Here is a 72,089-nt window from a genome sequence, read left to right on the forward strand (position 1 = left end):
ATAGCTTCCTAAGGTGGTTAGGAAAGGAAGATTGACCAATACAGGAAGTATGTAGCGTGTGTGTGTGTGTGGGGGGGGGGGGCTAAAAACAACATTTGAATGTAGATAGTATGAGACTTAATATCGATGTTTCAATTCGGTGTACATTGTAAGATTTGAACCGAGGACCATGACTATGGGTAATTATTTTGAATTCGTGCCATACTAGGTTTCGAAAAGTTGACATTGACTCGATTTGTTGTGCTATTTTGTAGGTTATATGTTTGAATCCATCCAAACGTTTTCTCACTACCATGGTGTTCACCATATACATATAAATTTGTATTAAAAAAGTAGCATGGATACAATGAAATGCGAAATCCACGTTAGAATTGGAGATCGCTATGTGACATACACTCTAATTCAAATAACTAATTATGTGACACACACTCTAATCTACGTCAGCGTGGATACCATGGATACCATTTCATTTTTTTTCAAATAACTCCTCATTAATTAATTTATAGTATCTTGTTTGGAATGACTAATTATTTGCAAGGAAAACACGGGCGTGGTAATACATACAGATTTATTTGCAAATGAAAGAAGATGCCTTTGCATTCTTAAATCTCCTCTCAAATGTAGGCGCACCAGGCAGACCAGGGTCGTGTCGTGGTGGTCGCGTGTGTCGTACGGTGGCTTAGCACCCAGCCACCCACCCGGACGGATGCTTCGGTGCCTTAAAGGCACCTGCCTTTGGGTCACTGACATGTGGGCCACCCACATGTTAGTGACCCAAAGGCAGGTGCCTTTAAGGCACCGAAGCTGCGTCTCACCCACCCCCTCCCTCCCTCCCCCTGCCCCCCCAAAAGGACGACGACAAAATAAGTTCGTGCTTCCATGTTTCGGATTGAAATATCTAGCGGCATCTAGCGGCCCCAATTCCAGCCCTGCAAAATCTCCCTTCTCCACCATCCCCTTCTGCACCCAGATTGCTCAAATCCCTAATTCACCGCCAACCCAAGCAAAATTCGAATCGCCCCTCGTCTCATCTCTTTCCCCACCTTTGTGCCGGACGACGAAGACGAAGACGACGGTCGCGCTTCACCACCGCACCAGAGCTACCTCATCTATGCCCTCGTCCACCGCACTGGGTGGTCCACGGACAATGTCGGCCACCGAAATCAACGTGCCTCACAGACACCGACTTCCACCGCAACGGGTGCGCTTCACCGACACCGTCTCCCAGCTCACCGGGGCTACTTCACCGAGCACATCGTCGCACCTCCGCCCGCCGAGGCCGCTGGGGCTTCACCAACGGTCTTGTCCACCACATCGTAGCACTCCACTGGCACTCAAGATCTGCATCCATGTGCGGCCAGCCAGCGCATCACCCTCAACGGCTCTGAAGTGACCCACACTCTAGCTAGGCGAGCATGCCCTAACGCTGGCCCGAACTAGGTATCCACACATCACTCCCTTGTGCATTGTTCCGACGATGTTTGGATATCCTTTCACTGCTCTCTTAGCTTACACGCATATGCAACTTTGACTTTAACTCTTATTTCTTCTGGAGATATCATCTGAAACAAGCAAATCCATTTTTAGCGAAGCATGACGGCGCTACGGGATCTGGTACACATCCTGCACACCCGCATAACCTTGTATGTATCTGTCCTCTGGTACAACAGCAAGGTCGATTCCTCTTATTTGATCAACCATTCGCCGTGTCAAAAATGCAGAGGGGGATGCAAGGAGCACAAGGCCTACACATCCAAGCAAGTGGTAATATGGACTTGTACATGGAACATCCCAAGCGCAAGTAGAGCTGCAGTGAGCCTGTACAATGAGCTAGCGTAAGTCCCTGCATTTCATTTAATTCATACCGGCATTCGTGTATGATTTGTGTGCAGTGGCGGATCCACGAATTCAAGTTACCAGGGGCGAACATTTAACTTAAAAAATACGAAGGCACTTGCTCTCCGGAAATCAACATAACTTGAGAAATGTGAAGCTACATGCACTTTGAAAACCAGCTAATGATCCAAAGTAGTTCAGATTATAAACACTAAATGATGCAAGCACCAAAAAACATAAAATGCAACATGGTGTACAAGGACTACAAACATGGTCTGTACCTGCTTGAATTATTCATTCTCTGGCTGAAAATATCGAAGTGTAATTGGACCTATAACTAGTGCGCAAACTACATATCAATATATCTATCCTGCACAAGTATGCCAATAGTTTCAAACAATAGATTAGAAAAGTATTTATGCTATGTTGTCATGATACGGGGACTTTCTAGTAGATGGCCTCGATGTTTTCTCAAGCCATGAAAATGCACTATAATTTGCTTGTCATCAATGCTTGTAAATCTCTATGTCTCTCTCAACATAGCAGATCATCATTAGACACTAAATCCTTCAATGGGAGCTTGCAAAATGCTTGCATTAGATCCCTCATTAGACACTATATGTTCATCACCAGGAGCATGTAAAATGTTTGCATCAAATCCTTCATTAGCAGTCTGTTCATTAGACACTTCAGGCTCAAGAACAACATCAGCTTGGAAGTTTGCACCGGAAACTTGATTAGATACATCAGATTCAGTCAGTTCAGTATTGATTGGGGGAGTTATAAAATAAGTAGAAATTGGTTTCATTTTCTCATAGATTCCCTACATACAAACAGTTTTACAACACCGTCAGGTTTAACTATTAGCCAGAAATTGAAGAGTTGAATTAGATATAATTAGGGATGTGATGTACCTGCTCGTTGCGCATGCTACTCTTGCAAGCTGTGACTGTCCGTTTGCGCAAGCTCGATGCCATGCCCGTGCCACCGTCGCTGCCTCCCACGCAGGCTACACCCAGGGTTGGATCTTCATCTTCTTGTCCTTCCATTCGATTCAAGCCCGGCGACCGCCCTCCAACAAGGGCGCGAGGAAGTGCTGTGTCGGTCTGTCCAGCGGCGGCTAGGTTAGGAGTGAACCAGACTCGACTCTGGAGCGAATGAATTGGGATTTTCCCTACTGTCGATCGATATGGGAGGCACTCATTTGGGCCGCGATCCTGCTATAGGGCCTGCCTTGCACTTATGTTATTGGCCAATCCAAATTGAAACATTTTTCTTCATTTTTTACATTGCCTGCTCGTGCGTTGGGACGAACAAAACTAGCCTGGGCCAACCTGGACGACTCAAACTAGGTGCACACTTTCCAGCCACCCGAGGTGGACGCCCATACCAGCCCCTATGGTGGCGTCACCCCTTTTTGCGTGTATGATTGGGGTAGTGAAAAATATTCCAGTGGCGCTTTTGATTTACCCACAGAATGGTTGAATTGCTTGTTTCTATGAACTGAGTTCGCCAATAATGTGAAAGATCTCTGTCTTTTCATCCTATTGTAGATTGCTTAGATCTCGATATGCCAAAAGTAATCGCATGAAATATACAGTAAAAGCCAGTGTGATGTGTGTGGCTACAACTAGTCTGACTACACGTCCTCATATAACAAATCAAGGACGCACCATCTTACCAGATTAACCATTTGACTTACCAATGTAGTGTGGGAAGAAAGAAGTATTGAGACTGCGTATCCAAGCAATTGATGCCATGGACTCCTTCGTATAACCTTGCAAGCAAAAAAGAAGTTGCAGTGTGCCTGTACAAAGAACTAGCGTAAGTTCAGGTACCTGCTTCTCGGAATTTTAGTTAGCCACTTATTGAAAAATTGTTCAATTACGTTGCTTGGCTTAATTTAGTTTGCTACCTATTACATAATGCCACAACTTGTTAATCCTATTATAGACTGCGCCTATCTATGTGTTTGATACTTACTGTTAAGAATTACCTGTTTGCCTGAACTTAAATAGCTACTTGTTTGTTTAACTGCTTTGCTGCTGCAACAACGGGTTACAATGATGTTAATAACTACTTTTTAGCATCCAATTGAAACTCTTTAATTCCTTGTTTGTTTAACTGGTTTGCTATTATAACTCCCAGTTGAGATGTTTTGCTAACTTCAACTTTTCTGAATCCAATCGGAACTTTAATGGCAAAACAGGTTAGCCCAAGATCAAAGAGCGAGGTCCCCATGGACGTTGTATCATCCCACAGCAGTGGCACCGGCCCAATCGTGCAGTTGAGGAAGCAAACAACACAATCACAAGCAGCACTCAAGACAACCATTAAATATTTGGTGGATTTCAAAATGAAGCAAGCTGAGACTGACCACATTGTTAAGGTCCTAAACAAAAAAAAGGAAATTAAATTCCCACTTGGTAAATCATAGGTGAAATGTTTTTCCATCGTTGAATAACCTTTGTGTTGTTTGTTCATGTAATCAATCAAACCATTTGTTTTAGAGATCATGTAATAATTGTTTTTTGTTTTTTGGTTTGTAATTTATTTGAGCACAAGTTTGTATTAATTGATAAGACTTGGAGACATTTCATTTTGATTGTTGTGCCAGACCTACAAATATGCCAATCGGTATGAAAGTGCATTCCGCAATAATAGTAGTATAGATGGACCATAAGTGGCACGCATCGGAAAGGGCCAAGATGCTGTAGTAGCTTGGCTAAAAAAGGATGCTGTTGTAGCAAAAAAAAGTACATCGGCCTGGCTTATGTATGTTAGCTGATATTATTGATCCATATACTCTATAAGTGTTTATATGTCTGTTAGTTTTGTACATTCTTGGTTGATTGACTTGGTATTTGAATCTTGACACATCACTTGTGTACATATCTAAATGAGAGTACACATTATGCTGCGTGTGACATTTGAGTTGGACATGAAGTGTTCCAAATATTCGAATTCACCTTAAACTAGATTCTAGCTTCTTGAGTATCGGCATTTGTAAACCATATTCATATATGACAGTGGAATACATCTTTGTCGACCTTTTGAAGATATATAAAAACACATACAATGATTTATAAAGATTCGTATAAGAATACAAAATGGATTCAAATTTAGTTGCCAGGGTAAACATGGATGCTTATTGTCCCAAAATTCGAAAGAAGCGGCAAAATGTCCACTCCCACGTCGGCTGCCCGAAGCCAAGTGTTTGGGAGATGGAAATTACTGTCTACCCATTAGACGGACAATCCATCGACCCGATTTCCACTGCTCTAAATAGGGGTAGGTTAGTAACTTCAATTAGACGTGACACGACCGCCTCTGAGCCCATTCCGACACGGTGGGCACCAAACATGGGCGGGAAAACACATTTGATTCAAGCTCGTCCGAAAGACCTTTGTTTCTCCCTCCATTTCCCCATTCATACACGGTGGGCGGCAAAACAAACTCGACTTGGCCGAAATCGATGTAGGCAAATATTTTCAACAGGGGCAGGTTTGTAAATTCACTCAGACATGACACAACCGCCCTACCTGTTAGCCCCGTTTAGACACCGTGGGCGCCAACCACCCTCTCCTCGCCCGAAATTGCTCTGGGCAAATATTGGCAAGATGCGAGATTACCGTCGTATCCCCATTTAAACGGGGGCTAAGTTCGTAACTTTCCCATACTTCAGACAGGCGCGTCCCAAAAACATGGTTCCCCATACCTCTCCCTCCATTTTCCCATGCATACACCATCCGCGCTAGAACACCATCCCCACACCAGCCTCCGTCCGCCACCCCATCCATTGCCACCGTCCTCCACCCAATCCATCGCCACCGTCCTCCACCACATCCATTGCCATCGTCCTCCACCATGCCGGAGCGCCTACCAAGACCGCGTCGTCCACTGCTAGAGATGGACATTTCTCATCCATGGCGACGGGCCAAGAGCCTTGCATCACGTCCTCTCGCTTCATCGGCGCCGTCGTCCTCTTTGCCGGGGCCACTCACACCACCTTCTATTCCACCGCAACGGGACTTATCCCCTGATGCATGATGACCCACAAGTGTAGGGGATCTATCATAGATTTTCGATAAGTAAGAGTGTCGAACCCAACGAGGAGTAGAAGGAAATGATAAGCAGTTTTCAGTAAGGTATTCTCTGCAAGCACTGAAATTATCGGTAACATATAGTTTTTTGATAAGGTAATTTGTAACGAGTAGCAAGTAATAAAAGTAAATAAGGTGCAGAAATATGGCCCAATCCTTTTTGTAGCAAAGGACAAGCCTGGACAAACTCTTATATGAAGGAAAGCGCTCCCGAGGACACATGGGAATTATTGTCAAGCTAGTTTTCATCATGTTCATATAATTCACGTTCGGTACTTTGATAATTTGACATGTGGGTGGACCGGTGCTTGGGTACTGTCCTTACTTGGACAAGCATCCCACTTATGATTAACCCCCATTGCAAGCATCCGCAACTAAAACATAAGTATTAAGGTAAACGTAACCATAGCATGAAACATATGGATCCAAATCAACCCCTTACGAAGCAATGCATAAACTAGGGGTTAAGCTTCTGTCAATCTAGCAACCCATCATCTACTTATTACTTCCCAATGCCTCCCTCTAGGCCCAAACAATGGTGAAGTGTCATGTAGTCGACGTTCACATGACACCACTAGAGGGATGACAACATACATCTCATCAAAATATCGAGTGAATACCAAATTCACATGACTACTTATAGCAAGACTTATCCCATGTCCTCAGGAACAAACGTAACTACTCATAAAGCATATTCATGTTCATAATCAGAGGGGTATTAATATGCATAATGGATCTAAACATATGATCTTCCACCAAGTAAACCAACTAGCATCAACTACAAGGAGTAATCAACTCTACTAGCAACCCACAGGTACCAATATGAGGTTTGGATACAAAGATTCGATACAAGAGATGAACTAGGGTTTGAGATGAGATGGTGCTGGTGAAGATGTTGATGGAGATTGACCCCCTCCCGACGAGAGGATTGTTGGTGATGATGATGGTGATTATTTCCCCCTCCCGAAGGGAAGTTTCCCCAGCAGAACAGCTCCGCCGGAGCCCTAGATTGGTTCCGCCAAGGTTCTGCCTCGTGGCGGCGGAGTTTCTTCCCCAAAGCTTGCTTATGATTTTTTCTCGAACGAAAGACCTCATATAGCAGAAGATGGGCATCGGAGGGCCACCAGGGAGCCCACGAGGCAGGGGGGCTCACCCCCACCCTCGTGGACAGCGTGTGGGCCCCCTCAAGTACTTCTTTTGCCCAATATTTTATATATATATATATATATTCTGAAACGTGCTCCCGTGAAGTTTTAGGAATTTTGGAGCTGTGCAGAATAGGTCTCTAATATTTGCTCCTTTTCCAGCCCAGAATCCCAGCTGTCGGCATTCTCCCTCTTCATGTAAACCTTGTAAAATAAGAGAAAATAGGCATAAGTATTGTGACATAACGTGTAATAACAACCCATAATGCAATAAATATCGATATAAAAGCATGATGCAAAATGGACGTATCAACTCCCCCAAGCTTAGACCTCGCTTGTTCTCAAGCAAAAGCCGAAATCTAAGAATATGTCCACATGTTTGGAGATAGAGGTGTCGATAAAAATAAAATATGGACATGAGGGCATCATGATCATTCTTAGAACAACAACATATATGTATATATTGTCATATGATCTCTTATGATAAAGTAACAATTCAATCACAATTTCAAGTATGAATCATAAACTTTATTGAGAACCAACAAACTCTAATCTCAGTCATTGAGGCAATTGCAATTTATCATAACATAGGAAAGAGTCAATATAAGAGCTTTTCAGCAAGTCCACATAGTCAACCATCTTTTAGTCTTTCATAATTGCTAACACTCATGCGATATTTATGGTTATGAAGTTTTAATCTGACACAGAGAAAGATAGGGGCCTATGGTTTTGCCTCCCAACGTTTTACCTCAAGGGTAATGTCAAAATAATAGTTCATGAAAACTCACATCCAATTAGCTATATATATCTGGATCTTTCCAACACATTGTGCTTGCCAAAGGATAAAATGTAAAAAGGAAAGGTGAATATCACCATGACTCTTTGCATGAAGTATAAGACAAGAATAAAAGATAGGCCCTTCGCAGAGGGAAGTAGAGGTTGTCATGCGCTTTTATAGTTGGATGCACGAAATCTTAATGCAAAAGAACGTCACTTTATATTGCCACTTGTGATATGGACCTTTATTATGCAATCCATCGCTTTTATTTCTTCCATATCACAAGATCGTATAAAGCTTATTTTCTCCACATTAATAAGTCATACATATTTAGAGAGCAATTTTTATTGCTTGCACCGATGACAACTTACTTGATGGATCTTACTCAATCCATAGGTAGATATGGTGGACTCTCATGGCAATAACGGGTTTAGGGATATTTGGAAACACAAGTAGTATCTCTACTTGGTGCAAAGAAATTGGCTAGCAAGAGAGGGAAAGGCAAGCTCAACATGTTGGATGATCCATGACAATATAATTTATCTTAGATGCAAGAGAACATAACCCATTACGTTGTCTTCCTTGTTCAACGTCAACTCTTTAGCATGTCATACTTTAATGAGTGCTCACAATCATAAAAGATGTCCAAGATGGTACATTTATACGTGAACCTCTCTTTCTTTATTACTTCCTATTAATTGCAACCATGACCAAAATTATGTTTGTCAACTCTCAACAACTTTTATTCATCATACTCTTTATATGTGAGCTCATTACTCTCCATAAGATCCATATGATCTATTTATTTATTTTTATTTCTTCTCTTTTATTTTATTCCCTCAAGATCATAGCAAAATAATCAAGTCCTTGACTCAACACTAATCTTTATTATATATAGCTCACGGACTCAATTACGTAAGAAGATCATAAAGCAAAACTCACAACTAGATCATACTAAAACTTTATTCTACTAGATCAAGATATTATCAAAAGGATCAAACTAAGAAAAACAGTAAAGATAAAAGTGATGGTGATACGATACCGGGGCACTCCCCCAAGCTTCACAGTTGCCAAGGGAAGTTCCCACACCCATGTGATTATATCTCTTTTGCTGGTGAAGGAGATGGAGTTGTTGATGATGTAGGCTTGTCATCCCTCTTCCAAGGCATAGGCTCACCATCATAGAAGGATGATTGAGTCTCCGAAATCCTCAAATCTGCAGCCAAACTCATCCTCTTGAATCTATATTCATACTCACAGTTTTGATTTTGCAGGTCATAGATCTGGGCTTGGAGGTGCTTGATTTTCTCATGAAGCTTGAAGATGGCCTCCCCAATGTCCTTGGCGTCCAGCTTGTGGTTGTTGGTGAACTCCGTGATCATTATGTGATTGGAGTCGATTCCACGCTCCACCATCTCCTGACACTTGAAAACTTGTTGCTCCATTGCCTCAAGCCTTGTCTCCACACTTCCGATCCTCCTTGGCCCCTCCACATCGCGGATGTGCAACAACCCCTCACGCATCTCAATGGTTTGAGGGTGTTGCAGCACCTCCGTGAGGTAGGGGTTGATGACCTTCTCGAAGAACTTGTCCTTGGGGGCACTTGAAGACGACATGGCGACCTAGATCTGTTAGAAAAACAGCTCAAAACAAAGACAAGAGATATTTGCGTGATACGGTGGTCAAAACCTTCGGGAGTTTATATAATGAATTTTTACCGACCGAAAGAAGTATCGTGCAAGAAAACGGAGCCCGAAGAGCACATGGGGTGCCCATGAGGCAGGGGGCGCACCCAGGGGGGTAGGGTGCACCCTCCACCCTCATGGAAGCCCCGTGTCCTTTTCGGTCAGCTTCTTATTTTCCTATTTTTTTATATATTCCAAAACGGAAAAATATTGCCATTAGAACTGTTTTGGAGTCGATTTACTTACCGTACCACGTACCTATTCCTTTTTGGAGTCTGAAACATTCTGGAAAGTGTCCCTTATGTATTCCTCCGGGGTTACGGTTTCAATAATATTAGTTTCAACATTTATAGGATTACCTGAGATATAATGTTTGATTCTTTGACCGTTCACCACCTTCGGATTTGTGCCTTAGAAGTTGTTGATTTTTATGGCACCGGAACAATAGACCTCCTCGATAAAGTAAGGATCTTCCCATTTAGAGAGATGTTTGCCTGCAAAAAATCTTAAACGAGAGTTGTATACCACTACATAATCACCTACATTAAACTCACGTTTTTGTATCCTTTTATCATGCCATCTTTTAACTTTTTCCTTAAACGGCTTGGCATTTTCATAAGCGTGGGTTCTCCATTCATTAAGTGAGCTAATGTCAAAAAGCATCTTCTCACCGACAAGTTTGACGTCATAGTTGAGCTCTTTAATAGCCCAATATGCCTTATGTTCTAATTCAAGAGGTAAGTGGCATGCTTTACCATAAACCATTTTATATGGAGACATACCCATAGGATTTTTATATGCAGTTCTATAAGCCCATAATGCATCATCAAGTTTCTTGGACCAATTCTTTCTAGATCTGTTAACAGTCTTTTGCAAAATTAATTTGAGCTCTCTATTGCTAAGTTCTACTTGACAACTAGACTGCGGGTGATATGGAGATGCAATTCTATGATTAACATCATACTTAGCAAGCATTTTACGAAAGGCACCATGAATAAAATGTGAACCACCATCAGTCATTAAGTATCTAGGGACTCCAAACCTCAGAAAATATCTTCTTGAAGCATCTTAATAGAGGTGTTATGATCATCACTACTAGTTGGAATAGCTTCTACCCACTTAGTAACGTAATCAACAGCAACTAAAATATGAGTATACCCATTAGAGGAAGGAAAAGGTTCCATATAATCAAAGCCCCAAACATCAAATGGTTCAATAACAAGTGAATAGTTCATAGGCATTTCTTGACGTCTACTAATATTACCAATTCTTTGACATTCATCACAAGACAAGACAAACTTACGGGCATCTTTGAAGAGAGTAGGCCAATAAAAACCGGATTGCAATACCTTATGCGCAGTTCTATCTCCAGCATGGTGTCCTCCATAAGCCTCGGAGTGGCACTTGCGTAGGATATGTTCCTGTTCATGCTCAGGTATACAACGTCTAATAGCACCATCTACTCTTTCTTTATAAAGATGTGGGTCATCCCAGAAGTAATGTCTTAAATCATAGAAGAACTTTTTCTTTTGCTGGTATGTGAAACTAGGTGGTATAAATTTAGCAACAATGTAATTAGCATAATCAGCATACCACGGAGCAGTACGAGAAGCATTTATGACAGCTAATTGTTCATCAGGAAAGCTATCATCAATAGGTAGTGGGTTATCAAGAACATTCTCTAACCTAGACAAGTTGTCTGCAACGGGATTCTCAGCTCCCTTTCTATCAATAATATGCAAATCAAATTCTTGTAGCAGGAGAACCCATCTAATAAGTCTAGGTTTAGCATCTTTCTTTTCCATAAGATATTTAATAGCAGCATGATCAGTATGAATAGTTACTTTAGAATCAACAATATAAGGTTTGAACTTATCACAAGCAAATACAACTATTAAGAATTCCTTTTCAGTAGTAGAATAATTTCTTTGAGCACTGTCTAGAGTTTTGCTAGCATATTGAATAACATTTAATTTATTATCAACTCTTTGTCCTAGAACAGCCCCTACAACATAATCACTAGCATCACACATAATTTCAAATGGTAAATTCCAATCAGGTGGCCGAACAATAGGTGCAGAAATCAAGGCTTTCTTAAGTATTTCAAATGCTTCTACACAATCATCATCAAAGTCAAAAGGAATATCTTTTTGTAATAGGTTAGTCAGAGGTCGGGAAATTTTTGAGAAGTCCTTAATGAACCTCCTATAAAAACCGGCATGACCAAGGAAACTTCTTATACCTTTGATGTCCTTGGGACATGGCATCTTTTCAATAGCATCAACCTTAGCTTTGTCAACTTCAATACCTCTTTCAGAAATTTTATGCCCCAAGACAATACCTTCATTAACCATAAAGTGGCACTTCTCCCAATTCAAGACAAGGTTAGTTTCTTCACATCTCTGCAAAAATCGATCAAGGTTGCTCAAGTAATCATCAAAAGAGGATCCATAAACAGAGAAATCATCCATGAAAACTTCACAAATCTTTTCACAAAAGTCAGAGAATATAGCCATCATGCATCATTGAAAGGTAGCAGGTGCATTACATAAACCAAAAGGCATACGTCTCTAAGCAAAGGTACCGAAAGGACAAGTAAAAGTAGTCTTTTCTTGATCATCAGCTGACACAGGTATTTGAGAGAAACCAGAGTAACCATCTAGAAAGCAAAAATGTGTATGTTTGGATAATATTTCTAGCATTTGATCAATGAAAGGCAAAGGGTAATGATCTTTAGTAGCTTTATTTAATTTGCGGAAATCAGTTACCATCCTATAACCTATAATAATTCTTTTCGGAATAAATTCATCTTTATCATTAGGAACGACAGTAATACCTCCCTTCTTAGGGACACAATGGATAGGGCTTACTCACTGACTATCAGCAACGGGATAAATTATACCTGCTTCAAGGAGCTTTAATATTTCCTTTCTTACCACTTCTTTCATCTTAGGATTTAGCTATCATTGGTGATCAATAACTGGTTTGGCGTCTTTCTCCAAGTTTATTCTGTGTTCACATAGAGTGGGACTAAAGCCCTTAAGATCATCAAGAGTATATCCAATAGCAGCACGGTGCTTCTTCAGAGTTTTCAATAATCTTTCTTCTTCATGCTCTGAAAGGTTAGCACTAATAATAATAGGATATATCTTATTTTCATCAAGATAAGCATATTTAAGAGTATGAGGCAATGGTTTAAGCTCAAACACGGGATCACCCTTGGGTGGAGGAGGATCCCCTAGGATTTCAATAGGCAAGTTGTGTTTCAGAATAGGTCCCTATTTAAAGAATACTTCATCTATTTCCCTTCTTTCATTCATGAACACATCATTTTCATGGTTTCGCAAATATTGTTCTAAAGGATCAGTAGGAGGCACGACAATAGAAGCAAGATCAATAATTTCATCCTTGCTAGGCAATTCTTTATCATGGGGTTGTCTACGAAATTTAGCAAAATTAAACTCATGAGACATATCCCCTAAACCAACAGAAACAATATCTTTATTGTAGTCTATATTAAACTCATGAGCATCACATGGAAATTTTTCCTTAGTATTTCCTCGACCCCCTTTAACAGTACGATGTTTCCTAAGACTCAAGAAAGAGAAAATGAAACTACAAAAACTAAAGTCTTCAAGCTTCATGTTCCTCAAATGAATACCAAGTCTTTAGGATTGCACCAATTTCTTCACTTTCAAAGTCTTCAGAAAGTCTTTAGAAATCCAAAGTCTTCAGTCGAAGAACTTCATTTTTAGGGGTCGACTTTCTCTGTAAATATCAAACTCCTCATAGACTTATAGACCTGTGTACACTTAAAAACACATTAGTCCCTTAACCTATAAGTCTTCAATACACCAAAATCACTAAGGGGCACTAGATGCACTTACAATCTCCCCCTTTTTGGTGATTGATGACAATATAGGTTAAGTTTTCAACGGGGATAAACATATGCATTGTAAATACTGATATTGAGGAATTTGATTGCAAGATATAGAAGAACTCCCCCTGAAGATGTGCATGATGAGGAATTTGCTTTTGAAGCATTGCACACTTGAAGAGTAGAATCATGGAGATCTCCCCCTATATCTTGTAATTTATACACGCATTTGACATATCATAATGAAGAATTTGAAATGCGTGATGAAATATGGTGACAGATGTAATTCAGCATGCGTGCATTAACATATATGAGGAATAAGCATGCAGAAAAAGAACATCAAAAGTATCAGAGCACCATCGGTTTTAAGTTTACAACCCGATCTAATAAAGTTTCAGAAGAACGAGAGTTGTAACTTAGCAAAAACAACACGCCCATATAGATAGACCCGCTTGAAGACTCACTCAAAATTCTCCCCCTTTGTCATCGAATGACCAAAAGGGTCGAAAATGAGGACTAACGCCCCTGAAGAATATCAAGTTGATGAAGGAGCGCCAGCGTTGTTGGGGTCGTTTGTCGTGGAAGGGCCTGCTGCAGTGTCGTCCAAGTCTTCATGCTCGTCGGTGTCGCGCGATGAAGAATAGGAGCTGGACACCAAAGGAGGAACCTTGACCTTCTTGTATTTCTCCGGTGGAGGTGCAGACCAGTCAAAGTCTTCCTTGAGACCCATTGCCTTGAGATCTTCTTCACCATACAGATGTGACAGAATGGCCCAGGTGCGACCGAAGACTTCATGGAGGTAGTAATGGTTTTTCTTCACTGCATTGTGTGTAGCAGTCATGTTGTGAAGAAATGAACCAAACTGACGCTTAACCCATTTATGGTTTCGATCCACCTTCTGATGAAGACTAAGCAGAAGCTCATGGTCAGTGATCACACGAGGAGCAGTGGCTTGAGGAGTAGACTTGGGTGCATTGGCAGCAGAGTCATGTGTGGCAGAGTCATCATTGGTGGAATAAGATGCAGCTTTGCGAAACTGACCATCCAATGGACGAATGCCTTCATCAATGACTGCATGGGCCTTGCCCTTTTCATCAGTTGAAGCAAAAGCCTGCTTGAGGACTTCAATCGGGGGCAAATAGCTAAGGTGATTCTGAAAATCAGCCTTGTAGTTGAGTGAAGACCTTGTCTTGAGGAATCTCATAATCCAAGGTGCATAAGGTTTCAGCTCAAACGGAGAAAGTGCAGCATTTGCCAGAGTCCTCATGAAGAAATCGTGATAGTTGATAGGAATGCTATGTATGATGTTGAATAGCAGATTCTTCATGATGCCAACTATTTCCTCATCAGATGAGTCGTGGCCTTTGATGGGACTCATTGTCCTCTTCAGAATGCGATAGACAGTCCGAGGCACATATAGTAATTCCTTCATGAGGAATTTGGTTCGTGGGGCCTGACCTGGCTTCAAAGGCTTCATCAGAATTTGCATGTAGTGATTTGTAAGCTCAGGTTCACTATAGATGCAACGAGCAGCTTCAAAGGGAGGACTGAGTGGTAAAGCACAAAGCAATTCAGTAGCTGGTGCCGTGTAGTGAGTGTTTTCAGACATCCAGTCCAGCACCCATGAATTCACATCTTCAGAATCTCCTGTGATGTGCAGCTTCGCATAAAATTGAAGAATGAGTTCTTCATTCCAATCACAGATGTCAGTGCAGAAATTTAACAGTCCAGCATCGTGAAGAACACTAAGGACTGGCTCGAAGCACGGCAGAGATTCCATATCCACGTGAGGAATGTGCTCATGGTAGAAGATTTTGTCTTTTTTAAACAACACTGAGGAATAGAACGTAGCCTGGCTGGCAGTCCAGAAATGCCTTTTCCTAATGCGAGTAGAGTCATAGGGGTTGTAGTCTGTGAAGAATATGTGCTCGCCGAAGAAATCATCAGCCTTGAATTTCTGCTTCTTTGAGAATGGATCCTTTGGATTGGAGTGAGGAGTGTCAGTCAGTTGCATCACAACCTCAGGAATCGCAATCTCAGGTTCTTCAGGCTAAGGAATTTTGGGTTCCTCTTCAGTGGCAGTCTGCGTCTTCAGATGTTCAGCAGCAGCAATTTTTCAGCATTAGTGGTTGGAATTTCTTCACATACAGACGAAGTGGGGTGAGTTTCTTCAGATCCCATTTGAACAGTTTGTGCAGGGGACTGAGGTATTTGCTGTAAAGGTGTGAACAGTGGAGAGTTTGGATGCCGACTTTCCCAAAATTCATCACTTAGCACAGGTGTGGTGCAGCCAATGTCCACATCCTCATCTTCCATTTCTTCAATGCCAGCCTCTTCAACTGTGAACTGAGGCATAGGCGAGGAAACAACTGGTGTTGAAGGGATTTGATCCACTTCAATTTTTTCATCCATCTGCTCTGACGAAGCAGCAGAAGGATTTTCTTCATCAGATCCGCTAGGGATCACATATTCTTCATCAAAAGGAACAAGGTCCTTTGATGGCATGATTGAGATCGGAATAACATCAATGGGATATGAGAATGAACTTGTCATAGACTTCATTTTCTTCGGAGCTGAAGAATTTGAAGTAGCTGATGCTATCCTTTTCTTCACAGCTGCATGCTCTACAGCCTTGGTCTTCTTCACATCTGATGCAGATGGAAGGATCGGAGTTGGTGTGGGCGCAGGAGGAGTAGAGGAATCTGGTTGATTTTCTTCAGGCGCACCACTAGTGGATGCCCAGGCAATTTCTTCAGCGGCTGGAATGCACTCATCAGCCCTGGAACTCACATTTTCTTCAGCAGCCTGAAAGTCATCAGCGGTGCTGGCATGTTCTTCAGTTGGCTGAGCAGATGCTTCAGCCTGAGGAATTTCCTGTTGCGATGGAGCTGCAACATTTGAGGTGAACTTTAGTCAGTTTAACAAACCTGACCTTGGCTCCTTGCCAATCAGCATAGTAGGCTTTGAAGTCATCGCTGAGGGTTTTGATTTCAGACTGGATTTTTACAAGTTCATCAGTTGTCATAGTGACAACGTTTTTCTTCAAAAATTTCTCCTTCTTATATTGCACTTTCTTGATCTGCCCGGCCTTCTCATATTTCTATTTTTCTTCTTGGATGAAATGGGTTAGCATGTGACTTTGGCTAGGAGACAACTTGAAATCAGGCATAGGAGTGTTTGGGTCCTTGTGCCAGAGATCAATATAGTCGAGGATCAACCTTGGATCCAAAAGCAGTGGCACATTAGTGCCTTTGGCTCTAGCGGCCCTGACTTGCCTATCTCTGATGATCTCAGCAAGTTCTTCATCATCAGCTTCGTCATCTTCAGACGACACTTGGAAGGCGACCTGCTTCTTCTAATGACCAGGGCGAGGACCTCGTCCAGCAGTGGCCTTTGTTTTCAGCAGAGAGGGTCCCGTTGAAGAATTGGGTGCAGCTGAGGAACTAGCTGAAGCTCCTGAGGCAATAGAGATGCCTGTAGTCCTTTGGCACGTGGCAAGATGCACATGTGCAGAGGACTTTGTCGGAGCAGGTGAGGACTGTGGAGGAGCTGAGGATTTTGGAGGAGCAGGAGCAGCATGAGGAATTGGCTTTGAGGGCTTTGAAGATTCTAGCCGTGAGGGCATTGCTGAGGAACTTGGTCCTGAGGGCACTGAAGGTGAAGCACTTGGCTTGTGCGCATGCTTCTTTGACATGGCCTTCTTAGGCTTGATAGAGGCCTCAGCGGCAGCAGCAGCAGAGTCTTCGTTGAATTTCCTCACTGCTTCTTTTGCTTGTTTAGCCAACTTGGCCTGGCGCTTGGCCCATTCATCAGGATAATCCTCACCACGCTTGAGGCTGGTGGGATCAGCTATTTGGCCAGGTGCCAATGGAGGTCTTGGGCATGGAGGATTGAGTGCGAATTTCTTCATGTACTTGGGAGTAACATACCTGTATTCCCTCCACTCTCTTGCCCATCTTCTCTCTATCCTCTGTATGCGCACCTTGCGCCGATTTTTGTCCTCTTTTCCAAACTTGGCCTCATCAGGAGTGCAGTAATCTTTGTATATGTCATAAGGGATTTCAAAGGCAGTGTTGACCTCAGGCCTCTTTCCTCCTTTCTATGGCTTCTTACCGTCAGCCATTTTCTTCAGTTGAGGAATTTAAACAATTGAATTCTCTGAAGAAGTATGCAACTTTTCTTCGAGGAACGCTGCAAATGGGTTAAGTTGATGAGAACCTAGTGATTCAGCAGCGGACATGAGTACCTGTGAACAGAGTATAGTTGCAAGGAATTTGGAGAGGTCATATGCGTTCTCAGAAGGTTTTGTAAAAAAGAACAAGTTTGAGGAATTTGACCAGACGAGTCTTGAAGAATTTCACTAAGCGTTCTTAGTCTTAGGTTCCAGAGTTATACAGATCAGAGATCTGCACAATTGAGGAATCTTGAAGAGAAATTTGCAGCTTAGAGAAATGAATCAAGAATAGATGACATGTGAGGTGTTTTAGTGTGTGAAGATTTGAAGAAAAACACCTTTGAAGATTTTATAGATGATCATTTGAATCACAAAGGGCAGTAAAAGTAACTTTTAATTACCTTGAACCAAGAACACGACGAACTATGAGGGGGAGAAGTGAAGTTCGTCTGTGCAGATCTTCCACGCCCTAACTCGGTGGAGGAAGACGGCTACGGCGGCGCCAGAGTGAAGATTTCCACAGCCGACGCGAGTACGGCAGCGACGAGGTCGAGGAAGTGAAGCTCTTCCTCACCGGCGACGATGAAGTAGCGGCAGTGCTAGGGTTTGATAAGCTTGAGCTGGAAAGAGGTCGAGCGGAGTAAAGGAAGTGAGGAAGGGGAAGAGGGGTATTTATAGCCACGGTGAAAAACTGCTCGCCCGAAGAATTTGGACGAACGTGCCCATGACCCTTCTCATTCGCTTGACATGTGTCACCCACGTACTGAGAAGTGGAGATCGTGTTAGATCGTGGGTGAATAGATAAGTATAACATGGGATGCAGAACGGTTTGAGCAGCAAAGCCGAAAATTTGGATAAGATAAGTTTTAACTTTCCGTTCGCGAATTCTTCAGCTGACAAGGACATAGTGAAGATTTTGAACGAGTTTCAAATAGAACACACATGAAGAATTTGTGAATAGATTGGGTTGAGTTTAGCATAGAGGGGGAAGGGTCTGATCACATTCACTTAGCAGAACAACCAACTTGAAGAAATAACCATAAGTGAATGCTGTAGAGGACATAAACTCACATATATATAGCCAATGAAGAAAAACGACGGAAACAGTGAAGACAATGCAAAGTTGAAGAATTTGAACAACTGAGGAATTTCAATTTTTGGTGGTGGCATGACCCACCGTATAAGAATGATGATTTCAGACACCGCATACAATTGTCGTAGGGTTCTGAGAATCAAATTCTTCATTAATTTCTTCACACTTAGAGTGTTATTCTTCATAGATTGAAGAAAAAGTTTCTTCATGTGTTGCACATCTAAGTCATCAATTTTGCATAAGTGTTAGGATGAGTGTCCTTTTTCAAAGAACATTCGGAGATTCTAGGATATTTAGCTCACACTGCAACTTGCTAAATCTCTTCTCATCCAAGGGCTTTGTGAAGATATCGGCTAGCTGTTCTTCAGTCTTGACATGCTCAATAGAAATGTCGCCCTTCAACACATGATCATGAAGAAAATGATGACGAATCTGAATGTGCTTTGTCTTCGAGTGCTGAACTGGGTTGTGAGCAATCTTGATGGCACTCTCATTGTCATAGAAGAGAGGCACATTCTTCATGTTGACGCCGTAGTCCTTGAGAGTTTGCTTCATCCATAGCAATTGAGCACAGCAAGAACCAGCGAAAATGTACTCAGCTTCAGTAGTAGATTGTGATACGCAGTTCTGTTTCTTTGAGGACCAACAGACCAAAGATCGTTCGAGGAAATGACATGTACCGGATGTTGACTTGCGGTCCATATGATCACCAGCATAGTCAAAGTCAGAATATCCAATGAGATCAAAAGCCGAGCCCTTGGGGTACCATAATCCAAGTGTTGGTGTGTGAGCTAGATATCGAAGAATATGCTTCACAGCCTTATGCTGTGATTCCTTTGGTGTAGCTTGAAATCGGGCACACATGCAAACACTAAGCATTATATCTGGCCTAGATGCACATAAGTACAATAAAGAACCAATCATGGAGCGGTATACCTTATGATCGAAGTCAATACCATTTTCATCAGTGCACAGATGGCCATTTGTGGGCATGGGAATTTTGACACCTTTGCAATCTTGCATGCCGAATTTCCTCAATACATCCTTGAGGTATTTCTCCTGAGATATGAATATGCCATTGCGTTGTTGACGAATTTGAAGACCTAAGAAGAATTCCAATTCTCCCATCATAGACATTTGATATTATTCACTCATCATATAGGCAAATTCATCACTATAACGTTGCTCAGTACAGCTAAAGATAATATCATCAACATATATTTGGCACACAAACAATTCACCATCATAAGATTTAGTGAAAAGAGTAGGGTCGAGTGAACCGGGTTTGAAGCCTTTCTTCATAAGGAATTCCTTCAAAGTATCATACCATGCCCGTGGGTCCTGCTTGAGGCCATAGAGGGCCTTATTGAGTCTGAAGACTTTGTCAGGATTCTTTGGGTCTTCAAAACCTAGGGGTTGAGCAACATATACTTCTTCCTCAAGCTTACCATTTAGGAATGCACTTTTCACATCCATTTGATATAAAGTGATATCATGATGGTTAGCATAAGCAAGTAATATGTGAATAGCCTCAAGTCTAGCAACAGGTGCAAAAGTTTCATCGAAATCAATTCCTTCAACCTGTGTGTAGCCTTGAGCTACAAGCCGTGCCTTATTCCTTACCACAAGGCCATTTTCGTCTTGCTTGTTGCGATAGATCCATTTTGTGCCAATGATATTGTGCTTGCGAGGATCTGGACGTTTGACCAGTTCCCAGACGTTGTTGAGCTCGAACTGATGTAATTCTTCTTGCATGGCCTGAATCCACTCAGGCTCCAGAAATGCTTCATCTACCTTAGTGGGATCTGTGATAGAGACAAAAGCATAGTGCCCACAAAAGTTAGATAAATGTGAAGCTTTTGAGCGTGTGAGAGGACCTGGCACTTTAATGTCATTGATGATCTTTTCAACTTGCACTTCTTTTGTAATGCGAGGATGAGCTAGTTGTCTTTGATGAATTTTATCAGCATTTTCTTCAGCACCATTTTCTTTAGTATTTTCTTCAGGTGCATTAGCTCAACGTTCTTCATGTTCTGAAATGAATTCTTCAGCAAATTCTTCAGTAGGAATGACATCCTCAGTAGCCTTGAACTTGATAGTTTCCTTAGGTGCTGGTTCATCTATCACAGTAGGTAGGTGCTCTCTTTGCGAGCCATTAGTTTCATCGAACCGCACATCTACAGTTTCAACAACCTTGTGAAGAACGTTGTTGAAGACTCTGTAGGTGTGCGAGTCCTTTCCGTAACCAAGCATAAAACCTTCATGTGCTCTCGTTGCAAATTTTGAGTTGTGATGAGGATCTCTAATCCAACATTTAGCACCGAAGACTTTGAAATAACTTACATTGGGTTTCTTATCAGTGAGGAGTTCATAGGCAGTCTTTTCGAAGAATTTGTGAAGATATACTCTGTTGATCATGTGGCACGTAGTATCAATTGCATCAATCCAGAAACGACGAGGTGTCTTGTATTCATCAAGCAATAGAACAGATAAAGCAGTATGAGGACGTGAGAAATGAGAGTTCATTTCTTCATGGTTAGTCTGCATCCTATCAGGCACACTCAGGTCTCCAGCAAATTCTTCAGACGATTATGTACGTCTGGAGACCTAACCCTACAGAAGAAATTAGTTCTTTTTCTTCACCACCCACATCTGAATGGGTGGCAAAGAGTTCATCACTCTGCGAGCTCCATACGATAAAGGTGGCATAGAAGCCAGTCCATTTCGTTTCACATAAGAGGGGTTAGGATAAGCATATGAATAAGCAGAGTAATTCTTCGAGGACTTATGAACATAATGATTAGAAGAATAATGCTCATATTCATAGCCCTTAGCTCTTCCCTGTGAAACAGAGTTGTTAGCACGATGATATTCATATGAGGACTTTGATCCTTTTGAGGAAATTGGTCCATATGAAGAATTTGATCTGGGGTTCCTATTCTTCACAGGTGGTGTCCTGAGGACATTCACCTGAATACTTTCGAGGCACCTTTTGGGAACCCAGATTTTCTTAATAGGGGAACCGTTCCTGCAGTTAGTGCCAACATATCTAGCAAATACTTCACCATTCTGATTTTTGAACAGTTTATAGTTGGAGTGAAATTACTCATCATCAGAACGAGGATATTCACATGCAAAGCCAGATAAGTTAGATGGATCAACTGAAGGTCCCTTTGCAGCAACCCATGAGGTTTTGGGGTAGTGCTCAGGCTTCCAATATGTACCATCAGCATTGAGTTTCCTCTCAAAGGCAATACCCTCTTTCCTAGGGTTCCTGTTGAGGATCTGCTTTTTAAGCACATCACAAAGAGTCTGATGCCCTTTGAGGCTTTTGTACATGCCTGTCATGTACAATTCCTTCAGCCCTGCATCGTCAGTGATACTAGCAGTGTCCTCAGATGAGGAATTAGTGAAGTGATAGCAGAGGCAAGTGAAGAATTTGAAACATTAGCAGCATTTGAACATTCAGGTGAAGAATTAGCAAATTCACATTCAATGCACTTCAAGCATGGAGGAACAAATTCTTCCTGAGAAGTGCTGATTTGTTGAGCAAGTAATGATTCGCGCTCCATCTGAAGATCTTCATAACTCACTCTTAGCTTTTCAAGATCTTGCTTTCTCTGAAGAAGTTCATATGAAAGCTTCTCATGATCAGATAAGAGAGTGTTATGATGATCTTGAAGGGTGTCATACTTAGTATGAAGTCTCTGAAGACTTTCAGCCAAAGCTTTTGACTGATCCATTTCTTCACCCAACATATCATCGCTCTTATTTAGCATGTATTGAACTTTTTCCAAAGCTCTTTGTTGTTTAGTGGCAAGGGAAGCAAGTTTGACATAGCTGGGTCCAAATTCATCACCAGATTCATCATCACTAGACTCGGATAGGTAGCATTCAATTATCTTAGATCTTTTGCCATAAAGCATGATGCAGAAGATGATGATTCTGGCTCGAATGTCATCGCTTTGAGATCTTTTGCCATAAACCTTCATAGACCTCAGAGAGACGGTCCAAGATAAGCTTCGCATTATCAAGATGCATGATATTCTTGAACCGATTTTGAGACACACAGGAGCAGATGATGTCCTTCGCTGTGAGGTTGAGAAGAGTGTACTTGAGAATGTCATCTGCTTCCGCCATCTTGCATAGATCGGTCAGACCAATCTCAGTGACGGTCCACAGCTCGCTGTTCATCACCATGAGACACCTCTTCATCATGGCCTTCCACTTGGGATACTTGTGACCGTCAGAGATGGGGCATGTCACTTTCTTCATACCTGCGGTCGACATAACTAAAAATCCAGGCGGTTAAACCAAAATCACATAGAACGAGGGAGTACCTTGCTCTGATACCAATTGAAAGTGCGTTATATCGACTAGAGGGGGGGTGAATAGGTGATTTTTATGAATTCTCCACTGAGGAATTTGTAGGTGAGGAAATTCCTTAGCGAAGAACTACTAGCAGCGGAATAAGTACTCAAAAGTAAACATAACAGAGCACAAGCACAATCATCATGATGAAATGAAGACAAGCACAGAGTACAGAAAGCGTAAACACATGATAGCACAGGATGAAGACAAACAGACTGAAGAAATTGAACTGAGGAAATTGAGAAAGTCTTCAGTCAAAGTCTTCAAACACAGATATGAACAAGCACTCAACACAGTTACGAGGAAATGAAAGAGTTGAGGAAATAGAACCAGTAAGCTTGGTGAAGACAATGATTTGGTAGACCAGTTTCAACTGCTGTCTCAGTTGTACATCTGGTTGGAGCAGCTAGGTATTTAAACCTGAGGACAAATAGTCCGGACACACAGTCCTCACCATATTCTCCTTGAGCTAAGGTCACACAGACCTTGCCCAATCACTCGTGGTAAGTCTTCAGGTGACTTCCGAACCTTCACAAACTTGGTCACTCGGCAATCCACAATTCCTCTTGGATGCTCTAGACCTTGACGCCTAACCGTCTGGAAGAAGCACAGTCTTCAAAGGTAACAAGCGTCGGATCCACGTAGGATCAATCTTTTTAGTGATGCTCAATCACCTGGGGTTTGTAGGTGTTTGGGTTTGGGTTTCCTCACTTGATGATTTTCACTCAAAGTCCTCGGAGGATGGGATGCTCTCAAATAACAAGTGTCAGTTTCTCTCGGAGCAGCCAACCAGCTAGTGGTTGTAGGGGGTGGCTATTTATAGCCTAGGGAGCAGCCCGACATGATAAGACATAAATGCCCTTCAATGATATGACCGTTAGGTGGGTAGATATTTTGGGACAGCTGGCGCATAGCACAACAATGGTCGGAAATTTGAGTATCAAATTCCCTAGGGCTATCATGTTCCTCACTGTGTAGGTAATCCGCACTGACGAATTCCTAACTCCTCAGTCAGAGCAAATTCCTCAAAGACCAGAAGAACTTCGTCTCTGTCACTGAAGAATATGACTGAACTATATGAGATTTCCAATGGCTTCACTCGAAGGGATTGGTAGGTGTAGGATTTGAGTTGAGCATCACATGGAAATTTTTCCTTAGTATTTCCTCGACCCCCTTTAAAAGTACGTTGTTTCCTAAGACTCAAGAAAGAGAAAATGAAACTACAAAAACAAAAGTCTTCACGCTTCATGTTCCTCAAATGAATACCAAGTCTTCAAGATTGCGCCAATTTCTTCACTTTCAAAGTCTTCAGAAATCCAAAGTCTTCAGTCGAAGAACTTCATTTTTAGGGGTCGACTTTCTCTGTAAATATCAAACTCCTCATAGACTTATAGACCTGTGTACACTTAAAAACACATTAGTCCCTTAACCTATAAGTCTTCAATACACCAAAATCACTAAGGGGCACTAGATGCACTTACATGTTCCTAAATTAGTTTCGAAAATGCATGTCGCTGCTCGGGTGTGTATCTCTACAGGGTGCCCACGGTGGGCCGCCCCCCTGGGATTTTGGGTCGTCCCAGGCCCCGATTCCCCTCCATTCTGCTACGCACTTCCAATCTCTACTCGCCCCAGTCGCCTGCCTCGCCGGCGACTTGCCGTCCCCGGACGACATGACTCTAGGGGGATTTTGGACGGTCTCTTACTGTAGTTACAATTCTGCATACTTGTCCTAGTAAGCTCACAAGTAAATGATTGATTCACTACATCTATGCTTGCCTTGTCATATTTGTTGTCAATATTCTTTTAGGGTGGACCACCCTGTTTCTAAATACTGGAACCGTAGACATGAGTGAATAGTATTTCTCTATGTGATCTCTTCCATCATGTGTGGGCAACGAACACTGCATTGTACTCCCTCCGTTTCTTTTTACTCCGCATATAAGATTTGGTCAAAGTCAAACTACACAAAATTTGACCAAATTTATATATAAAAATATGAACATCTTCAATATTAAAGAAAGAAAGTGTCATTTCCAGCTTTTACATAGGCTTCGATCTTTTACATGGAATACAATCTGCCTACTTGCTTTGTGTCGCACTACCAACACTCCACCCTTGAAGCTAAACATCATGCCACTCATAATTCCTTAGTTTATTTGTTCACATACGAATTTCATATGATTCTAATGTTCCTACTTCAGTTTTGAAATGTGTCTCTGCCTATTATAGAGACATAAGGGGTTTGTATTTCTGTGTGTGGTTTGGTCAGCACGGTTGGGGGGGGGGTGAACTTTGCATATGCAGGGGTTTATAGGGAGACACTCTTTGAGTTGAATTTGCAATGCATTCCATAGATAATCTGACTACTTTTTATGTTTTCATGAATCTCAGATTCTGAACAGCATCATAATGATTATGAGCTTGCGCGCAATGTCGGAGTAATGGGCCACGGGTAGGCCAACCCGAGCCCCACGACCTTTCAAGACATCAGGGCAGGCTGCGCCCCTCAAGACCACAGGGCGAAGAGCCGCCTCCTGGGGAGTCTACGGCAAGGCGGCCGACTGCCCGCTCACGGCCGAGTCCCAGGGACGACTTCCAGAGAAGCCGGCTTTGGGGAGTAGGCTGGCGACTCCAACAAACCATGACCTCATCGAGGGGGACGGGGCAGGGGCGTGGCTACAATGAAGCCCACTCCCCGCCCCTTACCAAGGGCAGGCATGGCTACAACGCGCCATACTTGGGAAGATCTCCCCGCGGCGTGGCACTTTTGCCCAGCCGGCCCTGACATCAGCACCACTATACCTGGTCCTGCGCCCACGACGGCTTGTCTGTACGGCCTAGAGGCAGCAGGGCCCACCAGCCAGTGAGACCTCGGGAGACGACGGGAGCACCGCCAGTCGGACCCAATGGGAGTCGGCCCGGGGGAGTCGGCCGAGCCCTCCCCCGGGCCCACGCGCCATTAATCAAGAAGAGATGGGGAGTGGCCACAGTGATCGCCCGCTAGGCGGCGGGGCTGTTGCCACGACCCCATGACCAAGCTTGCATCATCAGGAGCACGACTACAGTAATCAGCAGCCGGCAAGACCTGCCCGCGGCGGACGCGGCCTGTCGGCTCTGTACCAGACCAGTCGGCGGGGCCCACCAGTCGGCGGGGCCCACCAGTCGGCGGGGCCCACCAGTCGGCGGAGAAGTCGGAGGTCGGAGACACTGACGGCTGGGCCCGCGCCCAGTCACATTACCATTGTACCCCTGGGGGGGTAGGCCTATATAAACCCCCCAGGGCACCCATGCAAAGGGTTGGATCCCAGTAGTTCTATACCTCACCAGATAGGGGGAAAGAGCTAGCCTTGCCCTCTCCTACCACCATACACAGCTCAAGGAGCAACCGTGTAAACACTTGACCATAGTGATCATGCGGAGACCCCGCAGAGCAGCAGTAGGGGTATTATCTCCCCGGAGAGCCCCGAAGCTGGGTAAGATTCGCCGGCATGCATGTCTTCGCCTCATCCCGTTTCCAGGCACCGGCGACGTTCTACTCGCCCCCACCATGATAAGCCATCCGTTGGCATATGTCGCACCAAAACCCCGACATTTGGCGCCCACCATGGGGCATGGTGCACCGCCGTCCAGAGATCTGTTCTGGACGGGAACCCTTTTCCTCCCTGGCGAGCGCAGCCAGCCAGGCACACCAGACGAAGTTTGCGTTGACGTGCTGCGCGGCGTGCAGATCGCCTGCGCAGCCAGCTCCTTGGTCGAACTTGTCGGCGAGGTCCGCCTCTCCGACGAACCTGCGTTTGACGCAGGCGTAGGCGGCCCCGAAAACCTCCTCGCGGCCCTCCTCGATCAACTCCACGTTTCCGGTGAGCCTGCCGTAGACTTGGAGTCCGTAGGCTCCACCGACCCAATGCTGGTCGACTCCGACACCGCGTCGGTCGACGCTTTCCCCTCCAATGTGGTGGTCTACGACGAACCTCTCCCCCACGCGGAGAGCGACGGGAGCACCATCACTGAGGTGCTGGTCATCAGTCATGACGAGTTCCCTGGTGGAAGGGCGCCTGACTCACTCGGCGCGGCGCTGCAAGACCTAGCTGCGCCCATTCCAGAAGATGCTGACGCAGAGACGTTAGAAGCGCGCCGCCTTCAACTTGTTGAAGGCGCGAAGAAGCTAGCCAGCATGAGACACTTGTCAGAAGCTTACCAGCGGGAGATGGATCGTGCTGTTGGCGGCTCGCCAGCTCCGGCAGGGCCCAGCCGCCTTGGCGCGGTTCAGCAGCGCGGCGTAGCCATCGCCAGCCTGTTTGGGGCTAGCCGCCCCGTGTATGCCACGCCAGCGGAGAACATCCGAGCCGCCCAGGCAGCGGCAGATGAGCTGGACAATTTCGAGGGCGAAGAGCGCCGCCTCATGATGGAGCGAGTCCAACGGCTCCTCGACGCGGCCGCCGTGCAGAACGAGGCCGGCTGCCGCACGAAGGCACCGCAGCGACCAAACAACGACCCGCACCAAGATCAAGGCGCGACGTCTCGGATGCCAACTGGCGGTACCCAAGGAAGGAAGGACAAGGAGCCGGCTGTCAGCCACAGTCGGACTCGGATTACCATAGAGCGCGACCGAGACGGCCGCCCAAGAGTAGTGGAACGACGGGACGACTGTCCGCCTCCCCCTCCCCGCAAGGAGAGGCGAGTCTCCCTGCCGCCTGTTGACCATCCGACTCTTGGTGGTGACCGCCTTGGCCGCCAAGAGGGAGTTGGGGAGAATGACGCCCGCCACCGGATCGACCGACTTCACCGGTCCCTAGCGCTGGAAGAAGAAGACGAGCTGGGTCCGCCTTGTTTCGGGCCCCGCATTCGGGACGAGCCCTTTCCCAGAGGGTTCACGCTCCCAAGAGACACGCCCAAGTATACCGGCTCCGTGAAGCCGGAAGACTGGCTAGTCGACTACTCCACGGCTGTCAGCATAGCAAATGGCAACAAGTGTGTCGCCGTAAAGTACGTTCCGCTCATGCTCCAGGGCACGGCCCGGACATGGCTGAACAGCCTAAAGCCCCGCAGCATCAACAGCTGGGTCGACTTCACCGAAGCATTCGTTCGCAACTTCACCAGCACGTACAAGCATCCTCCCAAGCCTCGCCAGCTCTCCCTATGCGTGCAAGGTCCTGATGAGTCGACTCGTGACTACCTCACGCGTTGGGCTGAGCTCCGGAACTCCTGCGAGGGCGTGCACGAGGTGCAGGCCATCGAGTACTTCACAGCCGGGTGCCAAGAAGGCACCCTCCTCAAGCACAAGCTCCTCTGCGACGAGCCAGAAACCCTCGACGAGCTGCTGATCATAGCGGACAAGTACGCTACGGCCGACTCCTCCATGAAGACAGAAATTCAAATTGGCATGACTGGCAAAGTAGCTCCTCAGGCTCCAAGAACTCCAGCAGCCGACGCCGGCCGGCGACAACAGCAGGGCGACCACAAGCACAAGGCCCCGCAGCCGGCTTCCAGCAGCCGGCAGGTCGCGACCGTCGAAGCCCAGCAGCCAGAAGAGCAGCCTCCGCCCAAGCGACAGAAAGGCGGCAAGCCGAACTAGTTGCCGGCCTTCTCCTACGAGCAGACCTTGGATGGACCTTGAAAGTTCCACAGCGGCACGAAGCCATCAAATCACACCACCCGGAAGTGCCACTGGCTCACTAGGATCGCCAAGGGAGACGGCCTCCTGCCATCCCCGCCTGCTGGGCAGCCGCCTCCGCCTCCGCCCTAGCAACCGGCAGTCAGGCCAGTCGATGCACTACAAGACGAGTACCCTGAAGAGCACGGAGCCTACGTGGTGTTCACCAGTGTGGCTGACGATCGACGCAGCAGGCGGCTGTAGCGACAAGAGGTGAACGCGGTAGCCTCAGATATGCCAGAGTTCATGCACTGGTCAGAGAGGCCCATCAGCTGGAGCAGGGCTGACCACCCAGAAGTGATGCCGAGTCCGGGCTCCTACGCCTTGGTCCTGGACGCCACCTTTGCCACGGACAAACGGGCCACGCATTTCTCGCAAGTTCTGATAGATGGGGGCAGCAACATCAACATCCTGTACAAGGACACCATGGAGAAGTTAGGAATCAAGCAGAGACAGCTTCAGAACAGCCGGACTGTGTTCCACGGCATTGTTCCTGGGCTTTCCTGTTCACCAATCGCCAAGATCCTGATTGACGTCCTCTTTGGGGACAAAGATCACTTCCGAAGAGAGTCTATTTGGTTTGAGGTGGTGGACCTTGAGAGCCCATACCATGCGCTACTTGGCCGGCCCGCCTTGGCCAAGTTCATGGCGGTCCCCCACTACGCCTACCTCAAGATGAAGATCCAGAACACCCAGAGAGGTACGCCGTCGTAGGTGCAAACCTCGACAGCAAATAGGAAGGCGAGCTCGTTGATTTCCTCTGTGAGAATCGGGACATCTTCGCATGGTCTCCCAAAGACATGCCAGGTGTGCCGACGGAATTCGCCGAGCACAAGTTACACGTCCGATCTGATGCAAAGCCGGTCAGGCAGCCCCTGGCCGCTTATCAGAAGAGAAGAGAAGAGTTGTCGGAGAAGAGATAGCCCGACTCCTAGCAGCCGGCTTCATTATGGAAGTTTTCTTTCCGGAGTGGCTGGCAAATCCGGTCCTGGTGCTAAAGAAGAACAAGCAATGGAGAATGTGTATTGACTACACGAGCCTCAACAAGGCCTGCCCCAAGGACCCGTTTGCTCTGCCGAGAATTGATCAGGTGATAGACTCCATAGCCGGATGCGAGCTGTTGAGTTTCTTGGATGCATACTCAGGATATCACCAGATCAAGCTGAACCCGGCTGATAGATTGAAGACCGCCTTCATCACGCCGTTTGGAGCATTCTGCTACCTCACCATGACGTTCGGCTTGAGGAATGCCGGCACCACCTTTCAGTGTTGCATACAGAAGTGCCTCCTCAAGCAGCTCGGTAGGAACGCCCATGTTTACGTGGACGACATGGTGGTGAATACGGAAAAGCGAGGAACATTGCTGGAAGACCTCAAGGAGACCTTTGAGAACCTGCGCCGGTTCCAGATCAAGCTCAACCCCGAGAAGTGTGTCTTCGGAGTACCAGCCGGCCAGCTGCTAGGTTTCCTGGTCTCTGAACGTGGCATAGAATGCAACCCAATAAAAATCAAGGCCATCGAGAGAATGGAGGTACCTAGCCGACTGCTGGATGTGCAGAAGTTCGCCGGCTGCTTGGCGTCCATCAGCCGATTCATCAGTCGGCTGGGCGAGAAAGCTCTCCCCTTATACCAACTCATGAAGAAGACCACTTTTTTCGAGTGGAACCATAAGGCGGACGAAGTTTTCCACCAGTTGAAGAAGATGCTGACTACTCCACCCGTCCTGGCGGCTCCGACTCCCAAGGAACCTATGCTCCTGTACATCGCCGCCACCGGCCGAGTAGTCAGCACAGTCATTGTAGTAGAGCGCAAGGAGGAAGGCAAGGCGCTACCTGTCCAGAGGCCAGTATATTACCTGAGCGAGGTACTGTCGACCTCCAAGCAGAACTACCCCCACTACCAGAAGATGTGCTATGGCGTGCACTTTGCTGCCAATAAATTGAAGCCTTACTTTCAAGAACATCCGATCACGGTGGTCTGCACGGCTCCACTTGCTGAGATCATCGGCAGCCGTGATGCCTCTGGTCGAGTGGCCAAGTGGGCCATAGAGCTGGCTCCTTACACCATCTACTACCAGCCCCGCACCGCTATCAAATCACACGCACTGGCCGACTTCCTCGTCGACTGGGCCGAGACCCAGTACCTGCCTCCAGCACCTGACTCCACCCATTGGCGGATGCACTTCGATGGCTCCAAGATGCGCACCGGCTTGGGAGCCGGCGTCGTCCTCACCTCTCCCAAAGGCGACAAGCTCAAATATGCACTGCAAATCCATTTTTCCGCCTCCAACAACGTGGCCGAGTACGAGGCGCTCATTCACGGGCTCCGGCTTGCCAAAGAACTTGGCATCCGTCGGATCTTGCGTTATGGCGACTCGGACTTAGTGGTCCAGCAGTCGTCTGGCGACTGGGACGCCAAAGACGCAAACATGGCGAGCTACCGTTTCCTCGTGCAGCAACTCAGCGGGTATTTCAAAGGGTGCGAGTTCCTCCATGTGCCAAGAAACGACAACGACCAAGCAGACGCCTTGGCATGAATCGGCTCTACCCGCCAAGCAATACCATTTGGCGTCGCCCTTCAACGCCTCCTCAAGCCGTCTGTCAAGCCTTCACCAGGATCAGACTCCATCTTTGTGCCGGCTCCTCCCGAAGACGGCGGACCCAACTCCAGAGTTCCGGTAGTCGGAACGGGGACTTTGGCGGGCGACTCCAAAGCTGCCACAGTCGAGCCCGGCCCAGGGACTGTGGTGACGGACTTGAAGATTCCAGAACTCGGCCCAAGGACCGAGCCAGTCGGCCTGGGGACTTCATCAGCCCAACAAGCGGTTGTTGACTCCAGCCCGCCGCCTCCCAGCCCAGCTGCCCTCGTCCAAGTCGCAGTTCTGATAGTCGACGAAATAGCAGCACCCTCATGGGCCCAGCCCATCCTCAAATTTCTGGTGAACAAAGAGCTACCAACTGATGAGACCTCAGCTCGGCAAGTACAACGCCGGGCAGCAGCCTATACCATAATCAACAGAGAGCTGGTCAGGCGCAGCGTCACTGGTGTCTACTAGCGCTGCGTAGAGCCAGAGCAAGGCTAGGCGATCCTCAAAGACATCCATCAAGGCAAATGTGGCCACCATGCGGCTTCAAGAGCACTCGTCGCCAAAGCTTTTTGGCACGGTTTCTTTTGGCCGACTGCCTTGGAAGAGGCCATGGAGTTGGTCCAAAAATGCAAAGGGTGCCAGAAGTTCAGCTCCAAGCCGCACCAGCCGGCTTCCGCGCTCAAGACCATCCCCATTGCTTGGCCTTTCGCTGTTTGGGGCCTAGACATGGTGGGACCATTCAAAACAGCACGAGGTGGTCTGACTCACCTACTTGTTGCAGTGGACAAGTTCACCAAGTGGGTGGAAGTAAAGCCAATTAAGAAACTGAATGGTCCGACTGCCGTGACCTTCATCACCGATATCACAATTCGGTACAGCATACCACACATCATCATCACCGACAACGGCACCAATTTTTCCAAAGGCGCCTTGGCCCATTTCTGCGCAACACAGGGCATCCGACTGGACCTAGCGTCCGTCGCCCACCCGCAGTCAAACGGCCACGTGGAGCGAGCAAACGGCCTCATCCTATCCGGCATCAAGCCTCGGTTGATCGAGCCTCTGGAGCGCTCGGCTGGCTGCTGGCTTGAAGAGCTGCCAACCGTCCTCTGGAGTCTGCGCACGACTCCAAACAAGTCAACCGGCTTCACGCCCTTCTTCCTCGTCTACGGTGCCGAAGCCATCATCCCAACGGACATAGAGTTCGATTCCCCATGAGTCACCATGTACACCGAGGAGGAAGCAGAAGAAGCACGACAAGCCTACGTCGATCTGCTGGAAGAGGGCCGGCTGTTGGCACTCAGCCGATCCAGCATCTACCAGCAGAGCCTGCGCCGATACCACAACAGGAAGGTCAGGCCAAGTTCTTTCCAAGAAGGCGACCTTGTACTCCGGCTGACCCAGCGAACAGCCGGCCAGCACAAGCTGTCGCCGCCTTGGGAAGGCCCTTTCATCATCAGCAAAGTACTAGGCAACGACTCCTACTACCTGATCGACGCTCAGAAGCACCGAGCACGCAGACAACTCCGGCAAGGAGACAGAGCGGCCATGGAATGCAAATCTTCTCCGAAGATTTTACAGTTGATGCAGTATGTACCACGCTACCCTTTGTATTAAAGTACCAAGACTTCGGGCCCCCCGAGACGAGCTCGGGGACTGCCCTCTTTTGTCTATATGATAAAAATTATGCCTACAAGTATGTTACTCTTTGTCATGCCGCTTGGCACCGGGCTCGACAAGTCGGCCCGGGGACTTGCTGCCTTGCACTATGAAATGCTTCCTGCAGCCGGACAAGTAGTGTGTAACATCTAAGCCGTCTTCTGTCAGAAGCCGCAACTCGCAGAGCGACTGTACGGTGGGCAGAGGTAAGGTAGAATGGGTGATCGCACGAAAACTGGCTAGGGACTCAAAGCATAAAACATAGCTCAAGACGGCTTCCAAGCCCTTCTCGCAAACTGACTCTCGGACAGTCGGATTGTCGTTTTCTATCCAACTTGCTCAAACAATCTTAAAATCGGCTAAGTACTTGCTTTCCCAAAGCAGCCTAGCACTTGATCCAGCAACAGTTTGCAGAGGGGCTGTCCGATTGGCAAGGCAGGCAACTAGGAGAAAGCGGCAAAGGAAAACAACCAAAAGAACAATGAGCAAGAAAATATAGACATATATATATATAACACAGGCCATTGGCCGAATTGTCAAGCAGAGGTTCAGAATACACCCCGCGGGTGGAATTGTGCGAATTAACAAGTTCTTTAAAAGACTACTGAAGCAGATAAAACAAAAGACACATTGGCAGCTTAGGAGGCGGCAGACGGAGTCAGGGGGTCGGAGGAGGTGCCAGCGTCAGTCATCGGGGCGGTCGGCCGGCTAGTCTCGGCTTGATCGCCTCCGGCAGCAGTCGGATCGGTCGCACGCGGCTCATTGCTGGAGGCGCGGTCGGGCTGAGGCTGGCCGTCTGCTTCGTCTTCTGGTGCCTCCGCCTCGCCCTCATCCTCCGCCTCGTCCTCCTCCTCGACGTTGGAGCCGATCACCTCCGCCGAGTCTTCGCCGTAGTCTGGGTTCATCTCAAACCACTCCGGCGGGACCTCCTTGCCGTCTTCAGACCGCTCGGGGACGAAGATGCTCGTGTCGGTGTACTCGGCGATCGCTGCAGCACGCTTGACGAGGGCGTCTTCCGCAGCTGCCAGCTCCAGCTGGGCCTCCGACTGAAGCGTGGCCAACCGGTCTAGATCCAGCCCCGGGTACCACGCCTTGACGAACTCCAAGGCCCGGCGCGCTCCAGCCCGGGCCGAAGAGCCCTTCTAGGCCTCGAGGCGACCAGCCGCGACCTCCAACCAGTTGGCCGTCAGGCTGGGGGTGCGCGGAGCCTGCATATCCAGCCAAAGGGCGGAGATCACCTGGGCGCCGACGCGCTGAAGCCGGCGCAGCATCGGGTGAGCCGGCCGGAGGCGAGCCTCCATACTCAAGATGTGCTCATCAAGAGTTCGGGGGGCATCGGCGGCGATCTCTGCGCCCTCCGCCCTCCGACTTGCACGATCGGCCTCGATGGCTTGGATAGCGGCCTGAGACTGCCCAGGGAAGAAGTCTGCAAAAGACACAAAGAAACAAAAAAGCGAGTCAAAAACTAGGAGTCGGCACGACCTAGGTCGGCGGCTCAAAGAAAGAAACACAAAGAGACTCACCATCAACGATGTCTTCGATCTCGTGGAAGCCGGAGGACAACATCGCCTCCTTGTCAGACCAGGAAGAGCGCTCGCTCGCGAACTCGGCCAGGAGGGCAGCCTCCGTCTCCTCCGCCTCCCTCTGCGACTTCGCGAGCAGCCCCTTATGCTCTGCCAACTGAGTGGTCAGCAAATCGCACTCCATGGCGAGCTTGCTGCACTCCTCCCCTTTGGCGAGCAGGGCGGAGTTGGCTTCGCTCAGCTGCTGTTGAAGAGCAGCGTTGGCCCCTGAAGGAAAGAAAGAAAGACATCAGTCGTCAATAAAGTAGGTCGCGGGGGAGATCCGGCCCGACTGCTCAGTAGTCGGCCCGAATCTCGGGGACTACAGCCCGCGGGTGCGCTAGCGCGCCCCTGCAGAGAAGAAAAAAGGAGAAGGACTTACTCCGGCTCTCCGCCAAGTCGGCGGTCCGCTTGCCCAACTCTTCAACATTACGATTGAAGGCGGTGATGCGGAGGTTGTGGTAGTCCTGCAACAAGCATTTCAGACAAAGTTAGTACCCAGAAGTTCATCAAATTGGAGTTTCAGACCGCCTGCTCAGCAGCCGACCCGAAACTCGGGGACTACACCCAGTGGGTGCGCTGGCGCGCCCGCACAGAGAGGAACAAGAAAAATAAAGGCCCAAAGAAAAGACATACCCGGACGGCCGCCCACGACGCCAGGAACCCCTTGGTGCAGCTCTGGAGGGCGTCGCCCCCAGCGCGGAGCTTCGCCTGGACGTCCAGGAGCGCCCAGTTCAGCGGCCCTGTGCCGCCTCCCCGCACCCATCCATCAGGTGCGGCACTCGTCGCCTCGGCGTCTGGAGCCGCGGAGCTGGCGGTGCCGGCCTCCAGGGGCGGGGTGCCGAAGTCGCCTTCTCCAGAAGACGGCGCGCTGGCGAGCCGACCTAGAGGAGTAGCCTCACCATGGCCTCTTCTTCGGTCGGCGGCACCGGAGGGTCCGCTGGCTGCTCGCCTCACACGCCTTCAGACGGCGGCGGAGGCGGCGGCGGAACGTTCGCGCCCGGAGTAGAGGGCTCGCCGCCTTCCCTCTCCTCGACGAGGTTCTCCCCGCCGGCTCCTCCAGTCTGCCCCGTAAACTCCGGCGGCAGCAGCGCAGAGTTCAGCGGGGTAACAAGCAAGGCCGCCTGGCGGCGTGCGGCTTCCTCAGCCTGCTGCTTCGCCGCGGTGGCGGCTTCGGCCTCTGCTAGTTTTTTCTTGGCAGAGGCCTCCACCCTATCGGCCTCCGCCTTCTCCAGGCGGAGGGCTTCTTCTTCATTGCGCTTCTCCTGCGCATTCCGCTTCGTCGCCTCCCGGAGGTCGGCAGCGGGGTCTAGCCGCCGAGTGGTGGCGGGCGTCCCCGCTGACCCCATGACGGAGGCGGCGGCGACCCGCTCAAGAGAGAGGGGAGCCCTGAAGAAAGAAGGGCGAGCAGAGACTCAGACAAAACACGAAGAAAGAATAAACTTTGAAGTCAGAATACTCACGCAGAGACCAACGGCGGCTTCTTCACTTCCTTACGGAAGCGGATGGCCTTCGCGGCTGCCTCATCCCGCCGGGTCGCCACAGCCGAGCCCTTGGGCTTCTTCGGCCGGCTGCCAAACAAAGTCGGCGCAGCCCGGCGCTTCTTCCCACCACCCGGAGCGCCCGACGCGGCAGAAGAGCCCGCACCCGGCTGGCTGGCTCCTGGCCGATGGTGAGGGGCGACTCCTCCCTCGGCGTCGTCTTCAGGCCAGTCGGCGAAGGTAGCCGAGGGCCTGAAGTCGCCTATCGTCCCTCCTCCTCCCTCAGCGTCGTCTTCCAGAGCCGCCGCCCCCAGATCGGGGTAGTCGACGTCGCTCTCCGCCCAATCGGCGGCAACTCACGAGCCGGCCCTGAGGTGCCGGCTGGTGGGTGAAGAAGGGGATTCCAACCAAAAAGCAGACTGATTAGAACAGGACCCAGCAAGAAGAAGACAATCTAAAGAAAAGAAAGGTGACTCACCACGGGCGGGGGGTTGGCGTGGGAGTATGGATCCTTGCTGAATCGCCAGTCCTCCGGGAGCCTGCTGTCCGAGAGGTAGTTCATCATCAGGGCCACCTCTTCATGAGGCATGTCATTGGTGCACATCCGACTCGGGTCGCGGCCCCCGCTCATCTGGCATATCAGGTGAGGGCGGCCTTGGAGTGGGAGAACTCGGTGCGAGACGAAGGCGGCCAGCAGGTCCGGGCCAGTCAGACCCTTCGACTGCATCAACACTCGGAGTCACGTGATGGCGCCGGCTCCCGCAGGCGTCAGCGACCTGGCCCGGTACGACCAGTTGGGCAGTCTGCCAGCCGGCGGGCCGGCTTCGAAAGCCGGCAGATTAACCCAGTCGCCCCTCGTGGCGACGTTCCTGACATAGAAGTAGGACCGCTGCCACATCTTCACCGACTTCAGCAGCGAGATGGAGGGGAAGTGGTTGTCAGCTCCTGTCCTTCGCACGGCGATGAAGGCGCCGCACTGAGCCGGCACGCCCGCGGCCTAGATGCCGAGCTTGGAGAAGAAGAACCCCCCCCCCCCCAGAGCTCGAGGGTGGTGAGGACTCCAAGGAAGCCCTCGCAAAGAGCCACGAAGGCGGACAACAGCACCACTGTGTTGGGGGTGAGGTGGTGCGGCTGGAGTCCGTAAAACTCCATGAACGACCGGAAGAAGCTGCTCGCCGGCAGCCCCAGCCCGCGCAGGCAGTGCGAGCGGAAGATGACCCGCTCGCCCTCCCGCGGGGCGGGGGAAATCTCCCCCTCTGGCGCGAGACGCACCTGCACGCGATCCTCGCCGGGAAGCCGACGGGTCCGGCGGAGGAACTCGATATGGTCTTCGTGGACCTCGGAGCCGTCCCAGGTGCCGGAGCGCACTGGGGGAGGCGCGACCACGGAGGAAGAGCTCATCGCGAAGCTATCGCCGCGGCGTTCGCCGGAGCTTGGGCGTGCGGCAAGGCAAAGAAGATAAGAGGAAGCAGGAGAGCGAGGAGCTGCGAGGAGGAAGAAGCGAGGGGTAGTGGGAAGGAGGGGCGCGCGTGCCCCCCTCTTCTCCCCTACTTACAGTCCTATGGGCTGCGAAGCCGAGGGGGCGGACGTGGGGATTTACTGCGCCCGCAGCCCCACGACCCCCACGATCCACGTAAAGTTACTGCGCGCAGTAACTTCACAGGAATCCCAACCGCCCGCCAGGGCCGCAGCGGATCCGCTCGGGCGCCGAGGCGCGGTAGTGGCAGGCCCCGCCTATGGGCCTGTCCCGTCGTGCGCGTGGGATGGCAGAACGGCCTGGCCACGTGCCCTCGTGTGACAGGCCAGGAACGGACGGCGGCCTGGAAGCTTAGCTAGCACGCCACTTGAAATCCCGCCACGACGTTCGAACTACCGAGCAAGTCAGAATTGAGTGAGTCCGAGTTGGGCGAGTCCGACTCCTTCTAGTCAGCCTGGCGGAAGTCAATCAAGACCATGTGTTGCGCCCGGAAAGAGAAACTGCTGAGGCTTCTCGGCCGATCGTCCGCGGCGCCTCACCAGCTTCGGGGACTACTATCGGAGTAATGGGCCACGGGTAGGCCAACCTGAGCCCCACGACCTTTCAAGACATCGGGGCAGGCTGCGCCCCTCAAGACCACAGGGCGAAGAGCCACCTCCTGGGGAGTCTACGGCAAGGCGGCCGACTGCCTGCTCACGGCCAAGTCCCAGGGACGACTTCCAGAGAAGCCGGCTTTGGGGATTCGGTCGGCGACTCCAACAAACCGTGACCTCATCGAGGGGGACGGGGCAGGGGCGTGGCTACAATGAAGCCCACTCCCCGCCCCTTACCAAGGGCAGGCATGGCTACAACGCGCCGTACTTGGGAAGATCTCCCCGTGGCGTGGCACTGTTGCCCAACCGGCCCTGACATCAGCACCACTGTACCTGGTCCTGCGCCCACGACGGCTTGTCTGTACGGCCTGGAGGCAGCAGGGCCCACCAGCCAGTGAGACCTTGGGAGACGGCGGGAGCATCGCTAGTCGGACCCAACGGGAGTCGGCCCGGGGGAGTCGGCCGAGCCCTCCCCCGGGCCCACGCGCCATTAATCAAGAAGAGATGGGGAGTGGCCACAGTGATCGCCCGCCAGGCGGCGGGGCTGTTGCCACGACCCCATGACCAAGCTTGCATCATCAGGAGCACGACTACAGTAATCAGCAGCCGGCAAGACCCGCCCGCGGCGGACGCGGCCTGTTGGCTCCGTACCAGACCAGTCGGCGGGCCCCAGCAGTCGGCGGAGAAGTCGGAGGTCGGAGACACTGACGACTGGGCCCGCGCCCAGTCACATTACCATTGTACCCCTGGGGGGTAGGCCTATATAAACCCCCAGGGCACCCATGCAAAGGGTTGGATCCCAGTAGTTCTATACCTCACCAGATAGGGGGAAAGAGCTAGCCTTGCCCTCTCCTACCACCATACATAACTCAAGGAGCAACCGTGTAAACACTTGACCATAGTGATCATGCGGAGACCCCGCAGAGCAGCAGTAGGGGTATTATCTCCCCGGAGAGCCCCGAAGCTGGGTAAGATTCACCGGCGCGCATGTCTTCGCCTCATCCCGTTTCCAGGCACCGGCGACGTTCTACTCGCCCCCACCATGATAAGCCATCCATTGGGATATGTCGCACCAAACCCCCGACACGCATGAAAAGAATAAAGCAGAACAATGCCATGGTTGTCAAACTTGGCATTAAGGGACTGAAATCAAGTCTGGATGCAATGCAAAACGCTCTCCACCTACAGATTCATGCTCAGAATATGATCCTAATAGTGATTCTGAGCTAGAGGGAGACCTAAGTCAATGTAGCTCCCTAGTGGAGGAGTCAGAAGAAGATGCCCTATCTTATTCACCCATCAAGGTGCTTGCTCTAACTTTCCAAGGTTATATTGGTTGCACATATCTTGCAACTGATGCTTTGCATTGCTTCTACTTTGTTGAACTGCCATTAGCTTAGTTTACACATCTTGTATGTGAATACACCCTGCCTATCCATTTTTAGTACATATTCCATCTGTCATCATACCATATTTATGCATTCAAATGTTGTTCTTGTGTATCAGACGTTCAAAAGGAAGAGGGTGATTGCTGATCGTGGAGGAGCACAAGCAAAGTATTTGGAAAAAGGTAGTGGCATCTGATAAATCAAATAGCCCATTAGGTGTAGTTGCAATATCACCTGACCCACAGAACACCCCAACTCTAGCAGACTCTAGCCCTACTACACTGGTCATTTCTGATGCCCCAACTCAGCAGACCCCAGCTGCAGAAAACAGTATGATTATGCCAGTTGACATAGCACCAGCTCTACGACGCAAAACCCCCATTCCAGCAAAGAGTAAACCAAATCCAGTTGCCAAATCCCTTTTCGAACCAGAGAGAGCCCCAATTGCAGTAAATAGGACCCATGTTCCATTTCTTCCCAGTTTAGAAGATGAAGCTTATATTGTTGTCAGGAACTTTGTGCGCATCTTTCCTTCATGGAAAGATTATACCGCAGACACAGAACAATTTCCAGTCTTCCTCCGCAACTTATGCGTAAGTAATGTACTAATGTTATTCATGGTCATTACTGCATATGTTTCTGCTGACAGAAGACACACGATTTCATTCTTTTAAATAGGCGAGGACCAAACTGGATTGTGAAGATCAGCAAGGGTTGGTTGCACTTTTCAAGCACTCGTTGATGAAGTATCGTTCCTACCTGAGGCAAGCGCACTTCGATGGTAAGCCTCTAAACGAAATTTCTGTAAAGTCTCCGGTGCTACATTTATCCGACGGTGACTGGAATAATCTTGTTACACATTGGTCTCGGTTGGAGCGTAAGGTACTCTCTATGATATCACATCACAATTTGAACTACATTTCTGCATTTGCCTTAACGTATCACTTGTATGAAAACGGTTAGCAGAAGAACATTCATTCTCAAGGGACCACAGAATCTCGCAACTATACTGCACATTGCATTGCTCTTGTGAGTACCTCTTGCCCTGTATGACCATACTTACTTTCATAGCTGTTTGATTATGTAGCATCACTGCACATGTTAGCCTCGTTGTCGTTCATTTGGTGGACATTATAAGATCCGTATGGACTCTTACATAAATTTAGAATCAACCTAATGCTTTTGAAGAGGTTTAGCTCTACAGTCCTCTTGTAAGGACTGAACGTCGTCTATCATTGTACTTACATTAATAGCTACTCCCTCCGTCCCATAATATCAGAACGTTTTGTACAATACACCAGTGTTCAAAACACTCTTGTATTATGGGAAGAGGGATTGGTTCATGTGTAGCATTCTGCATCTTATCTCCCTTGCCCACCATTTACTTAAAAAGATCAGATCTATATTTAATCTTACCAAAAAGTAGAATACACAGACAATGCCAGTGCAGAAGTGTAGCCCATTGCTCTTGTCAGTACATTTTGTCCTGTAATGCTTGTACTTCCAGGGATTGGTAGTTGATTATGTAGCATCAATCTGCATCTTATCTTCATTATCCTCCATCCCTTCCAGTATTATCATATCTATAATTACTCTCTACAAAATGTAGAGTACAGGCAATGCTTATGAAGAAGATTCTGTGCTGAAATTCTTGAGTTCTCCTTCCCTTGACATGGAGAAGGGCATTATAAAGCCGGTGTTAACTGTTAATGTAAGTCAGTCCTTCTAAAGCCTTTATCCTCAACTGCTGTTTAATTTGGTCATACTCCTATCGTTTACTGCTATTTAGTTTGCTGTTTCTACCAAAATGCATGTTCTCAAGAACCGTAAGTTCTAAGTTTTACTTGTAAAACCAAATTCCTTATTCATACCATGCACATTACTCAATACTGAAAGTGTGTTATATCGACTAGAGGGGGGGGGTGAATAGGCGATTTTTATGAATTCTTCACTGAGGAATTTGCAGGTGAGGAAATTCCTTAGCGAAGAACTACTAGTAGCGGAATAAGTACTCAAAAGTAAACATAACAGAACACAAGCATAGTCATCATGATGAAATGAAGACAAGCACAGAGTACAGAAAGCGTAAACACATGATAACACATGATGAAGACAAATAGACTGAAGATATTGAACTGAGGAAATTGAGAAAGTCTTCAGTCAAAGTCTTCAAACACAGATACGAACAAGCACTCAACACAGTTATGAGGAAATGAAAGAGTTGAGGAAATAGAACCAGTGAGCTTGGTGAAGACAATGATTTGGTAGACTAGTTCCAACTGCTGTCTCAGTTGTACATCTGGTTGGAGCAGCTAGGTATTTAAACCTGAGGACACACAGTCCCGGACACACAGTCCTCACCGTATTCTCCTTGAGCTAAGGTCACACAGACCTCGCCCAATCAATCGTGGTAAGTCTTCAGGTGACTTTCGAACCTTCACAAACTTGGTCACTCGGCGATCCACAATTCCTCTTGGATGCTCTAGACCTTGACGCCTAACCGTCTGGAAGAAGCACACTCTTCAAAGGTAACAAGCGTCGGATCCACGCAGGATCAATCTCTTCAGTGATGCTCAATCACTTGGGGTTTGTAGGTGTTTGGGTTTGGGTTTTCCTCACTTGATGATTTTCGCTCAAAGTCCTCGGAGGATGGGATGCTCTCAAATGACAAGTGTCAGTTTCTCTCAGAGCAGCCAACCAGCTAGTGGTTGTAGGGGCGGCTATTTATAGCCTAGGGAGCAGCCCGACACGATAAGACATAAATGCCCTTCAATGATATGACAGTTAGGTGGGTAGATATTTTGGGGTAGCTGGTGCATAGCACAACAACGATCGGAATTTTGAGTAGAAAAATCCTCAGGGCTATCATGTTCCTCACTGTGTAGGCAATCCACACTGGTGAATTCCTAACTCCTCAGTTAGAACAAATTCCTCAGAGACTAGAAGAACTTCGTCTCTGTCACTGAAGAATATGACTGAATTGTATGAGATTTCCAATGGCTTCACTCGAAGGGATTGGTAGGTGTAGGATTTTGAGTTGAGCATCACATGGGAATTTTTCCTTAGTATTTCCTCGACCCCCTTTAATAGTATAGTGTTTCCTATGGCTCAAAAAAGAGAAAATAAAACTACGAAAACAAAAGTCTTCATGCTTCATGTTCCTCGAATGAATACCAAGTCTTCAGGATTGCACCAATTTCTTCACTTTCAAAGTCTTCAGAAATCCAAAGTCTTCAGTCGAAGAACCTCATTTTTAGGGGTCGACTTTCTCTGTAAATATCGAACTCCTCATAGACTTATAGACCTGTGTACACTCAAAAACACATTAGTCCCTTAACCTATAAGTCTTCAATACACCAAAATCACTAAGGGGCACTAGATGCACTTACAATCTCCCCCTTTTTGGTGATTGATGACAATATAGGTTAAGTTTTCAACGGGGATAAACATATGAAGTGTAGATACTGATATTGAGGAATTTGATTGCAAGATATAGAAGAACTCCCCTTGAAAATGTGCATGATGAGGAATTTGCTTTTGAAGCATTGCACACTTGAAGAGTAGAATCATGGAGATCTCCCCCTATATCTTGTAATTCATACACGCATTTGACATATCATAATGAGGAATTTGAAATGCATGATGAAATATGGTGAGTGATGTAATTCAGCTTGTGTGCATTAACATATATGAGGAATAAGCATGTAGAAAAACACATCAAACGTATCAGAGCACCATCAGGTTTAAGTTTACAACTCGATCCAATAAAGTTTCAGAAGAACGAGAGTTGTAACTTAGCAAAAAATGCCCATATAGACAGACCCGCTTGAAAACTAAGTCAAAATTCTCCCCCTTTGTCATCGAATGACCAAAATGATCGAAAATGAGGACTAACGCCCCTGAAGAATGTCAAGTTGATGAAGGAGCACCAGCGTTGTTGGGGTCGTTTGTCGTGGAAGGGCCTGCCGCAGTGTCGTCCAAGTCTTCGTACTCGCCGGTATCGCGTGAAGAAGAATATGAGCTAGACACCAAAGAAGGAACCTTGACCTTTGTGAATTTCTTCGTTGGAGGTGCAGACCAGTCAAAATCTTCCTTGAGACCCATTTTCTTGAGATCTTCTTCACCATACAGATGTGATAGAATGGTCCAGGTGCGACCGAAGACTTCATAGACGCTTAACCCATTTATGGTTTCGATCCACCTTCTGGTGAAGACTAAGCAGAAGCTCACGGTCAGTCATCACACGAGGAGCAGTGGCTTGAGGAGTAGACTTGGGTGCATTGGCAGCAGAGTCATGTGTGGCAGAGTCATCATTGGTGGAATAGGATGCAGCTTTGTGAAACTGACCATCCAATGGACGAATGCCTTCATCAATGACTGCAGAAGCCTTGCCCTTTTCATCAGTTGAAGTAAAAGCCTGCTTGAGGACTTCAATCGGGGGCAGATAGCTAAGGTGATTCTGAAAATCAGCCTTGTAGTTGAGTGAAGACCTTGTCCTGAGGAATCTCATAATCCAAGGTGCATATGGTTTCAGCTGAGAAAGTGCAGCATTTGCCAGAGTCCTCATGAAGAAATCATGATAGTTGATAGGAATGCCATGAATGATGTTGAATAGCAGATTCTTCATGATGCCAACTATTTCCTCATCAGATGAATCATGGCCTTTGATGGGACTCATTGTCCTCGTCAGAATGCGATAGACGGTTCTGGGCACATAGAGTAAATCCTTCACGAGGAATTTGGTCCTTGGGGCTTGACCGGGCTTCAAAGGCTTCATTAACACTTGCATGTAATGAGCTATGAGTTCTGGTTCATGATACAGGCAGCGAGCTCCTTCACTGGGTGGACTGATGGGCAGGGCGTGAAGCAATTCAGAGGCCGGTGCCTTATAATGAGTATTTTCGGTCATCCAGTCCAAGACCCAGGTGTTGATATCTCAGGATCACCTGTGATATGCAATGTACCGTAGAACTGAAGAATAAGCTCTTCATTCCAATCAACAATGTCAGTGCAAAAGTTGAGGAGGCCTGCATGAAAGTGCAACTGTCCCTAGGTAGTTTGGTAATTCCTAACAACATATAGCTCCTTGAGCTAATGCCATTTCAAGATTAATATCTCAGGAAAGCTCAATGATTGGCATGACATGGATGAGAAAAGTGGACCCCTCAAAATGCTAAGGACAAAGGATTAGCTCAAGCTCAAAGCTCAAAGCTCAAGACTCTATATTTTCCATTTTAGTGATCCAAGATCACATTGAGTCTATAGGAAAAGCCAATACTATCAAGGAGGGATGAGGTGTTGCTTAATGAGGTTCTTGCTCAAAATGCTTAGTGATATGCTCCAAAACCCTCAACTACTTTCTCACATCCACATATGACCTAAACCAAAAGTCAAACTCAGCCCCACCGATTTTTCCTATCCGGGGCCACCGAGTTTCAAATGTCTTAGCCACTGCCACAAACCCTAGGCAAATCGGTCTCATCGATAGGGATCTCGGTCTCACCGAGATGGGGTTGTAATCTCTCTGTTTCCCTTAGTAACATTTCGGTCTCACCGAGATGAGCGATCGGTCCCACCGAGATTGCAATGTAAACTCTCTGTTTTCCTCTCGTAACGTTTTGGTCTCACCGAAATGAGCGATCGGTCCCACCGAGTTTACCTGACCAACTCTCTGGTTAGCTTATTACCAAAATCGGTCTCACCGAGTTTGTGTAATCGGTCTCACCGAGATTACGTTATGCCCTAACCCTAATCATATCGGTCCTACCGAGTTGCATGTCGGTCCCACCGAAAAACCCTAACGGTCACTAGCTTTGCTAAATCGGTCAGACCGAGTTTAACCATTCAGTCCCACCGAGTTTGGGAAGTTATGTGTAATGGTTAGATTTTGTGTGGAGGCTATAAATACCCCTCCACCTCCTCTTCATTCGTGGAGAGAGCCATCAGAACAAACCTACACTTCCAACCTATATTTTCTGAGAGAGAACCACCTACACTTGTGTTGAGACCAAGATATTCCATTCCTACCATATGAATCTTGATCTCTAGCCTTCCCAAGTTGCTTTCCACTCAAATCTTCTTTCCACCAAATCCAAATCCTGTGAGAGAGAGTTGAGTGTTGGGGAGACTATCATTTGAAGCACAAGAGCAAGGAGTTCATCATCAACACACCATTTGTTACTTCCTGGAGAGTGGTGTCTCCTAGATTGGCTAGGTGTCACTTGGGAGCCTTCGACAACATTGTGGAGTTGAACCAAGGAGTTTGTAAGGGCAAGGAGATCGCCTACTTTGTGAAGATCTACCGCTAGTGAGGCAAGTCCTTCGTGGGCGATGGCCATGGTGGGATAGACAACGTTGCTTCTTCGTGGACCCTTCGTGGGTGGAGCCCTCCGTGGACTCGCGCAACTGTTACCCTTCGTGGGTTGAAGTCTCCATCAACGTGGATGTACGATAGCACCACCTATCGAAACCACGACAAAAACATCCGTGTCTCCAATTGTGTTTGAATCCTCCAAACCCTTCCCTTTACATTCTTGCAAGTTACATGCTTTACTTTTCGGTGCTCATATACTCTATGCATGCTTGCTTGAATTGTGTTAAGATTGCTTGACTTGTCCAAAGTTGCTAAAATCTGCCAAGAACTAAAATTGGGAAAAGGCTAGATTTTTATTTGGTCAAGTAGTCTAATCACCCCCCATCTAGACATACTTTTGATCCTACAAGTGGTATTAGAGCTTTGGTCTCCATTTGCCTTGATTTTCATAGCCTTTGGAAGTCATAGCCTTGGTTTCACAACCTAGGAGAGTATGGCGTCTAGCGAGGGAAATTACCACCGTAGAGGTCCTTACTTTGATGGTACTAATTTTGCTAGTTGGAAGCATAAGATAAAAATGCATATTCTTGGACATAACCCCGCTGTTTGGGCTATTGTGTGTGTTGGCTTGCAAGGTGAATTCTTTGATGGGAGAGAGCCAAATCATGAAGCTACCGCGGATGAGTTAAAGATGCTACAATACAATGCTCAAGCTTGTGATATCCTCTTCAATGGATTGTGCCCCGAAGAATTCAACAAAATCAACCGTCTTGAGAATGCAAATTAAATTTGGGATACTTTGATTGATATGCACAAAGGTACCGAGTCCGTCAAGGAATCCAAGTTGGATGTGCTTCAAAGTCAACTTGACAAGTTCAAAATGAAGGATGGTGAAGGTGTTGCTGAAATGTACTCTAGGCTTGCTCTTATCACAAATGAGATTGCCGGCTTAGGAAGTGAAGAGATGACCGACAAATTCATCATCAAGAAGATCCTAAGAGCCTTGGATGGAAAATACGATACCGTATGCACATTGATCCAAATGATGCCAAATTACAAAGATCTCAAGCCAACGGAAGTCATTGGAAGAATTGTTGCTCATGAGATGCCGCTCAAGGATAAGGAGGAGCTCCATAACAAGTCAAGTGGTTCTTACAAAGCCTCATGTGAAGCTCCCACATCATCAAGTGAGAAACAAACCTTCAATGAAGAATTGAGCCTAATGGTGAAGAACTTCAAGAAGTTCTACAAGAATAGAAGAAAAGAGAGAAGTTCCAAGTTAAGGTCCTACAATGACAAAAGATCTTCTAGTCGAGAGCGAAACTGCTACAATTGTGGAAGACCCGAACACTACTCAAATGAGTGTACGACTCCCTAGAAGAGAAGAGAAGAGAAGATTCTCCCAAAAGAAGAAGTAGAAGAGAAGAATCACCATCAAGGGAGAGAAGGAGTAGGGATGATCGTTATGAATGAAGACCCTCCCGGAGAAGCAAGGATTCGGAAAGGAAGGACAAGTCAGCAAGGAGCTACACAAAACGAAGACATCAAGCTCATGTTGGTGAATGGGTATCCGGCTCCGACTCCGACAGTCACTCCGAGAGAAGCTATCACTCCAACTCTGAATATACTCAAGATGAAGGTGTTGTCGGTCTAGCACTTGTGTCAACCAACTCCTACAACATATTTGATTCACCAAATGAAGTAATTGGAAGATGCTTCATGGACAAAGGTCCAAAGGTATCACACCCCGAGTATATTGATTTCAATAGTGATGAAGATGACTTGTTAGGTGATGATGATTTACTTGTTGACAACTCTAGTGATGATTACTATGATGAAATGTCAATTAATCATGCTAATCAAGATGAAACAAATGACAATGATAAGGAGAAGATTGAGTCTCTAACTAAAGAACTAAACACTCTTAAGTTAGCTCATGAAACTATCTTAGGAGATCATCGAGAACTTTTAAGGACTCATGAGAAATTATGTTTTGAGAAGCTCAATCTTGAGCAAGAGCATGAGTTCTTAAAGGCAATCAATGATGATCTTCGCAAGAAAAGTTCTTCTTACATTGCCAAGCATTTACTCTTATCCACATACATGCCTCAAGTCAAGTCTAGTAACAAGAACAAGAAGGATTCTTCCTCTAGTAGTAAAAATAATCATGCTAAATCCAATGTTGTTGCTTCTAGTAGTTCTCTTGATTCCACTAATGATTCTATTAGCCAAGTTACACTTGAGCAAGAAAATAGCTTATTGAAGGGAATCATAGAGAAAGGTGTTTACAAGAGCCTTGTCGGGAGTAAGCAATTCGAGGAAATTGTACGCAAGCAAGGAAGGCACCGGAAGAATCAAGGTATTGGTTTTGAACAAAAGTTCAATGCCAATGGAGTTGAGTGGGAAGAAGATCAATACCCCAAGACGAAGTTTGTTCCTCAACAAGAGAAGTATGATCCTACTTCTTTCAAGGGGACACAAGCTCAAGATGATCTTCCACCACAAGACCACAAGCAAAAAGGCAAGGACAAGCTTCAAGAGGAAATTGATGCATTTGAAGAAGCTCCAAAGGCCTTGGTCAAGTGGGTTCCCAAGACTACATCAAGTTCCACTTCATCAAGTACAACTACAACTCCGAGGATTCCCATCAAGATGGTGTGGATCCCGAAGAAGAAGAACTAGAGAGTTCTCGAGGGTGACTCCGCCAACATACTTCACTCTTATCATTTTGGCAAGAACAAGTGCAATCAACTTCCACATCTTGCACTAGTTCGAGGAGTCACAAACCCTCTTGTTGGTAAGACAAGGGACAAGGTAACCTAATGCTTCCATTGACATCATATTGTGTGTGCATCACTCTATGTCTATGGATATCCTTGTTGGTTCCTTGTGGGACTAACCCGTGTAGGTATTGAAAGTGCAACTCACTCCAAAGGATAGCTCCGAATGATCCACATCAACTTAGAGCATCCATATCTTCAACACCTACATGAAGTCATCATCGACGAAACCCAAGGTTAGTTCATCCCTCTTAAGGGGGATCTCACATCTAGGGGGAGCTTTGCTCTAACAATTGAGTTAAAGCAACTCTAATGGTGTGAACACAACAACGCTTTATGTAAAAGTGGTAACCCCACTTGTGCTTAAATGATGAGTATGACCTATGATCAAATGTTCTCATTTGACTCATAAGTCAATATACTCATATATAGATGACCTAGTCATCGTCAATTGCTTGATAGATGCTAGAATTAATTGTGCATGCTTTGCCACATATTTCATTTGTCATTTTATTGTGTGAGCATGTTGGTTGCATAGTTTACTCATTCGAGGACATCCACTTGTTGTTTTGATTGATTGGTTTCTTTTTCTTTTGCCAAGTGGATGGACAAGAATGCCTAAGAACTTTCTCTAGCTATCTATGCTTTTCTCGTCTCAAACTCTATTCATGCTGCATCACAAAGTTTGATCAAGTCAGATTCGAACCACTCTGTGTGAGGAGCACTCGGAGTCCCCGATTCGTCATAGACTTAAAAATCCAAAACTTCTTTGTGCATTTCGGTCTGACCGATTCATCCATTTCGGTCATACCGAGATCACTAAGTCGATCTAGGTTTTCAATCTCGGTGCAACCGATTTGAACTTTTTGGTCACACTGAGTTTCAGTAACTTCTTGCAGTTATGAATCTCGGTGCCACCGAGTTGTTCCACTCGGTCACACCGACAGGGTCAGGCTATATATATCCACAGGTCAAATTTTGGAAAACTTTCCGAACCTCCCCACCCGCGCTTAGCCTGCTCTGCCTCCCTGGATCTCCGGATCATCCTCCTCGTTGCCAGCCACCTCCTGTCGCTGGTCTCCGCCGCCGTCAACGGGATCGTCTCCGCCGTTGCCGCCGTAGCAAGTTCATCGCCGAACTAGGGTATGGACTTGAACTTTGTGCTGTTCTAACTCCGATTCCCCAGCACATTGCTTTGCCATGTATCTTTCCACAATTGAGATCAATCTATCCATCAAAAACACTCCATAGTTTATTCGTGAATTGAAAATTTAGGGTTAGGTTTCCGCCGAAACCATCTTGGACCGACCGAGTTGATGAAATCGGTTCCACCGATTTGGCTCAGGCCATTGCACATGTGATTCTCAGTCTGACCGAGAATTGCAAATCGGTGTGACCCACTTCAGCACTTTGTGAAGCCCTAGTAGTCTCGGTGCCACCGAACTATGACTCGGTCTGATCGAGTTCACTAGTTTAGGTTCCAAAAGCTGCTTCGGTATCACCGAGTTTGCAAATCGGTAGATCCGAAATGCTTTCTATGGAAAATTATAACTAAGTTTTTAATTCATTCTTTTGCAAAAACCTTTGTACTTTGTGATGCTTATCCACTCTACCTCATCTATGATCTATTCACAGGGTCTGCTGTCAGTGTTTGCATCATGTCAGATCAGAGTGACAATCAGAACAAATCTGAGGAGCAGGTTCAGATGAGTGAGGGCACTAGTCCCTCTAGCAGCTTAGATGATGGAAGTAGGAGCACACCCAGCAATCTGCCAAAGGCTGCCACCAGGGCCAGCAAGAAAAGAACCTCAGAGTCAGAGGATGAGGACTATGTGGCTAAGGAAGAAGAAACCACCTCAAAGAGGAAAGTCCTGAAAAAGGAATATGGCACAGCTGCTGACACTAAGCCAGGGATGAAGCAAAAGGTTCCTGCCAAGAGAGCTCCAATGTCAAAAGTTAGAACATCTACTCTAGAGACTTTGGGATCTGCACCCAAAGAGTAGGTTGTGGCAGAAAAGAAAAGAAAGGAAAGGGTCAAGAAGACCACTGCCAGAGTGATTGGGAGATCTTCAATCATGAATGACTCTGAAGAAGAGGAAGAGGATGCAGCACCAGCACCCAAAGCTCAGAAGCTTATGGGAGATGCCATAAGATCAGGGGCTGCTTCATCTAAGCCCAAAGGAACTTCTAAGCCAGCTGCTCCAAAACCCAAAACTGCACCTAAGAGGAGCACCAGGAACTTCCCAGCAGCAAAGAAGAACAAGGCCCCAATGCCTGAAGCTGCAATGGAAGAAGAAGATGATTCTGTTGTCTTGAGGAAATTGAAGCCAAAAATTCTAGATCACAACGATGCTCATCCAGTTGTAGAGAACATGAAAGTCAGGAAGGAATCTGGTCTAAGGCTTTGGAGAGAGTCTGATCCATATGCCACCAAGAGAAGGACTGCTGTGGACTACAGGTTCCATACAAAGGAACAACAGGACTTCTATGAGACCATCTTGCTTGACAAGAAGCCCATAGTGTGTGACATGAGATGGGTCGATTGGACATTCATTAAGGAAAACGAGGATCACTTCCCTGGTGTATATGACAGCTTCAAGGCTTGTGGAGTTGATGAGTTTGTGGCTCAGAAGCTCACAAAATGGAATGATGAACTCATCATGCAGTTCTACTCCACAGCTCACTTCTACCCAGATGGAAGGATTGTCTGGATGTCTGAAGGTACTAGGTACCAGTCCATAGTTGCAGAATGGGCTAAGTTGATCAATGCCCCAGAAGAGAGTGAAGATGAATTGGATGTCTATGCCAAGAAGAAGAAGGATCACAACACCATGGCACACATGTACAAGGAGATCCCAGATGCTGCTCTTGAGACACACAAGTTTGGATCTGTACATTACCTTCTGTCAGGCTTGCCAAGTATCAACTGGATCCTCAGGCACACTCTCTTGCCAAAGTCAGGTGGTAACAAGATGATCAGAGGCCATGCAATTAACTTGCTTCACATCTTTGATGTCCCACAGAAGTTCAAAGTCATGAGCCTAATAGTGGAAACCATAAAGAGGACAACTGCAGATCAGAAGAGGAGTTGTGGGTATGCCCCACCGATCCAGGAGCTGATTAACTCCAAGATGGGCACTGGCACATATCTGCTAGACAAGGAGCACCTGACCATCTACCCAGACTTTGAGGACAACACTATGGTGATGGATGAAAATGAACCATCTTTTGTGCACGCACAAGCCAAGAAGGAGAAGGCAAAGGCTGAAAAGGCTGCAAGGATGCCAACTACCGAAGAAGCATCTCATTATCTTCTGAAGAGCAAGCAAGATCAGCTTGGCTACTTGATTGCCCCCACTCTGAGTATTGAGAAGGGACTGGCCACCCTGACTCAAAACCAGGAGAGCTTGGAGAGGATCGTGGAGTAGAAGTTCTATGACCTAGATGTGAAGGTCACTGAGATCCAGTCAGTCGTTGAGAAACTTCAGGATGAAGTGCAGGAGAAGAAGGGCAAGACAACCACTGATGCTTTTGCTAGAGTGCCCAGAGGTCAGAGGTCTGCTGCAGTGCCTATTCCAGACACCAGAGCTACTTCATCTGCACCAGCTACAGCTTCAGTGCCACCGGCTCCAACATCTACTCCACCAGCTCCATCTACATCGACTGATGCCTTCGTTCTTGGAGTTCTGTCTACACCACCACCTGAAGACCAAGCCTGATAGTCGATTTAGCACTATGCATTTTTATGAACTTTTTGGTAACTTGTTGCCAAAGGGGAGAAAATGTATAGATCATAGGCTTCGAGAGAGAGAGAGCGTTGCTTTTTATTCTCTCTTTTTGTTTGGTGGTTAAACTTCGTTTATTTGCTTGGTTGAGATACTTTATACTTTGTGCTTGATTGGATGATCATGTGTTTGATCATATGCTACCTTAATGCTTGTTGGATGACATTATCCTTTTCATATTCCATATGATCATTCACTTTGCTTGGTGCTGAGTGCATGTATTTTAATTATTATCATTTTGAGCGCCCCACCAAGATGAATGTGACATGGAAGAGTAACTCATGATCCTAATTCTTTGTGCATTTGCAGTCCAGACCAAATCTTAAACTATGCACAAAATTAGGGGGAGCTCTTGCTTTTCACATACTTCTCAAAGCGACAATGTTTTTCACTCTTATTATCATTTGTCGAAGCTTTGATCTATATGTTGTCATCAATTACCAAAAAGGGGGAGATTGAAAGTGCAACTATCCCTAGGTGGTTTTGGTAATTCCTAACAACATATAGCTCATTGAGCTAATGCTATTTCGAGATTAATATCTCACGAAAGCTCAATGATTGGCATGGCATGGATGAGAAAAGTGGACCTCTCAAAATGCCAAGGACAAAGGATTGGCTCAAGCTCAAAGCTCAAGACTCTACATTTTCCATTTTAGTGATCCAAGATCACATTGAGTCTATAGGAAAAGCCAATACTATCAAGGAGGGATGAGGTGTTGCTTAATGAGGTTCTTGCTCAAAATGCTTAGTGATATGCTCCAAAACCCTCAACTACTTCCTCACATCCACATATGACCTAAACCAAAAGTCAAACTCGGCGCCACCGATTTTTCCTATCCGGCGCCACCGAGTTTCAAATTTCTTAGCCACTCCCACAAATCCTAGGCAAATCGGTCTCACCGATAGGGATCTCAGTCTCACCGAGATGGGGTTGTAATCTCTCTCTGTTTCCCTACGTAACATTTCGGTCTCACCTAGATGAGCGATCGGTCCCACCGAGATTGCAATGTAAACTCTCTGTTTTCCCCTCGTAACGTTTCGGTCCCACCGAAATGAGCGATCGGTCCCACCGAGTTTACCTGACCAACTCTCTGGTTAGCTTATTACCAAAATCGGTCTCACCGAGTTTGTGTAATCGGTCTCACCGAGATTACGTTATGCCCTAACCCTGATCATATCGGTCCTACCGAGTTGCATGTCGGTCCCACCGAAAAACCCTAACGGTCACTGGCTTTGCTAAATCGATCAGACCGAGTTTAACCATTCAGTCCCACCGAGTTTGGGAAGTTATGTGTAACGGTTAGATTTTGTGTGGAGGCTATAAATACCCCTCCACCTCCTCTTCATTCGTGGAGAGAGCCATCAGAACAAACCTACACTTCCAACCTATATTTTCTGAGAGAGAATCACCTACAATTGTGTTGAGACCAAGATATTCCATTCCTACCATATGAATCTTGATCTCTAGCCTTCCCAAGTTTCTTTCCACTCAAATCTTCTTTCCACCAAATCCAAATCCCGTGAGAGAGAGTTGAGTGTTGGGGAGACTATCATTTGAAGCACAAGAGCAAGGAGTTCATCATCAACACACCATTTGTTACTTCTTGGAGAGTGGTGTCTCCTAGATTGGCTAGGTGTCACTTGGGAGCCTCCGACAAGATTGTGGAGTTGAACCAAGGAGTTTGTAAGGGCAAGGAGATCGCCTACTTCATGAAGAGCTACCGCTAGTGAGGCAAGTCCTTCGTGGGCGATGGCATGGTGGGATAGACAAGGTTGCTTCTTCGTGGACCCTTCGTGGGTGGAGCCCTCCGTGGATTCGCGCAACCATTACCCTTCATGGGTTGAAGTCTCCATCAACGTGGATGTACGATAGCACCACCTATCGGAACCACGACAAAAACATCCGTGTCTCCAATTGCGTTTGAATCCTCCAAACCCTTCCCTTTACATTCTTGCAAGTTACATGCTTTACTTTACGCTGCTCATATACTCTATGCATGCTTGCTTGAATTGTGTTAAGATTGCTCGACTTGTCCAAAGTTGCTAAAATCTGCAAGAACTAAAATTGGGAAAAGTCTAGATTTTTATTTGGTCAAGTAGTATAATCACCCCCCTCTAGACATACTTTCGATCCTACACTACATCATGAAGAACACTAAGCACAGGAGAGAAGCAAGGTAATGATTCCATGTCCACGTGAGGAATATGCTCATGGTAGAAGATTTTGTCTTTGTTGAAAAGCAGTGAAGAATAGAAGTTGGCCTGGCTTGCAGTCCAGAAACGCTTCCTCCTTAGACGAGCCGAGTCATAAGGATTGTAGTTAGTGAAGAACACGTGCTCGCCGAAGAAATCATCAGCCTTGAATTTCTGCTTCTTTGAGAATGGATCCTTTGGCTTGGGGTAAGGAGTGTCAGTCAATTGCATCACAACCTTCGGGATCTCGATCTCAGGTTCCTCAGGTTGAGGAATTTCAGGTGCTGCTTCAGTGGCAGCCTGGAACTTCAATTCTTTATTTACATGATCTTCAACACTAGTGGCTGGAATTTCTTCATGGACAGACGGTGTGGCATGTGGTTCATCAGATCCCATTTGTACAGTAGTTACTGGGGACTAAGGAATTTGTTGCAATGGTGTGAAGAGTGGAGAGTTGGGGTGCTGACTTTCCCAAAATTCATCACTTAGCACGGGTGTGGTGCAGCCAATGTCCACATCTTCATCTCCCATTTCTTCAACACCAGCCTCTTCAACAGTAAATTGAGGCATAGGTGAGGGGACAACTGGTGTTGAAGGAATTGTATCCACTTCAATTTCTTCATCCATCTGCTCTGACGAAGCAGCAGAGGGATTCTCTTCATCAGATTCACTTGAAATCACATATTCTTTATCAAAAGGAACAAGGTCCTTTGATGGCATGGTTGAGATAGGAACAACATCAATGGGGTTTGCAAACAAGCTAGTCAATGGCTTCATCTTCTTCTGAGCTGAAGAATCTAATGCAGTTGATGCCTTCCTTTTCTTCACCGCTGCATGCTCTGCAGCCTTGGTCTTCTTCACATCTAATGCAGATGGAATGATCGGAGTTGGTGTAGGCGCAGGAGCAGAGGAATTGAGTTGTATTTCTTCAGGCGCAACTGATCCAGTTGCTCTGACTTGTTCATTTTCTTTAGGTGCACCACTAGTGGATGCCCTGGCAATTTCATGAGCGGCCGGGATGCAGTCATCAGCCCTGGAACTCACATTTTCTTCAGCAACCTGATTGTCATCAGCGGTGCTGGCATTTTCTTCAGTCGGTTGAGCAGATGCTTCAGCTTGAGGAATTTCCTGTTGCATTGGGGCTGCAACATTGGAAGTGAACTGTTCAGTTATCTTTACAAATCTGACTTTGGCTCCTAGCCAGTCAGCATAATAGCGATCAAATTCATCACTCAGTTTCTTGATTTCAGATTGAAGAGCAACAAGTTCTTCAGGTGAAAGCTTCAGAACATTTTGCTTCAGAAAGCGCTCTTTCTTGTATTGCGCTTTCTTCACCCTCCTTCCCTGTTCAAATTTCCATTTCTCTTCATCAATGAAGTGAGTCAGTACATGCCTTTGACCAGGAGTGAGGTTCAGCTCAGGCAAAGGTGTGTTGGGGTCCTTGTGCCACAAGTCAATGAAGTCTAGGATCAACTTCGGATCCAACACTAATGACACATTACTGCGTTTGGCTCTAGCGGCCCTGAGTTGCCTGTCCGTGATGATTTCAGCAAGTTCTTCATCATCAGCCTCATCATCATCAGAGGGCACTTGGAAAGCAACTTGTTTCTTGTGAGGACTTGGTCGAGGACCTCGTCCAGCAGAGGTCTTCTTCTTCAGAAGAGTGGGAGCAGCTGAGGAACTTGGAGCAGCTGAGGAACTTGCAGAGGCTCCTGAGGCAATAGTGCCTATGGTCCTTTGGCACGTGGCGAGATGCACAGGTGCTGAGGATTTGGTCGGAGCCGCCGAAGACTTTGGCGGAGGAGCTGAGGATTTTGTAGAAATAGGAGCAGCATGAGGAATTGGCCGTGAGGGATTTGAGGAATCTGGCCGTGAGGGCATAGCTGAGGAACTTGGCCATGAGGGCATTGCTAGTGAAGCACTGGGCTTGTGAGCAGGCTTCTTTGACATGGCCTTCTTTGGCTTTACAGAGGCCTCAACAGCAGCAGCGGCAGCAGAGTCTTCGTTGATTTTCCTCACTGCATCTTTTGCTTGTCTGGCCAACTTGGCCTGGCACTTGGCCCATTCATCAGGATAATCCTCACCACGCTTGAGGCTGGTGGGATCAGCTATTTGACCATGTGCCAACGGAGGTATTGGGCATGGAGGATTTAGTGCAAATTTCTTCATATATTTGGGAGTGACATATCTGTACTCCCTCCACTCTCTTGCCCATCTCCTCTCAATCTTTTGAATGCGCACCTTGCGCTGATTTTTATCTTCCCCAGGGGGTGTGCAGTACCCAGCATAGATGTCCTCAGGTATTTCAAAGGCAGTGTTGACCTCAGGCCTCTTTCCTCCTTTCTGTGGCTTCTTACCATCAGCCATTTTCTTTAGTTGAGGAATTGAACAATTGAATTCTCTGAAGAGGTATGCAACTTTTCTTCGAGGAACTGCAAATGAGTTAAGTTGATGAGAACCTAGTGATTCAGCAGCCGACATGAGTACCTGTGAACAAAGTATAGTTGCGAGGAATTTGGAGAGGTCATATGCGTTCTCAGAAGGTTTTTATAAAGAACACGTTTGAGGAATTTGACCAGATGAGTCTTGAAGAATTTCACTAAGCGTTCTTTGTCTTAGGTTCCAGAGATGTATAGATCAAAAATCCACACATTTGAGGAATCTTGAATAAAAACATAGCTTAGAGAAACGAATCAAGAACATATGACATGAGAGGTGTTTTAGTGTGTGAAGATATGAAGAAAAACACCTTTCAGGATTTTGTAGAAATCATTTGAATCAAAGAGGGCAGTAAAAGTAACTTTTAATTACCATGGACGAAGAACACGACGAACTGGTATGTGGAGATGTGAAGTTCGTCAGTGCAGATCTTCCACACCCTAACTTGGCGGAGGAAGACAGCTATGGCGGTGGCAGGGTGAAGATTTCCGCGGCCGGCGCGAGTACGACAGCGATGAGGTCAAGGCAGTGAAGCTTTTCCTCACCGGCGACGATGATGTAGCGGTGGAGCTAGGGTTTGAGAAGCTCGATCTGGAGAGAGGTCGAACAGAGTAAAGGAAGTGAGGAAGGGGAAGGAGGGTATTTATAGCCATGGTGAAAAACTGTTCGCCCGAAGAATTTGGACGAACGTGCCCCTGAACCTTCTCATTGGCTTGACATGTGTCACCCACGTACTGAGAAGTGGAGATCGTGTGCAATCGTGGGTGAATAGATAAGTATATCGTGGGATGCGGAACGGTTTTAGCGGCAAAGCCGAAAATTTAGATAAGATAGGTTTTAAAGTTCCGTTCGCAATTTCTTTAGCTGACAAGGACACGGTGAAGATTTTGAACGAGTTTCAAATAGAACGCACATGAAGAATTTGTGAACAGATTGGGTTGAGTATAGGATAGAGGGGGAAGGGTCCGATCACATTCACTTAGCAGAAAAACCAACTTGAAGAAATACCCATAAGTGTGTTGGAAATATGCCCTAGAGGCAATAATAAATTAGTTATTATTATATTTCCTTGTTCATGATAATCGTTTATTATCCATGCTATAATTGTATTGATAGGAAACTCAGATACATGTGTGGATACATAGACAACACCATGTCCCTAGTGAGCCTCTAGTTGACTAGCTCGTTGATCAATAGATGGTTATGGTTTCCTAACCATGGACATTTGGATGTCGTTGATAACGGGATCACATCATTAGGAGAATGATGTGATGGACAAGACCCAATCCTAAGCCTAGCACAAAGATCGTGTAGTTCGTATGCTAAAGCTTTTCTAATGTCAAGTATCATTTCCTTAGACCATGAGATTGTGCAACTCCCGGATACCGTAGGAATGCTTTGGGTGTATCAAACGTCACAACGTAACTGGGTGACTATAAAGGTGCATTACAGGTATCTCCGAAAGTGTCTGTTGGGTTGGCACGAATCGAGACTGGGATTTTTCACTCCGTGTAAGCGGAGAGGTATCTCTGGGCCCACTCGGTAGGACATCATCATATGCGCAATGTGACCAAAGAGTTGATCACGGGATGATGTGTTACGGAACGAGTAAAGAGACTTGCCGGTAACGAGATTGAACTAGGTATTGGATACCGACGATCGAATCTCGGGCAAGTAACATACCGCTAGACAAAGGGAATTGAATACGGGATTGATTAAGTCCTTGACATCGTGGTTCATCCGATGAGATCATCGTGGAACATGTGGGAGCCATCATGGGTATCCAGATCCCGCTGTTGGTTATTGACCGGAGAACGTCTCGGTCATGTCTGCATGTCTCTCGAACTCGTAGGGTCTACACACTTAAGGTTCGGTGACGCTAGGGTTATGGAGATATTAGTATGCGGTAACCCGAATGTTGTTCGGAGTCCCGGATGAGATCCCGGACGTCACGAGGAGTTCCGGAATGGTCCGGAGGTAAAGAATTATATATAGGAAGTGCTGTTTCGGCCATCGGGACAAGTTTCGGGGTCATCGGTATTGTACCGGGACCACCAGAAGGGTCCCGGGGGTCCACCGGGTGGGGCCACCTGCCCCGGGGGGCCACATGGGCTGTAGGGGTTGTGCCTTGGCCTATATGGGCCAAGGGCACCAGCCCCAAGAGGCCCATGCGCCAAGAGATGGGAAAAAGGGGAGAGTCCTAAAAGGGGAAGGCACCTCCGAGGTGCCTTGGGGAGGATGGACTCCTCCCCACCCTTGGCCGCACCCTTCCTTGGAGGAAGGGGCAAGGGCTGCGCCTCCCCCTCTCCCTTGTCCCTATATATAGTGGGGAAAAAGGAGGAGAAAACGGATCTAAGGCCTGGCGCCTCCCTTCCCCTCCCGTGACACATCTTCCTCCTCCCGCAGCGCTTCGCGAAGCCCTGTTGGAATCCCGCTACTTCCACCACGCCGTCGTGCTGCTGGATCTCCATCAACCTCTCCCTCCTCCTTGCTGGATCAAGGCATGGGAGACGTCTCCGGGCTGTACGTGTGTTGAACGCGGAGGTGCCGTGCGTTCGGCACTTGATCATCGGTGATTTGAATCACGACGAGTACGACTTCATCAACCCCGTTCACTTGAACGCTTCCGCTTAGCGATCTACAAGGGTATGTAGATGCACTCTCCTTCCCCTCGTTGCTGGTCTCTCCATAGATAGATCTTGGTGACACGTAGGAAAATTTTGAATTTCTGCTACGTTCCCCAACAGTGGGATCAGAGCTAGGTCTATGCGTAGTTTCTATGCACGAGTAGAACACAAAGTAGTTGTGGGCGTTGATTTTGTTCAATATGCTTGCCGTTACTAGTCTTATCTTGATTCGGCGGCATCGTGGGATGAAGCGGCCCAGACCAACCTTACACGTACTCTTACGTGAGACCGGTTCCACCGACAAACATGCACTAGTTGCATAAGGTGGCTAGCGGGTGTCTGTCTCTCCCACTTTAGTCGGATCGGATTCGATGAAAAGGGTCCTTATGAAGGGTAAATAGCAATTGGCATATCACGTTGTGGTTTTGCGTAGGTAAGAAACGTTCTTGCTAGAAACCCATAGCAGCCACGTAAAACATGCAAACAACAATTAGAGGACGTCTAACTTGTTTTTGCAGGGTATGCTATGTGATGTGATATGGCCAAAAGGATGTGATGAATGATATATGTAATGTATGAGATTGATCATGTTCTTGTAATAGATGATCATGGAGCCCCAAGATGGAGATCAAAGGAGCTACATGATATTGGCCATATCATGTCACTATTTGATTGCATGTGATGTTTATCATGTTGATACATCTTATTTGCTTAGAACGACGGTAGTAAATAACATGATCCCTCATAATAATTTCAAGAAAGTGTTCCCCCTAACTATGCACCGTTGCTACAGTTCGTCGTTTCGAAGCACCACGTGATGATCGGGTGTGATAGATCCTTACGTTCACATACAACGGGTGTAAGACAGATTTACACACGCAATACACTTAGGTTGACTTGACGAGCCTAGCATGTGCATAGACATGGCCTCGGAACACAGAAGACCGAAAGGTCGAGCATGAGTCATATAGAAGATACGATCAACATGAAGATGTTCACCGACGTTGACTAGTCCGTGTCACGTGATGATCGGACACGGCCTAGTTGACTCGGATCATGTAATCGCTTAGATGACTAGAGGGATGTCTATCTGAGTGGGAGTTCATAAGATGAACTTAATTATCCTGAACATAGTCAAAAAGGATTTTGCAAATTATGTCGTAGCTCGCATTTCAGTTCTACTGTTTAGATATGTTCCTAGAGAAAAATTAGTTGAAAGTTGATAGTAGCAATTATGCGGACTAGGTCCGTAAACTGAGGATTGTCCTCATTGCTTCTTAGAAGGCTTATGTCCTTAATGCACCGCTCAGTGTGCTAAACCTCGAACGTTGTGTGTGGATGTTGCGAACATCTGACATACACGTTTTGATAACTACATGATAGTTCAGTTAAACGGTTTAGAGTTGAGGCACCAAAGACGTTTTTGAAACGTCACGAAACATATGAGATGTTTTGAGGGCTGAAATTGGAATTTCAGGATCGTGCCCAGGTCAAGAGGTATAAGACCTCCGACGATTTTTCTAACCTGCAAACTAGGGAGAAAAGCTCAATTGTTGAGCTTGTGCTCAGATTGTCTGAGTACAACAATCGCTTGAATCGAGTGGGAGTTAATCTTCCAAATGAGATAGTGATGTTTCTCCGAAGTCATTACCACCAAGCTGCTAGAGCTTCGTGATGAACTATAATATATCAGGGACATATATGATGATCCTTGAGATATTCGCGATGTTTGACACCAAAGTAGAAATCAAGGAGCATCAATTGTTGATGGTGTGTGAAACCACTAGTTTCAAGAAGGGCAAGGGCAAGAAGGGATAGTTCATGAAACGGCAATTCAGCTGCTGCTCTAGTGAAGAAACCCAAGGTTGAACCCAAACCCGAGACTAAGTGCTTCTATAATAAAGGGAACAGCCACTGGAGCAGAATTACCCTAGATACTTGGTAGATTAGAAGGCTGGCAAGGTCGATAGAAGTATATTGGATATACATTATGTTAATGTGTACTTTACTAGTACTCCTAGTAGCACCAGGGTATTAGATACCGGTTCGGTTGCTAAGTGTTAGTAACTCGAAATAAAAGCTACGGAATAAACGGAGACTAGCTAAAGGTGAGCTGACGATATGTGTTGGAAGTGTTTCCAATGTTGATATGATCAAGCATCGCACGCTCCCTCTACCATCGAGATTGGTGTTTGCGTTGAGAATAGACATGATTGGATTATGTCTATCGCAATACGGTTATTCATTTAAGGAGAATAATGGTTACTCTGTTTATTTGAATAATACCTTCAATGGTCTTACACCTAAAATGAATGGTTTATTGAATCTCGATCGTAGTGATACACATGTTCATGCCAAAAGATAGTAATGATAGTACCACCTACTTGTGGCACAACCACGTAAGTCATATCGGTATAAAACGCATGAAGAAGCTCCATGTTGATGGATCTTTGGGCTCACTCGTTTTTGAAAAGTTTGGGACATGCGAACCATGTCTATTGGTGTATATGCATGAAGAAACTCCATGCAAATGGACCGTTTTGTACTCACTTGATTTTGAATCACTTGAGACATGCAAATCATACCACATGGGCAAGATGACTGAAAGCCTCGTTTCAGTAAAATGGAACAAGAAAGCAACTTGTTGGAAGTAATACATTTTTGATGTGTGCAGTCGAATGAGTGCTGAGGCATGTAGTGGATATCGTTATGTTCTTACTTCACAGATGACTTCAATAGACGTTGAGTATATTTACTTGATGAATCACGAGTCTGAATTATTGAAAGGTTCAAGTAATTTCAGTGTGAAGTTGAAAGATCGTCGTGATAAGAGGATAAAAATATCTATGATATGATCATAGAGATGAATATCTGAATTACGAGTTTGGCACAGAATTAAGACATTGTGGAAATTGTTTCACAACTGATACAGCCTGGAACACCATAGTGTGATGGTGTGTCCGAACATCATAACTGCACCCTATTGGATATGATGCATACCATGATGTCTCTTATCAAATTACCACAATAGTTTATGGGTTAGGCATTAGAGACAACCACATTCACTTTAAATAGGGCACCACGTAATTCCGATGAGATGACACCGTATGAACTATGGTTTAGAGAAACCTAAGCTGTCATTTCTTAAAAGTTTGGGGCTGCGACGCTTATGTGAAAAGTTATAGGCTGATAAGGTCGAACCCAAAGCGGATAAATGCATCTTCATAGGACACCCAAAACAGTTGGGTATACCTCCTGTCTCAGATCCGAAAGCAATAAAGGATTGTTTCTAGAATCGGGTCCTTTCTCGAGGAAAAGTTTCTCTCGAAAGAATTGAGTGGGAGGATGGTGGAGACTTGGTGAGGTTATTGAACCGTTACTTCAACTAGTGTATAGCAGGGCACAAAGAGTTGTTCCTGTGGCACCTACACCAATTGAAGTGGAAGCTTATGATATTGATCATGAGACTTCAGATCAAGTCACTACCAAACCTCGTGGGATGACAAGGATGCGTACTACTTCAGAGTGGTACGCAATCCTGTCTTGGAAGTCATGTTGCTAGACAACAATGAACCTACGAGCTATGGAGAAGCGATGGTGGGCCTGGATTCCGATAAATGGCTCGAGGCCATAAAATCCGAGAGAGGATCCATGTATGAAAACAAAGTGTAGACTTTGGCGGAACGGCTCGATGGTCGTAAGGCTGTTGAGTACAGATGGATTTTAAAAGGAAGACGGACAATGATGGTAAATGTCACCATTAAGAAAGCTCGACTTGTCGTTAAGATGTTTTCCGACAAGTTCAAGGAGTTGACTACGATGAGACTTTCTCACTCGTAGCGATGCTAAGATTCTGTTGGAATTATATTAGCGATTACTGCATTATTTATGAAATCTTGTAGATAGGATGTCAAAACATTGTTTCCTCGATGATTTTCTTGAGGAAAGGTTGTATGTGATACAACCGGAAGGTTTTGTCAATCCTGAAATATGCTAATAAGTATGCGAAGCTCCAGCAATCCTTCTGAGGACTAGAGTAAGCATCTCGGAATTGGAATGTATGCTTTGATGAGATGATCAAAGATTTTGGGTGTATACAAAGTTTATGAGAAACTTGTATTTCCAAAGAAGTGAGTGGGAGCACTATAGAATTTCTGATGAGTATATGTTGTTGACATATTATGGATCAGAAATGACGTAGAATTTCTGGAAAGCATATAGGGTTATTTGGATAGTGTTTTTCAATGGAAAACCTGGATTAAGCTACTTGAACATTGAGCATCAAGATCTATAAGGATAGATCAAAACGCATAATGGTACTTTCAAATGAGCACATACCTTGACATGATCTTGAAGGTGTTCAAGATGGATCAGTCAAAGAAGGAGTTCTTGCCTGAGTTATAAGGTATGAAGTTAAGACTTAAAGCTCAACCACGGCAGAATAGAGAGAAAAAGACGAAGGTCGTCCCCTATGCTTAAGACATAGGCTCTACAGTATGCTATGCTGTGTACCGCACCTGAAGTGTGCCTTGCCATGAGTCAGTCAAGGGGTACAAGAGTGATCCATGAATGGATCACGGGACAGCGGTCAAAGTTATCCTTGGTAACTAGTGTACTAAGGAAGTTTCTCGGTTATGGAGGTGGTAAAAGAGTTCGTCGTAAAGGGCTACGTCGATGCAAGCTTAACACCTATCCGGATAGCTCTGAGTAGAGATACCGGATGCATATAATGGAGCAACAATTTAGAATAGCTCCAAGTAGAACAGTTATTTGGAATAGCTCCAAATAGAGCGTGGTGGCTACATCTAGGAGATGACATAGAGATTTGTAAAGCACACACGGATCTGAAAGGTTCGGACCCGTTGACTAAAACCTCTCTCACAAGCAACATGATCAAACCTAAAACTCATTGAGTGTTAATCACATAGTGATGTGAACTAGACTACTGACTCTAGTAAACTCTTTGGATGTTAGTCACATGGCGATGTGACCTGTGAGTGTTAATCATGGCGATGTGAACTAGATTATTGACTCTAGTGCAAGTGGGAGACTGTTGGAAATATGCCCTAGAGGCAATAATAAATTAGTTATTATTATATTTCCTTGTTCATGATAATCATTTATTATCCATGCTATAATTGTATTGATAGGAAACTCAGATACATGTGTGGATACATAGACAACACCATGTCCCTAGTGAGCCTCTAGTTGACTAGCTCGTTGATCAATAGATGGTTATGGTTTCCTAACCATGCACATTTGGATGTCGTTGATAACGGGATCACATCATTAGGAGAATGATGTGATGGACAAGACCCAATCCTAAGCCTAGCACAAAGATCGTGTAGTTCGTATGCTAAAGCTTTTCTAATGTCAAGTATCATTTCCTTAGACCATGAGATTGTGCAACTCCCGGATACCGTAGGAATGCTTTGGGTGTATCAAACGTCACAACGTAACTGGGTGACTATAAAGGTGCATTACAGGTATCTCCGAAAGTGTCTGTTGGGTTGGCACGAATCGAGACTGGGATTTTTCACTCCGTGTAAGCGGAGAGGTATCTCTGGGCCCACTCGGTAGGACATCATCATATGCGCAATGTGACCAAAGAGTTGATCACGGGATGATGTGTTACGGAACGAGTAAAGAGACTTGCCGGTAACGAGATTGAACTAGGTATTGGATACCGACGATCGAATCTCGGGCAAGTAACATACCGCTAGACAAAGGGAATTGAATACGGGATTGATTAAGTCCTTGACATCGTGGTTCATCCGATGAGATCATCGTGGAACATGTGGGAGCCATCATGGGTATCAAGATCCCGCTGTTGGTTATTGACCGGAGAACGTCTCGGTCATGTCTGCATGTCTCTCGAACCCGTAGGGTCTACACACTTAAGGTTCGGTGACGCTAGGGTTATGGAGATATTAGTATGCGGTAACCCGAATGTTGTTCGGAGTCCCGGATGAGATCCCGGACGTCACGAGGAGTTCCGAAATGGTCCGGAGGTAAAGAATTATATATAGGAAGTGCTGTTTCGGCCATCGGGACAAGTTTCGGGGTCATCGGTATTGTACCGGGACCACCAGAAGGGTCCCGGGGGTCCACCGGGTGGGGCCACCTGCCCCGGGGGGGCACATGGGCTGTAGGGGTTGTGCCTTGGCCTATATGGGCCAAGGGCACCAGCCCCAAGAGGCCCATGCGCCAAGAGATGGGAAAAAGGGGAGAGTCCTAAAAGGGGAAGGCACCTCCGAGGTGCCTTGGGGAGGATGGACTCCTCCCCACCCTTGGCCGCACCCTTCCTTGGAGGAAGGGGCAAGGGCTGCGCCTCCCCCTCTCCCTTGGCCCTATATATAGTGGGGAAAAAGGAGGAGCAAACGGATCTAAGGCCTGGCGCCTCCCTTCCCCTCCCGTGACACATCTTCCTCCTCCCGCAGCGCTTCGCGAAGCCCTGTTGGAATCCCGCTACTTCCACCACGCCGTCGTGCTGCTGGATCTCCATCAACCTCTCCCTCCTCCTTGCTGGATCAAGGCATGGGAGATGTCTCCGGGCTGTACGTGTGTTGAACGCGGAGGTGCCGTGCGTTCGGCACTTGATCATCGGTGATTTGAATCACGACGAGTACGACTTCATCAACCCCGTTCACTTGAACGCTTCCGCTTAGCGATCTACAAGGGTATGTAGATGCACTCTCCTTCCCCTCGTTGCTGGTCTCTCCATAGATAGATCTTGGTGACACGTAGGAAAATTTTGAATTTCTGCTACGTTCCCCAACAAAGTGAATGCTGTAGAGGACATAAACTCATATATATATATATATAGCCAATGAAGAAGAATGACGGAAATAGTGAAGACAATGCAAAGTTGAAGAATTTGAACAACTGAGGAATTTCAACACAAAAAAAACTCAAATTGAGGATTTTCAACTTTTGGTGGTGGCGTGACCCACCGTATAGAATGATGATTTCAGACACCGCGTACAATTGTCGTAGGGTTCTGAGAATCAAATTCTTTGTTAATTTCTTCACACTTAGAGTTTTATTCTTCATTGATTGAAGAAAAACATTTCTTCATGTGTTGCACATCTAAGTCATCAATTTTGCATGAGTGTTAGGATGAGTGTCCTTTTCAAAGAACATTTGAAGATTCTAAGATATTTAGCTCACACCGCAACTTGCTAAATCTCTTATCATCCAAGGACTTTATGAAGATATCGGCTAGCTGTTCTTCAGTCTTCACATGCTCAATAGAAATGTCGCCATTCAACACATGATCACGAAGAAAATGATGACGAATCTGAATGTGCTTTGTCTTCGAGTGCTGAACTGGGTTGTGAGCAATGTTGATGGCACTCTCATTGTCACAGAAGAGAAGCACATTCTTCATGTTGACGCCGTAGTCCTTGAGAGTTTTCTTCATCCATAGCAATTGAGCACAGCAAGAACCAGCGGCAATGTACTCAGCTTCAGCAGTAGATAGTGATACGCAGTTCTGTTTCTTCGAGGACCAGCAGACCAAAGATCGTCCGAGGAAATGACATGTACCAGATGTTGACTTGTGGTCCACACGATCACCAGCATAGTCAGAGTCAGAATATCCAATGAGATCAAAAGCCGAGCCCTTGGGGTACCATAATCCAAGTGTTGGTGTGTGAGCTAGATATCGAAGAATATGCTTCACAGCCTTATGGTGTGATTCCTTTGGTATAGCTTGAAATCGGGCACACATGCAAACACTACGCATAATATCTGGCCTAGATGCACATAAGTACAATAAAGAACCAATCATGGAGCGGTATACCTTATGATCGAAGTCGATACCATTTTCATTAGTGCACAGATGGCCATTTGTGGGCATAGGAATTTTGATGCCTTTGCAATCTTGCATGCCGAATTTCCTCAGTACATCCTTGAGGTATTTCTCCTGAGATATAAATATGCCATTGCGTTGTTGACGAATTTGAAGACCTAAGAAGAATTTCAATTCTCCCATCATAGACATTTGATATTATTCACTCATCATATAGGCAAATTCATCACTATAACGTTGGTCAGTACAGCCAAAGATAATATCATCAACATATATTTGGCACACAAACAATTCACCATCATAATATTTAGTGAAAATAGTAGGGTCGAGTGAACCGGGTTTGAAGCCTTTCTTCATAAGGAATTCCTTCAAAGTATCATACCACGCCCGTGGGGCCTGCTTGAGGCCATAGAGGGCCTTATTGAGTTTGAAGACTTTGGATCTTCAAAACCTGGGGTTGAGCAACATATACTTCTTCATCAAGCTTACCATTGAGTAATGCACTTTTCACATCCATTTGATATAGAGTGATATCATGATGGTTAGCATATGCAAGTAATAAGCGAATAGCCTCAAGTCTAGCAACAGGTGCAAAAGTTCCATCGAAATCAATTCCTTCAACCTGTGTGTAGCCTTGAGCTACAAGCCGTGCCTTATTCCTTACCACAAGGCCATTTCGTCTTGCTTGTTGCGATAGATCCATTTTGTGCCAATGATATTGTGCTTGCGAGGATCTGGACGTTTGACCAGTTCCCAGACGTTGTTGAGCTCGAACTGATGTAATTCTTCTTGCATGGCCTGAATCCACTCAGGCTCTAGAAATGCTTCATCTACCTTAGTGGGCTCTGTGATAGAGACAAAAGCATAGTGCCCACAAAAGTTAGATAAATGTGAAGCTTTTGAGCATGTGAGAGGACCTGGCGCTTTAATGTCATTGATGATCTTTTCAACTTGCACTTCTTTTGCAACACGAGGATGAGCTGGTTGTCATTAAGGAATTTGATCAGCATTTTCTTTAGCACCATTTTCTTCAGTATTTTCTTCAGGTGCATTAGCTCGACGTTCTTCATGTCTGGAATGAATTCTTCAGCAGATTCTTTAGTAGGAATGACATCCTCAGTATCCTTGAACTTGATAGTTTCCTCAGGTGCTGGTTCATCTATCACAGAAGGTAGGTGCTTTCTTTGCGATCCATTAGTTTCATCGAACCGCACATCTACAATTTCAACAACCTTGTGAAGAACGTTGTTGAAAACTCTGTAGGTGTGCGAGTCCTTTCCGTAACCGAGCATAAAACCTTCATGTGCTTTCGGTGCAAATTTTTAGTTGTGATGAGGATCTCTAATCCAACATTTAGCACCGAAGACTTTGAAATAACTTACATTGGGTTTCTTATCAGTGAGGAGTTCATAGGCAGTCTTCTTGAAGAATTTGTGAAGATATACTCTGTTGATGATGTGGCACGCAGTATCAATTGCCTCAATCCAGAAACGACGAGGCGTTTTGTATTCATCAAGCATAGTGCAAGCCATCTCAGCAAGAGTCCTGTTCTTGTGCTCCACAACGCCATTCTGCTGAGGAGTATAAGGAGCAGATAACTCATGAGTAATACCAAGTTCATCAAGATAGTCATCAAGACCAAAATTCTTGAACTCAGTTCCATTGTCAGATCTGATGTGCTTGGTCTTCACAACAAAGTTGGTCGAAGCCCTCGAGGAAAATCGTTTGAAGACTTCATGCACTTCATGTTTGTAAGTAACAATGTGTACCCATGTGTATCGAGAGTAATCATCAACAATAACAAAGCCATATTGAGATGCATCATTTGAGACTGCAGAATAATGGTTAGGACCGAAGAGATCTGTAACGCCCTCGATGCGACTATAGCTCCCACATGTCGAGGCACGACTTAGAGACATAATCGCATTGAAGGCATATGTCGCAAGTTAGGCAATCTTCACAACATCCCATGTAATATGAATAATAAAGGGGAGAACATAGTTGGCTTACACTCACCACGTCAATCAAGTACATAAATAACATTACATCATCCAAAACACTCATGGCCCGACTACGGCGCCAAAATAGAAGAAAAACCAACATGCGACAACGGTCCCAATCACCCCCAACTGGGCACCACTACTGATCGTCGGGAAAAGAAACATAGTAACGCTGAGAGTCCTCGTCGTACTCCCACTTCAGCTCGTACGCGTCACCTGGAGCGGAATCACTTGGACCTGCATCTGGTATAGTAGGAATCTGTGAGCCACAGGGACTCAACAATCTCGCACCCTCGCGATCAAAACTATTTAAGCTTATAGGAAGGATAGGCAAATATATGTGGAGCTGCAGCAAGCGACTAGCATATATGGTGGCTAACTTATACGCAAAAGAGAGCGAGAAGAGGAGGCAAAGCGCGAGCGAGAGTCTAAAGGAACAACCTGCGCAAGCATAACTCCAACACCGTGTCCACTTCCTGGACTCGGCCGAGAAGGGGTCATCACGGTAACACACTCAATTGATTCATTTTTTAATTATGTTTAGTTCAAGTTATCTACAACCGGACATTAACAAATTCCCATCTGCCCATAACCGCGGGCACGGCTTTCGAAAGTTCAAATCCCTGCAGGGGTGTCCCAACTTAGCCCATCACAAGCTCTCACGGTCAACGAAGGAATAGACCTCCACCCGAGACATTCCGATCAGACTCGGTATCCCGGTACAACAAGACATTTCGATAGGGTAAAACTAAACCAGCAACACCGCCCGAATGTGCCGACAAATCCCGATAGGAGCTGCACATATCTCTTTCTCAGGGCACACTCAGATGAGACTAGCTACGAGTAAAACCAACCCTCAAGTTTCCCCGAGGTGGCCCCGCAGGCAGCTCAGTTCGGACCAACACTCAGAGGAGCACTGGCCCGGGGGGGGGGGGGTTAAAATAAAGATGACCCTTGGGCTGGCCGACCCAAGGGAAAGAAAAGGCTAGGTGGCGAATGGTAAAACCAATGTTGGGCATTGCTGGAAGAGCTTTACTTAAGGCGAACTGTCAAGGGGTTCCCATTATAGCCCAACCGCGTAAGGGACGCAAAATCTGGGAACATAACACCGATATGACGGAAACTAGGGCGGCAAGAGTGGAACAAAACACTAGGCATAAGGCCGAGCCTCCCACCCTTTACCCAGTATATAGATGCATTAATTAAATAAGATATATAGTGATATCCCAACAAGTAAATATGTCCCAACAAGGAACGACATCTCCATGTTCCAACAAGGAACAAACTTCAATCTTCACCTGCAACTAACAACGCTATAAGAGGGGCTGAGCAAAGCGGTAACATAGCCAATCAATGGTTTGCTAGGACAAGGTGGGTTAGAGGCTTGGTTCAACAATATAGGAGGCATGATAAGCAAGTGGTAGGTATCGCAGCATAGGCATAGCAAAAGAGCGAGCATGTAGCAAGCAAAGATAGTAGTGATTTCGAGGGTATGATCATCTTGCCTGAGATCCCGCAAGGAAGAAGAACGAGTCCATGAAGAAGACAAACGGACGTAGTCGAACGGGTCCTCACAATCATGACGTTATCGGACCCAACCCGAAGAAGCAACACCGGAAAGAAGCACACAGCATAGTAAACAACCACCACATAAGCATGGCACGATGCGCAAACAAGTATGATGCATGTCCTGTTTAATGATACATGGCATGGCAAAGTGCACAAACAATCCTACAAATTAAGTGGAGCTCAATATGCAACTCCGTTGCATATTGACGGAACACCACATGACTTATTTAGTTCTCTCTCGTTTATGTACCCAACAATATTAAATGTTGTTAAACATGGAAAGAGGGTGAAGCAAAGTAAAACTACCTATCTAGTCAAATTTAAATGAGGCCGGAAGCAACGAACAACATTTCCGGTAAATCCCCATATGCATATTTTAGGTTTGGTACTGTTCTGCCCTAAACATAATTTTAGAGTTATTAAACATGCAAAACAAGTGCACCATGTTAAACTAGGCAAAATTCTACCCCATTTACATATAAAGTTTGTTAGATTCGGAGCTACGGTTAATTAGTTATGAATTAAATTATTTTAGCATGGCATAGGAGCAAATTTAACCAAACAACATTTTAAGCATTTTAAACATAGATGAAAGTTGGATATTATTAAACTAGACAAAATTCTGAGCAAGTTTCATATATAAATCATTTTAAACCGATGCAAGAATTGTGAGTTATTAAATGAATGAAATGCAAGGGTTTTTCTGTAAAACATGTCTTCTCTGGAATAATAACTAAATCGCAGAACTGAAAAAAACAGATATCGGGCCGAATCCGGCTAGCCCAATAGAGGAAAAGCCAGGGTGCTGCTCACATTGGGCCTTGAGGCCTGTGCGTGGCTGGGGCGAAGAGGGAGCTGGGCCTTGGCCTGCTCTAGCGGCGCGCTGGGCCGGAGCAGAGGAGGTCCAAGCAACGATGCAGCGGAGAGGAATCCCACCCACGCGGGAGTCAACGCGCGGCTGGACCGATCGATGCAGGCGCTCGTTCTGCTCGCACTAAACAGGGGCTCTGGCGGATGGGAGCAGAGCTCCGGCGAGCGTGGCAAACGGCGGCGAGGCGAGGGACTTGGCACGATGGCGGCTTGCGAAAGAGCAACAACGACGGAT

Source organism: Triticum urartu, chromosome 6A (genome assembly GCF_056163025.1).
Source record: "Triticum urartu cultivar PI428250 chromosome 6A, HENAU_Tu73, whole genome shotgun sequence".
NCBI lineage: Eukaryota > Viridiplantae > Streptophyta > Magnoliopsida > Poales > Poaceae > Triticum > Triticum urartu.